The 72,089-nt window shown below is 45.9% G+C and overlaps 1 protein-coding gene across 1 annotated transcript; it reads right to left on the bottom strand.

Annotated features, from left to right (window-relative positions):
* Window positions 1–17,738: 17,738 nt before the first annotated feature.
* On the bottom strand, window positions 17,739–68,371 carry LOC148506837 (uncharacterized). The gene is made up of 4 exons (XM_088446083.1): window positions 68,005–68,371; window positions 46,052–46,399; window positions 30,538–30,897; window positions 17,739–17,863 (listed from the first exon to the last, which is right to left on the bottom strand). Exons 1-4 carry the CDS (start codon window positions 68,354–68,356, stop codon window positions 17,739–17,741), a joined length of 1,185 nt encoding a protein of 394 aa, XP_088302209.1. The 5' UTR covers window positions 68,357–68,371.
* Window positions 68,372–72,089: the final 3,718 nt, after the last annotated feature.

Here is a 72,089-nt window from a genome sequence, read left to right as displayed (position 1 = left end):
GTTCAAGGGGGCGTGGCCTTGCTTCCCGCGATTCAGCCAAGCCCCCACTTTACCTGGGCTCTGCGACGCTCTCTGCACCCCTGCTTGTGCATAAAGTCCTGTTGTAATGTATATATCTGGGACTTGTTGCGCACGGATGATAGATGTATGTGGGCACATCTCTACCTGAGATCCATTTTCAGCATTTGACTGAGCAGAGTAAGAAGGAGGCACAACTGCTTTGAGAATATAGGGCCTCATTTATCAACAAGTTGTATCACTTGTATAGGTGAGATGTATCAAGGGTAAAAAGGTGGTCAAACCCCGAATATGCAGGTTTGACCGCATTTTTCATATGTACCAAGCGATGCACTAGGGAATTGTTTGCGGATGCAGAGCCGGATTGAGGGCCACATGGACCTGGAGCTGAAAATGAACAAAGGCCTATTATGAGAAGCAGAGGAGGTGTGACCAGTGCTGTGTGGGTGTGGCCAGTGCCATGTGGGCGTGTACCCCCCTATACTCTCAGCCCTAATGTCTCCCTAAATATGTAAAAGAAAAAAATACTTCATTTTGTGAGGTAAATAGAAATACAATTTTACTACTTATGATCTATGGCTGACAGTGTGGAGAGCAGATGGCCAGTCAACATCATGTTGTTATGACAATGGGCCTATTTTTATGTGGAGGCCTGGAGCTGTAGCTCCATCCACCCCATTGTTAATCTGGCCCTGTGCGGATGGTAATACCATCTTCCTGACAGCATTACCCATAAAAGCCTATGGGCTTCTCTCCGCCGAGTGCTGATAGAGGGTTCAAATTGGATCCCTCCCAGCACCCCTTTGCGGCACACGCGCCCTTCTACACATGTAGGCAAGCATGATGTTATGACAACCACACTGTGACTTTATTACACTACTGAGAGTTTTCTCCTTTTATTTCATGTGAACATAAAAGTCTTTTCCCCCACATAGAACAATCATCCAGTAAGGAAAGCTTTGTATGTTTCCTAAATATTACACAATCTGATCACTACTATTGGTAGTGTGATTAAAGTTCTTCAACTAATGGGCCTGATGCAGGAGGAGTCTGTAATAGAAAGACGCTCACTAACGACTTCTGTGATCCGCAGCTGCATCTGAACATGCAGCATCGGATCATCTGTGTGACCATCATTCACCTGAGTAACTCTCAGTAACCCATGTTGCTGGGGCCAGTGAAGCTGCATCCGAAGATGTGGACCCTGGCCTCGGATCACCTACAAAATGGGGCAGACTTGCCCACATTTTGTAAAATGCCTCCCGTTGCTGCCTCCTCATCACCCCCAAAAGGCTGCAGACTGTCACTCACCTGACATCTGCAGGCACACATAGGGGCATATTCAATTGGGTGCGAAAATCAGTGGCATACTGGGCCAGGGGTCAGGGTGCCATCTGCCCCCCCGGTCCGGTACAATGTTTGTATTCCACGGCGGCCTGGCTGTGGAAGTACTGTCAGGCAGTCACAGATGATTCTTCTGCTCCGACGGATGGCTGCCCAGCTACGCTGCTAGAGAGATCTAAGACTTGTTGCAGAGGCTAATAAGAAATGACTGCCCCCTTACTAAGCTACAAAAAAATGGCCACTGTTGACCAATGGGCAGCCAGGTTTCCTTTCCCAGCAACCCTAGAGGCTGGAAAGTGGGAAAAGGGGCGGGGCTTATCGGGGAGTCTGCCAGGGAAGAGGAGCTGAAAAAGAAGTTTGATGGCACCAAGGATAAGAGAGAGACAGAGAGGGCAGAGTTGAGGAGTGCTCCATGCTGCAGGAGAGCCTTCTTCATGTCTTTTCTACCCTTTCAGAAACCAGGTAAGTGGACGATGGAGCTTATATACAGTGTATGTGTCTCTCTCTCAGGGGCCTAGTTACTAAGCAGTGTTAGGAGACAGAGTGAAAAGTGATAAGAAAGTGATATGGTGCCAGCCAATCAGCTCCCAACGGTCATTTTTCAAACACAGCATGTGAGATGACAGATGGGAGCTGATTGGCTGGCACCTTATCACAGACATCACTTTTCACTCTGTTTCCTAACACTGCTTAGTAACTAGACCCCTCAATCTTTCTCTTTTCTATCTGTCTTATCTATCTATCTATCTCATATCTATCTATCTATCTATCTATCTATCTATCTATCTATCTATCTATCTATCCATCTCATAGGTTCCCAAAGTCAGCCATTACAGTCCATGTTTTAGAGATATCCAAGCTTGAGTCCAGATGGTTAAATCAAATGGATTGAGGTACTAATTAAGTCACCTGTGCTCAAGCATGGATATCCCTAAAATGTGGACTGTAATGGCGGACTTTGGGAACCTCTGATCTATCTATCTATCTATCTATCTATTGATCTTCTATCTATCTATATATCTATCTATCTATCTATCTATCAATCTCATATCTATCTATCTATCTATCTATCTATCTATCTATCTATCTATCAATCTAGCTCATATCTCTATCTATTTATCAATCTCATATCTATCTTTCTATCTATCAATCTCATATCTATCTCCTATCTATCTATTTATCTACCTCATATCTATCTTTCTATCTATCTATCTCATATCTATCTATCTATCTATCTATCTATTTTACTATCTCATATTTCTATCTATCAATCTCATATCTATCTTTCTATCTATCAATCTCATATCTATCTATCTATCTATCTATCTATCTATCTATCTATCTATCTATCTATCTATATATCTCATATCTATCTTTCTATCTATCTATGTCATATCTATCTCATATTTTTCTATCTATCTATCTATCTATCTATCTATCTATCTATCTATCTCATATCTATCTATCTATTTATCTATCTATCTATCTCATATCTATCTATCTCATATCTATCTCATCTCATATCTATCTATCTATCTATCTATCTATCTATCTATCTACATTCAGGTGCATAAATATTGGGACATTGACAGAATTTTCATATTTTGGCCTCTATTCACCACCACAATGGCTTTGAAATGAAACAAAGAAGATGAGATTTAACTGCAGACTTTCACATTTCATTTGAGGGTACATGTCAAGAGAAAAAAGAAGAAGAAAACTCTCTTTTTTAGGAGGCACTCTATTCTAGATATTATATATCAAATAGTAATAGTTGATATATACAACATAACTAATTCATTTAAGAGCTTATTTATGTATTTATGTGTCTTTGTGTGTCTGCTGTGATTATTTGATTGGCCATTGTGCCATTATTTCATTATTTGGTCATTGTACTATATTACCTGATTGATGTTCCAGAAGTTTAGCATAATCAATTATTTGCTGATTATTTATTCGTGCCGTGTTTAATCACGGGATCATTTAATCAGGTTTTTTCACCATTGTAATCTATATCCAGATATATTAGCAGAAGCTCATACTACCATCTATATTTGTGCTTATATCTGTGATTATTTTGTAATATTTCACTTTGCTTTACATCTATGATATTACTTTTAAATTATATGTTTTGTCTGATTCATGTTTTTGATTGCATATTACCATTAGTAGTTTTTTAGGGGGTATGATCATAAGCTTTAGATCCAATTATGTTATATACCTAATAAAAGTAAATTTTTACTATTTGATATATAATATCTAGAATAGAGTGCCTCCTAAAAAAGAGAGTTTTCTTCTTTTTTCTCTTGACATGTATAATTACACTCTCTAGGAGAGCACCTCCACATGAGATATATACTACTTTTGTGTACCCAGTATTGGGTTTTATTATGATAATCGTGGACTTTTTGACATCATTTACTTATCCGTACTTATATTAAAATCCTGTGCTCAAATTCTCCCATTTTCCCTTTCCCCTGGTTTATTGAGTAAATCTATTTCTGGGTCATCCCAGCTTCTACTTTTTGACGCACAGACATCTACTAAGATTTCGCGATATACTACGCATCACCCTATATCACTAATTTAAAGACATTATTGGGATTCCAAAAAATTGTGCCTTCTGGTTGTTACTCTCTTACGGAGGGAACAATAGATTATGGCATTTAGCCTTAAAAATGAATTGAGCTCCAAACGGAAAACCATTGAAGAACTTAACAGTATATTTCCTAGCGAATTAGCAGGCTACCTACATGAATCTAATTGGGATGAAGACATAAAAAAACTTAAATTATTACTTCAAAAACAAACTAGAACGAATTGGGAGTTGACCACAATAGAATATTATTTGAAGCAGAAGATCGTTCCCCGGGGATTGAGTCCTAAGATTTTCCCCACTTTTGAACTGGCCACTAATACTCTTAAAAATGACTGGGAAGCCTGTCTCTTAAAATGCTCCCATGAGCTTAAGAATCTCCTTCTTAAACATAATCTTCTGATACTGGAAGAAGTAGATAGATGCCTTAGGCAAAACATTAGAACAGTGGGAGAAAGATTGTAAATTCCAGAGATCCTTTGAGAAAATTAAGGAGGATTTGCATTCCTATGAAGAAAATCTCATAGATAGGAAAAGGAATACATTTATTAGAGATAAAAGAGACTTTTCTCAGGGTAACATCTTTAAGTGGAAATTACATACTATTATTAGAGAATACAAACACTCTACCAATTATAGCTCCTCTGAAACAGAGTCTTCTGTTACTGAGGAATTGACATCACCACCGCGTAGAACCTCACTCGCTTTTTTAGAAGAAAGCAGGAGTACAAGAGGTTTCCATCAAAAAAGAGGAGGATGAGGAGAAGTAACAAGAAGGGGAAGAAACATAAGAACATGGGACTCCCCCATACCCCAGAGACAATCATCCAGAACTCGCAAAAAAAATTAGAGATATCATCTAATCTCAAAATCATTAATCTATCCTCAAGGTGCCTAACCACTACTGAAACAAATGTATTAAGTAAGGGACTATCCTTTTCTCCTAATGCATCATTTGATAGATTTACATGGGAGAAAGATTTACGTCTATTTGGACGTAAATTATTACTTAAGAAATTCTTCTCGAATAAAGAAAAGAATAGTCCTATTTTGATCCAGGATCCACCTTTTGATGATCACTCCTCTCCCTTCCAGACAGAGGAAGAAATACAAGCACTAATGGATTTAGAAGAACTTTTTGAGACAAATGATCGTTCCAACAGACTAACACAATTAGTGCCTACGAGAAGAAATATTTGCAAAAAGAAGAGCACCTTTACGCCATCTGAAGCCATATGTCCAGAGATTAAGATTTTTTTAGACCTAATCTCTCATGACATGGATAAAGTACAAAATGATAAATCCATCAAATACTTAGGTGATAATCTAAATCAAGAAGAGAGATTGGCGTTCAATGGTATGAAAAAGTGGGATGATATAATTATCAAACCATCAGATAAAGGGGGAAACATAGTCCTATTGCCCAAGGACATGTATTTGAAGGAAGCTTATAGACAGCTGTATGATAAAACTTATTATACACAGATGATTTTTAATCCAACAGAGCTTTATAACTTATTATATCAAAAACTTGTCAAAGAGGCTTTCAAGAAAGGAACCATCACCAAACAGGAACATGCATTCCTACTTGTGGATAAACCGAAAACACCCACATTTTACATGTTACCCAAAGTCCACAAGGACATTAACAATCCCCCTGGATGACCGATTGTATCTGGAATTGGGGGACTATCAGAACAAGCTAGAATCTTGCTAGATCAACAACTACGACACCATGTAGATACATTACCATCTTATGTCCAATACACTAGGGATGTCCTTAGGAAGATACATGACATACAAATTGAAGACCAGTTGTTGGTCATGCTAGACGTGGAGCCTCTATATACGAGTATCCAACATGACATTGGTCTATCTGCAATCAGATATTTCCTACAAATGGAGGGAATGGATGATTTTAAGGAATTCATACTGGATCTACTTGAGTTTATTCTTCATAAAAACTTCTTTACATTTGATGACAAGTTCTTCCTGCAGATCCGAGGAACAGCGATGGGTGCAGCATGTGCACCCACGTATGCCAACCTGTTCCTCGGATGGTGGGAAAGGGAAATTGTCTTCAATGAGGATAATGGACAATTTACTAGCCATGTAACCACCTATATAGATGATATCTTCATGATATGGCACTGGAACATGAATGATCTATTGGATTTCATTGAAAAATTTAATACAAATTCAATCAATCTCAAATTAACATACTCTGTCAGTAAGGAAGATACCACCTTTTTAGATCTTCACATATTTTTGGATAAGGATGGACACCTACTAACAGAGTTATTCAGAAAAGAGACTGCTACTAATAGTCTTCTTCATAGTAGTAGTGCCCACTTTCCACCCACCATCAAAAATCTACCTAATGGTGAGTTTCTTAGGCTTAGAAGGAACTGTACAACTGATGAGGCCTACTTACTCAAAAGTCAAGATTTAACTACATGCCTCCTTAACAGAGGCTACAGTAAGAAATTAATCAAAAATGCCAAACATCAGGCATTGAAAACCAATAGACAATCTTTGATCTTTTCAAATAATAAACCCAAAGAAACTACAAACCAAGTACGATTCATCACTAATTACTGTAATGAGTGGCAAGAACTCCAGAAGATAGTGACACGACACTGGCACATTCTACTTATGGATGTCGATTTCAAAAAATCTTTGGAAGAAAAACCTATTTTCAGTTGGCGCAGATCCTACAATCTCAGGGACAAATTGGTTAAGAGCCACTTTGTAGGAAATCCTAGAAGACAGACAAAACTCAAAGAGACCTTTCCTTGTGGCAGGTGCAAAGCCTGAGAATATATCATCAAAAAAGACAAGGTTACTGACAAATATGGCCAGAATATCAACTTAACTCAGTTTATCAACTGTGATGTCATGGGGGTTATATATTGCCTGGAGTGCAGCTGTAACCTTAGATATATAGGCATGACTAGCCGTATTTTTAAACAGAGGATTTTAGAACATGCAGGGAAAATTAAAAATGCAAGACAAGATACCACAAAAATGAAGAAATTGACTTCCGTCGCCAGACATTTTTTAAAACACCATAATGGGACAACTCAGGACCTCAAAGTGGTCTGGAACACGTCAGATTTGGTGTTCGAGGCGGCAATTTAACCAAGGCTTTATTGCAGCGTGAAAGTGAGTGGACTTTCAGACTCAATACTGTAAGTCCAAATGGGCTGAATGAAATGATCAACTATAGTGCATTTCTGTAAACATAATACCATTTACGAACATGTCTCTTCTTTTTTACTTATATTTCCATCTTCATAATATAATATATGTGTTTGCTAATTAATTGCCTATTAATTGTTAATTATTAGTTCTTTTTTCTATCTACTTCAATTTCAATAAGGCAGACATGTGTGTGAAGACTCGCACACAATGATATACAATAGATTTAATCTTATTAGGTAGTATGACTCTAATAACCATCTTTAGAATTTTTTATAGCATCATAATATGGGATAACAACCCTTATACCTAGGGCATCATGCATAGTTCTCTTTCATAATGGTTGGTCTTAATCTACGTTAATATATATCCTATTTCACCCATTATTCTTATAACGTCATACATATCATAACCATTACATTTTTCCTAATATCTTATTTCACTAGAAGGGGATGTAATTATCTCCGATTCATATTTATAATTACACATAATAGCACACACTCATTCACCCTATTTTATTCTTATTATTTCACCACTGTCACACGTCACTTCATCATATTCACTCTTTATATTACCAGCCATTATTTATCATCTTATTTTATTTAATTTAAATAATATTATTATTATCATTTTATATTATTAATATTTTTATTTTAAATGTTTATTTGTTATCTTCATAATATCTATTCATCAATTATTGATATGTAGAATATCCAGTAATATATTAGAGTCTATCCCTATGCAGCATTTTGTGTTACTTCAGCAATGAGGCTAATTTGCTGCAGTTCTCAGTTCATTTTATATCAATAAAAAAAGTCTATATGTAATTAACTCTATAACATATATGAGTCTGCTTTCATGCAGTGATCACTGCAATTTTAGTATTCAAGCTGCTATTCCCTGCCATCATCCCCTGCACGTTATTCTGCTTCATTTACTTAAACACACCTCCTCCCGATGACTCATACTCTCTCTCCTAACTAATGGCCAATGGATAGAGAGCTTACTTTTGACCTATTGGTAAGGTTAATATATTCAATCAACAGGGCATCCGCCCTCCGATTGGTTGTTACACAGGACATAGAGCACCTGTGTACTTTCACTAGCCGACATCTGACTGATGAAGCACACGTGAAACGCGCATCTCAGACCCGCTAGTCCTGCTGTGTACAGGCGGGACTCAGACCAGCGGCACACTACCAAGCTACTTCAGCGGTGGATCCTCTCCCTCTATATGCTGGCTCCATGACGAGCTCCCAGGTACCTCTGCTCTCTACTCTGGCATGTGTAGTGACTATTTGCTGCAGGGGTGAATGAGTGACCCTGCAATGCCCTGTGGTAACAGAGCTTTATTTACCCTGCATTAGCCACACTATTGCCTCTCTTACTTTCTCCATCACTACACACGCGATTTGCACTTTCCACCATTCACCAAAACCTGTGGTATGTGGGTGGCAGCAACGCAGATCCCGATTTTGTGTTGTGTTACTAGTAAATACTCTCCTACTATTATCTTTTTATAGGCGCTCTCATTAGAGTCTGGTCATCAGTGGTTCCGGCACTATATATATATATATATCTATACATCAGGACCTGTTTATCAAACTGACCTAAAAGCAGATGCCTAAATTCTCTTATTCTCAACCCTAGGTAAACATGGCAGTACGCTCACGTGCCATTCAATGATATATTATAATGACATGCAGCAGCTGCTGCTGTGATATCCCATAAGGAAGTAGTCTATTTTTCATTTACTCTCCCTTTTCTTATCTATTCTATTGTGCATGGGTTTATTTCTATATACATTGGAGAGATAATCTACCTCTGATTGTTGCTATATGATGTTGTATATCAAATACCCATATATAAAATAATTTTTTGATATATACAACATAACTAATTCATTTAAGAGCTTATTTATGTGTCTTTGTGTGTCTGCTGTGATTATTTGATTGGCCATTGTGCCATTATTTCATTATTTGGTCATTGTACTATATTACCTGATTGATGTTCCAGAATTTTAGCATAATCAATTATTTGCTGATTATTTATTCGTGCCGTGTTTAATCACGGGATCATTTAATCAGGTTTTTTCACCATTGTAATCTATATCCAGATATATTAGCAGAAGCTCATACTACCATCTATATTTGTGCTTATATCTGTGGTTATTTTGTAATATTTCACTTTGCTTTACATCTGTGATATTACTTTTAAATTCTATGTTTTGTCTGATTCATATTTTTGATTGCATATTACCTTTAGTAGTTTTTGAACTATTAGGGGGTATGATCATAAGCTTTAGATCCAATAATGTTATTTTTATATGTACCTAATAAAAGTTAATTTTTACTATTTGATATATAATATCTAGAATAGAGTGCCTCCTAAAAAAGAGTTTTCTTCTTTTTTCTCTTGACATGTATAATTACACTCTCTAGGAGAGCACCTCCACATGAGATATATACTACTTTTGTATACCCAGTATTGGTTTTATTATGATAATCGTGGACTTTTTGACATCATTTACTTATCCGTACTTATATTAAAATCCTGTGCTCAAATTCTCCCATTTCCCTTTCCCCTGGTTTATTGAGTTAATTTGAGGGTAATTACATCCAAATCAGGTGAACGGTGTAGGAATTACAACGGTTTCTATATGTGCCTCCCACTTTTTAAGGGGCCAAAAGTAATTGGACTATTAACTCAAAAGCTATTTCATGGACAGGTGTGGGCTATTCCCTCGTTATTTCATTATCAATTAAGCAGGTAAAAGGTCTGGAGTTGATTCTAAGTGTGACATTTGCATTTGGAATCAGTTGCTGTCGACTCTATATGAGATCCAAAGAGCTGACACTATCAGTGAAACAAGCCATCATTAGGCTGAAAAATCAAAACAAAGCCATCAGAGAAATAGCAAAAACATTTGGTGTGGCCAAATCAACTGTTTGGAACATTCTTAAAAAGAAAGAATGCACCGGAGAACTCAGCAACACCAAAAGACCCGGAACACCACGGAAAACAACTGTGGCAGATGACAGAATAATTATTTCCCTGGTGAAGAAAAACCCCTTCACAACAGTTGGCCATATCAAGAACACTCTCCAGGAGGTAGGTGTATATGTGTCAAAGTCAACAATCAAGAGAAGACTTCACAAGAGTGAATATAGAGGGTTCACCACAAGATGTAAACCATTGGTGAGCCACAAAAACAGGAAGACCAGATTAGAGTTTCCCAAACAACATCTAAAAAAGTTACAGTTCTGGAACAACATCCTATGGACAGATGAGACAAAGATCAACTTGTACCAGAGTGATGGGAAGAGAAGAGTATGGAGAAGAAAAGGAACTGCTCATGATCCAAAACATACCACCTCATCAGTGAAGCATGCTGGTGGTAGTGACATGGCATGGGCATGTATGGCTGCCAATGGAACTGGTTCCCTTGTATTTATTGATGATGTGACTGCTGACAAAAGCAGCAGAATTAATTCTGAAGAGTTTTGGGCATTATTAAATGCTCATATTCAGTCAAATGCTTCAGAACTCATTGGACGGCTCTTCACAGTGCAGATGGACAATGACCCGAAGCATACTGCAAAAGCAACCAAAGAGTTTTTTAAGGCTAAAAAGTGGAATGTTATGCAATGGCCAAGTCAATCCCCTGACATGAATCCGATTAAGCATGCATTTCACTTGATGAAGACAAAACTGAAGGGAAAATGCCCCAAGAGCAAGTAGGAACTGAAGACATTTACAGCAGAGGCCTGGCAGAGCATCACCAGGGATGAAACCCAGCGTCTGGTGATGTCTATGCATTCCAGACTTCAGGCTGTAATTGGCTGCAAAGGATTTGCAACAAAGTATTAAAAAGTGAAAGTTAGATTTAGGATTGTTTAGTTTGTCCCATTACTTTTGGCCCCTTAAAAAGTGGGAGGCACATATAGAAACCGTTGTAATTCCTACACCGTTCACCTGATTTGGATGTAATTACCCTCAAATTAAATCTGAAAGTCTGCAGTTAAAGCACATCTTGTTTGTTTCATTTCAAAGCCATTGTGGTGGTGAATAGAGGCCAAAATATGAAAATTCTATCAATGTCCCAATATTAATGCACCTGACTCTATCTATCTATCTATCTCATATCTATCTATCTATCTATCTATCTATCTATCTATCTGCGGCGCTGATTAGATGCTCCATGCAAGTTAATTAGTACAGAATCTGATGAAAAAAGCCAAAGTCTTAGCGATGTATCTCTATAAGTCCATATTCTTATTTTTCATTCAGATGAAGATTCAATAATTTCTCTTCCCAGTGCACATAAAAAGAGAGAAAATTATATATAGTGTAGTATTTCTAATACTTTTAATAACATAAAACATAGGGAATATAATTTCCACAGTGATCACAAAACAGACATACAAAAAACAATCGTTGTATTCTGAGACCACCCAGAAAGAAGAACAAATTGGACCCGTACCGTATATGGCACCAAAGCCAGGTGCTACTCAAAGAGCATTAATTGGGAATCCTCCAGATAGACTACCCAAAATCCCTTTAGGTCTCTGGCTTCATTCGCTGTGTACGGTAACATCTAATACCAGCAGATAGATCCCAGCTTCTATCGCGTTTCGAGTAAAGAATGACTCTTCTTCAAGGCTGTGTGGGATCTATGGCTGGATCATCTGCTTATTTAAATGTCCAATGCCCCGGAAGTGAAACACACTTAATTTACTACATACATCAAATAATACTCTGAAAACCCCTCATTCTTATATATAGACATATCAAATCATTTAATTGGTGAAAAGCATTTCACCTCTAACAAATAAATATATAAAAAGAACTAAATGAATAAATAATCCCTGTGACTGCAAATAGATCCCACACAGCCTTGAAGAAGAGTAATTCTTTACTCGAAACGCGTTGGCAGCTGGGATCTATCTGCTGGTATAAGACGTTACCGTACACAGCGAATGAAGCCAGAGACTTAAAGGGATTTTGGGTAGTCTATCCGGAGGATTCCCAATTAATGCTCTTTGAGTAGCACCTGGCTTTGGTGCCTATACGGTACGGTTCCAATTTGTACTTCTTTCTGGGTGGTCTCAGAATACAACGATTCCTTTTTGCATGTCTGTTTTGTGATCACTGTGGAAATTATATTCCCTATGTTTTATGTTATTAAAAGTATTAGAAATACTACACTATATATATCATTTTCTCTCTTTTTATGTGCACTGGGAAGAGAAATTATTGAATCTTCATCTGAATAAAAAATAAGAATATGGACTTATAGAGATACATCGCTAAGACTTTGGCTTTTTTCATCAGATTCTGTACTAATTAACTTGCATGGAGCATCTAATCAGCGCCGCATTTATGTGACCAATTTTTTTGTATTGTTTGATTTTCCATTTGCTGTTTTTGGTGGAGACAGTGGGTCTCATAATTTGGCTGCTTGATATTAGTACGCGCCATTGTTTTCCCCTAATACTTCCTTATATTCTATCTATCTATCTATCTATCTATCTATCTATCTATCTATCTCATAGGTTCCCAAAGTCCGCCATTACAGTCCACATTTTAGAGATATCCAAGCTTGAGTCCAGATGGTTAAATCAAATGGATTGAGGTACTAATTAAGTCACCTGTGCTCAAGCATGGATATCCCTAAAATGTGGACTGTAATGGCGGACTTTGGGAACCTCTGATCTATCTATCTATCTATCTATCTATCTATTGATCTCATATCTATCTATCTATCTGTCTATCTATTTATCTATCTCATATCTATCTATCTATCTATCTCATATCTCTATCTATCTATCAATCTCAAATCTATCTTTCTATCTATCAATCTCATATCTATCTATCTATCTCATATCTCTATCTATCAATCTCAAATCTATCTTTCTATCTATCAATCTCATATCTATCTATCTATCTATCTCATATATATCTTTCTATCTATCTATCTCATATCTATCTCATATTTCTCTGTATATCTATCTATCTATCTCATATCTATCTCATATCTATCTATCTCAATCTATCTATCTATCTATCTATCTATCTATCTATCTATCTATCTATCTAATCTATCTGTCTCATATCTATCTCTCTATCTATCTATCACTCTATCTATCTATCTATCTATCTATCTATCTCTCTCATTTCTATCTATCTATCTATCTATCCCATATCTATCTATCTCTCATATCTATATCATATCTATCTATCTCATATCTATCTATCTATCTGTCTATCTATCTATCTATCTCATATCTATCTGTCTATCTATCTCATATCTCTATCAATCTCAAATCTATCTTTCTATCTATCAATATCATATCTATCTATCTATCTATCTCATATATATCTCATATCTATCTATCTATCTATCTATCTATCTATCTATCTAATATATAACTATCTATCTCATATCTATCTATTTATTATATCTTGTATACAAATTATATGTGTCAGTGTGGCATAAACTTTGCAAGGGGTGGTGTTGTTTTGTTCTTTATTATAATCATTGTTGGAATTCAATTCTGCGCGCTGTTAAGTTGGAGAATGACGGTTTTTGTTAACTGTGAAATGCACCCTGCCCGCTTTGTGATTGATGAATTGAGCCCCACCTTCTCCAGGTCAGACACACACACTGTGGGACGGAGCTTTAGGGGAAGGTGTAACAAAGGGCCGGGCGCAGCTGCTTAGCACAGTCCCCAGGAGATGCACACAATAGATGGTATTTATTTATAGCTCTATGCCATAACAATTTTACCATCATATACTTCATTGGCTATTTAAACCACACACACATTACGGAAACCATTGTTGTCACACCCATTTTTACATTGCATTCGCTAGTAGAAAAACTGGGCCACTTGCTTGTGTCTGTCCCCCAGGCTGATATTTGCCAGCCAGCCCCTGGCCAGAATAGCTAAAAACCCGCACCTGCAAGTTTTTTTCTATAGGTGCTTGTTTTTTGCTATTCAATTAGGTGCATGCTTTTTTGGGGGGGGTGCTTGCGCCGGGAGGTTTTTATTCTCGCACCTCCTGAGCAAGTGTGATTTTTCCTAAAATCGTTATTTTTAGGAAAAATCAGTGGGACCCCCCCCTTTGGACTAATTAAGCAATTGTTAGTTTCCAATTATCTTAATTAGTCCTTAGTTACTCACCTTCCGAAGCGCTGTCTTCTTCATCCTGCGTCGGGAGCCGGCTCTTCTGCAACAGCCGTGAGTATGTCAGTGTGTGTGGTGCATGTAAGTGTGTATGAGTGAGTGTGTGTGTATGAGTGTGTGTGACCCCCAGTGTTTGTGTACCCCCTGGAATTGGCGCTGGGAGAACTAAATCTCCCAGCAGCCTTTGTCCCTCCCACCAGCCCCTGGGACTCCCAGCAGCCCTTTTTACAGTAAGAAGAGAGAGGGAGGCCACCGGGAGCTGCGGAGACCATCAGAGACCACCAGGTAAATGAATATTTTATATCTTTTTTTATTTACGTGGCGCAGGGTTTTCAGAGCTGAAAACCCCACGACCACTATTTTTTTAATTGCATATCACGGGTATTGGGAGCGTGCATACCCGCAGTATTTCTCAATTGGGAGCGAGGCGCGCAAGGCTTTTACCTCGCTAAACCTCATGCCCAATTGTATATGCCCCTAAGTCTGATGCTGCAGGATCTGATCTGCATATGTACAGTACAGGTCCTGCGCATGCGCAGATCAGTATATATCGAGATGTTCATAGACCATTGGGTGTATATACATCTCTGAATTAGGCCAATGTTAGAATGAGATTGTCTGTTGTGTCTTATTATACCGATATGCTTTGCTGGTCTCCCCTTGTTTCCTCCTTCAAACAAGACAGGTGTAATATACATAAGAGAGGGAAACAGGATATAACCTTAATTATACATTTATTATATCATAAAAGACATTCAGAATAAAACAATAAAATCTAGGTTTACTCCTACCAGAGTCCAAATTAAAACTGGATAATGTATACAATGTCTGTAAGGAGAATGTACTCATACTAGACTGTGGCTATCAAACAGCGTGGTACAGGAGATGGTGGCTCCGTGTCCTCCACTTCTGCACTGGTCTATGAGATGCTGTCTAGGTGGTCATGTAACCTGGCCATGGAGTAGGTATTTCCAAAAGGTCCAAAGTTGATTGATAAGTCCACAAAGAAGAGCTTACATGTTTTGAGGTTTAGACCTCTCCTTCATGGTGATGTGAGCTGTTGTGGACCATGCTGGTTATATAGGATTCCAATAGGAAAACTCCCGTTATGATTCCATCCAGAAATTATAAATGATGGCAATTACCAGAAATTTGCTTCCACTGTAAGTAAAGCAGAAGTGGAAGGCCACGTGCTTAAGGTCGGTTGTGGTTGTCTATCTTTAATAAATGTTAATGCTGATGTGGCATATTTTGTATATAGGACTGGAAGTAAATGTCCATTTTGCAGAAGGTAATGAAGTATTGGCTGGATATCCTTGGCTGGTTTTATGATGTGTATATGTAGATAATCAATTGGTGCTTGAGACAGTAACTTAACGTGGACATCTGTATTCATCATGAAGATATGCCTAACATGGTGTAGCCTGCAGTTCCTTCTATATACCCACAATACACCCTGTGGACACTTCGCCAAAAAATTGCAGGAACTAGTCTTGTGTGCAACTCTGAATCAGACCCTGAATATTTAGCTTAGGAGTTGCTTCTTATCACTGAGCACCACTTCTCACCACTGTCTCCTGCAGGTCATCCCTGACCACAACTTCTCACCACTGTCTACTGCAGGTCATCCCTGACCACCACTTCTCACCACTGTCTATTGCAGGTGATCTGACCACCACTTCTCACCACTGTCTATTGCAGGTCATCTCTGACCACCACTTCTCACCACTGTCTACTGCAGGTCATCTCTGAAGATGATTCCTCACCACTATCTATTGCACGTCATCCCTGACCACCAATTCTCACCACTGTCTACTGCAGGTTATTATTATTCTTATCCTTTATTTATATGGCACCACAAGTGTTCCACAGCACCTTACAAAGTACATTAATAATTTGACCAGCGACTTACAGTACACTACAATATAGAACAAGGACATGGATAATATACATTGCTACATTAGTGACCATAACACCTAGATATGCAACAGAGCGTAAGCAACCAAGTGTTAGGTGCCCTAGTTGGGGGTAACAAGTAGATGAAAGTAAAGTAAGGAGAAGCACAAGATGGTAGAGGGCTCTGCTCGTAAGAGCTTACATTCTAAAGGGGAGGGCAGACATACAGGTGTGACACAGATGGGGTAAACAGGGAGGAAGGAGCATATTGCAGCAAGTTAGGATAGAAGCTGGAAGGCTTTGATGAAGTAGTAGGTCTTGAGATCCCGTTTGAAGTATTGTAAAAAGATGTAGAGTCTGATGGGGATAGGAAGAGAGTTTCACAGGTGGGGAGCACCATGGGCAAAATCTTGGAGGCGTGAGTGGGAGGAAGTAATCAGTTGGCATGAGAGGCAGTGTGCATTTGTTGAGCGAAGAGGGGCAGACAGGATAGTGAAGGGAGATGAGGTCAGAGATGTAAATGGGAGAAGAATGGGTGAAGGCTTTGTAAGCGAGTGTGAGAACCTTGAGTTGGGTTCTAAAAGGGTAGGGGTGCCAGTGGAGGGCTCGTAGGAGAGGGGAGGCAGATGTAGAGCATTTGGAGAGGAAGATGAGCCAAGTAGCAGCATTGAGGACAGACTGGAGAGAAGACGGATGGGGAGGCCAGAAAGGAGGAGGTTACAGTAGTCCAATCTGGAGATGACCAGTAAGTGTGTGAGGGTTTTAGCAGCATCCTGGGTGAGAAATGGTCTAATCTTAGCAATATTTTTGAGATAGAAACAACAGGACTGTGAGAGGCTCTGAACACCACTTCTCACCACTGTCTACTTCAGTTCATCTCTGAACACCACTTCCCACCGCTGTCTACTGCAGGTCATCTCTGAACACCACTTCTCACCACTTTCTACTTCAGGTCATCATTCAAGAAAGATTTATTAAACTGGCCTCTAATTAACCTTAGTTGCTTGAAAATTTATATTTAATAAACCATCCTAGAGCAGTTATTGGCAAACAGCAGTGAGCATCTATATTGTTTACAACTTAGTAAGAGGACAACAAAAATGTATACAGTAATTTCTGTTACAGGTTGAATCTCCTATAACCAAAATGCTTGGGACCAGGGGTATTTTGGAAATCAGAATATTCCTTATTTTGGAATATTTGGACAACATAATGTGATATCTTAGGAATGGGGCCCAAGTGTAAACACAGAAGGCATTTATGTGTTATATACACCTTCTACACACAACTTGCAGGTCATTTTATAAAATATTTTGTGCATCAAACAAAGTTTTTGTACATTGAACCATCAGAAAGCAAAGGTTTCACTATCTCAGTCATGATAAAAAAAAAATCTGTATTTTGGAATATTAAGGAGACTCAACCTGTATTTACATTAATTTGAAGAAGAATCCGTTTATAACATATATTAGATTATACACAGTTTTGTATCATTACTTTTTCTGCATGTAGATTAAAGCCACTACTAACAGTAAAATGAGAATGAAGAATTTGATCCCAACATAAATGGCAATTGGTACAATTTGTGAAAGTTGAGATGAGTTAGTCGGAGTTTGATCTGTAAAATAAGAGAAGGAAACAGTAGTTAGGGAACAGGCATTATTCAGTATATCACACAAACATATTATCCTTAATATCCTCCATTTATTTAACCTCTTAACTTGTAATATTTAAATAAAATGTTCTGAAAATTGTCATTTTATATATATATCACAGTGAAGTTTATTTTTAAACTGTATAAAACTACTTCTTGCAGGACTTCACAGCCAGCAGTAGGGAGGGAATACTGGAGGATCACCTATCTCTACTGTGGTGCTTCCTGGAAGATGATGGAGAGACTAAGGGAAGGTGCAGCTGCAACAAGGAGATGACACTGAGGACAATCTTGTTAGGATCACCAATCAGTCTTAGAGCCACATGAGGTGGCTTCCTGCAACTTCTGGTGGGTGACCCTTGACTGTGGACAGAGTGGGACTTGAGGGAGATGGCCAAGGCAAAACCATTAGTGTCTGTGGATCCCACAGATTACCATCCAACAGTCCCCGATGCAACCATGTCAGGGAAAATAAACCTTGGCATGGTTGCTTCTGGCACGAGCACACCAGGCAAAGAGTTAAGACTTCCCCCAATATTCTAAATTTGTATTTTTAACAATTTTAGTGATGATCAGTTTACAGACTTTCAATTATAAGCCCAGGTTCTATTAAAATTAAAGGTGCTGGTTAACACCTGAAATAAAATTTGTGCCAAATTGCCCAACTTTTCGTCACTCATTTTTCATAACAAAAATGGTTGGAAAACATTTCAAAAACATAGAAAGTTGCCTACAATTGCAGTCTCCACCACTTCTTGCTCTGCAAAATGCAATCTACTTTTTGCACTGGTCTCCAGAACTAGGAAGCACCAGAATGCAATCACTCTGAACATCTTTTCCTATCATCACATTCAAATCTCATCATCTTGTCCCACAGACCTATGCACTTTCATACAAAACTACACACTAGCATACAGTGATGTATCACCAACTAAGAAGATGTTGCATAGGGCTTCTGCAATTCTGTGTGTCAAAAATGATCTACTAAGTCACCATATTTCAGAAGGACTCTGAATTATATCAACAAATTGTATGTCCAGCTTAATATTTTATGGAATCTAGTTTCTATCAAAGTTGTGTGATTTGTTTGTGATTCTGAGCCATAGCCACTGGTAGGCGAGAGTACTGATTGGTTGAAGGATGACCAGTATCTGGGAAGTTGACTGAGACCCAAGTCAGAGGTGCAGAATCTAACATGCCGGTGGTTTTCACCAGAGACCCCACAAGGAGATTTGGGCTTGGTTCTACCCGATGTGCAGGTTGCAGCCCCCTGCTTGGGTTACCCTATACTGGCTTGAGGTAATGAGAACACTCTGGATATAGCTGTATGTGTGTGGACCAGAATGGAACCAGATAGGATTCACCTAGATAATATCGGACTGGATACACTGGAATGGACCGACATGATGCATCGGAATAGGACTGGACTGGATACTGGAATGGAACTGGACTGGATACACTGGAATGGGACCAGACTGGATACACCAGGATGGGACTGGACTGGTTACACCGGAATGGGACTGGACTGGATGCACCAGAATGGAATCAGGCTGGATTACCAAAATAGAACTTGACAGGATTACTGGAATGGAACCGGATAGCAACTGGAGCCAGCGGTACAGCGAGATGGGTATCTGCACTGAGTAAAATATAATTTCTGCAGGAACTCAGATAGTATCTGTCAGCCAGGCTAAAAATAACATTGCACTGACAACTTGCACAGGGGACCACACTGGCGGTCTAAATCCTGATGGCTGAATTCCAGCAAAGGGGTTAAGATAGGCATCAAAATACCAACACCTATCTTAATCCTGATGCTGAAACACAGAAGGACGGCTGCCTGAATGAGGTAAGTCCAGGGCGTCCTTAGTGTTAGCCACGGGGGGGAGGGTTAGGTGTAGGTCAGATAGTGGGGTTAGTGTTAGGTTTGGGGGTGGGGAGGGTAGGGGGGAGTATTAGGGTCAGGCACCACTGGGGGTGGTTAGGTTCAGGCACAAAGGGGGAGACTTAGTTCCTAAAGCTAATCTGGAGGGTTAGGGTACGAGGTGGGGAGGGTTAGGTTACAAGAAGGGAGAGTTAGTGTTAGGGGGGAAAGGGGGAGGGTAAGTATACTTACCTGACCCTTGTTGATACCAACCATTGAGGTGCCACTGTCAGTATTGTGACAGGAGGCATCCAGATAGCCGGCATTACTTACTGATTTCCTTGCACAGTGCTGGGAACTTCCTTAAAAAACCTGGGCTAGCCAGGGTTTGGGTAATGGAGTCAGGTGACGACAGACTGTTATTCCATTGGCTGTGAGTTATTCAGCTGATTAGGAACAACAGGGCTGCACCCAGCAGCAGGAGCTGGCAGAAAAGAATACTCATGGGACACCAGGGACGCTGTAGTATGGCTGCCTGTGGAGTGAAGCAGGATGCGGTCAGTGGGAGAGCAGAGAACAGCACTCAGACTTGCCACTGCTCTGGCTGGTGACGGTTAGCAGTTCGGTACAGCCGGATCCACTGTGGCTACAGATGATGAATGGAGATGCTGAGATCTCCCGACATGCCAGCACATACTCCTGACAGGCAAGTGGTGGGGTCTGGTATTGGGATCTTTGACATGGTTCTTGACAGTTTCTATGTTCTATTGAATATTTATTTATTACAGTTTGATGTCATGATTTAGCCCATAATGAGACACGGGATCCAAAGTGGGATCCTCAGTAATGTTTCAGGAAATGTAAGTAGCTGTTGGTTTTTATAAGAGGCATTAATGAGAGACAAGTCTAATGAGCATTATTAGAAACACATGAAGTCTGGGCATGTAAGAGGTGGTCTAATAGGCATAAAATGACATATATAGAAGTCTGAAGCATGTGAGGGGATCTGATGGGCATTGTAAAGTGACATTAAGGAGGTCTGAGGGCATGTGAGAGGTCCGATGGGCATATAAATGTGGGGGATCTTTCACCCTAGGGGTGCCGTGAGAATCTAGGGTGTAGCAATCTGAGAAAGATTGGGAACTACTGTACTGCACTAGAACAAGTTCTGTCTGTCAATATTCTGGTTATTTATTATTGGGTGGAAGTGCTATAAACCATATATTGGGAACTCCACCATTTTCTGTCCATAAAGGGCAGAATTGGGGGATTATTGTTATCGTATATTTGCCATTTTACTTACGCCACTCAAAATAAACTATTTTTATTTTAGTACATTTTATCACTCCCCGGTAGAACGTTGGTAGGTATGCTAAATTTCATAACCTTTGTGATACTTAAGTTTCTCAATGTATTATTGTCTGAAGAGTTGTGTGATTCTTCTCTATTCCCTCTCAGACACTGCAATAAATTAGCCCATATTCCAATAGAAGCAGTGAAACAAATACTGTACATTGCTTTATATCAGAATGATCTACCATTGTATTTCTCTGAGGTGCACGGACTTGCGGTGTAAGATGCCAGTGATTGTGGAGTGGAAGAAGGTTGTCCTAAGTCAATGGTTCTCAAGTCCAGTCCCCAACAAGTTTTTTTTTAGGATCTCTGTCTGTGGAAGTAGGTGGGAAAATTACTGACCACAAATATTAGGTTAACTCCCCTGTGCATGGTTAAAGAAATCCAGAATACATGCCCTGTTGGGGTTACTTGAGGACTGGAGTTGAGAACCACTGCTCTGGGAAAAGGGATGAATTTGTTGGAGTGATAGTGTTCACCTGGTATGTACAGATCAGGGCAGTAACTAGGGTAGTGCGATATGGCACAGGGCACCGCAGGGCAGGGGGCGCTGTTTGGGTCAATTTTCTGTTTATAATTATTCTTACTTGTACCTTCATCTTTTTTTATCCCCTGCATCTCCTGGCCGCCGCTATCTCCTCCCTGACCGACTCCCCCATGACCTGGCCATATTCCCAAGCACCTTTAGTCACATCCTCTTCTATTTAACACTCAAAAAATACTGTCATACATGAGATATTTGCTTCATACACACTACAAGCAGCAATCTTTCTACACCTTAAATCAGTAATTTACACTTTCCGGCTCCAGGCTTGTCCTGATGGACAAATCCTGCTGCAGGTTCAGCTTCACCAGCGTTCTCCTACATCTAGAGCTGGTGAGTTACAGATATACCCAGCTATATTATTGCCAATAACATGGCGAATCATACCACGCATAGTGCAAGACACGCGCCCGCTGGTGGATGCATGCACTGCGTACATGACCGCGCCTCCATTAAAAATGAATGGTTCGATTGCAGTGCATACCACAGTTAAGCATGGTGTAAGCAGTCGCGGGGAATCACATGGTGCAATGCATGCGCATGTTTGTGGCGTAATCAGCCACAATGTAACTGGGTGCATCTGTATAGTGCAGAATTATTGAGTATCATCACTGCAACCATTGGATTCACACACGAATAACAGCGGTACAATGAAATCGGTACCCCTCTATAATCCTACAGAACCATATCAGATTTGTCATGGCCCTTCCCCATGAGACCACACCCCTTTATTCTGGTGCGCATGTTATGTCCCTATTTTAAAAATGGGGAGGGTTGTCAATGCTCTTTCTGGCAAAGGGCTCCAAAAAGTCTAGGAGGGCTAAAGATATAATAAATGTAAATGTAGCCAAAAGCTCTACCTGACCATTATGATACTCATACACAATGTGTAGATTATTTCGGAAGTGATGCTAGACACAATAAATATAGATAAGATGTTTTACTTCAACTCTGAGAATACATGCAATAATGTGCAACAGTATATATATATATATAAAAAAATATCAATAGCAACTGTGAATCAGGACAATATGGAAGGTGCACAATCCACCGTGTCCCTGACTGTACACCCTGTGGTGGTCCATGCAGTCCCAATATGAGAGATCACCAGTTGATCTTATGATACAGTAACAATTGAAGGGGTTACTCCCATGTGCCAACCTGATACCTGTAACACACCTCTAAGTATGTAGATGTATTAGCGTCTATGGAATATGAGGATGAGAAACAGCGGCGTCCCGCTATTCTCAATAGGAGATACCTCAATAGAGCGTCCAAACATCCTGTGTGTTGGTAGTGTATGTTGCCCGGGGTGATGCTGTGATGGTGCGGCGGTGGTTGGCTTTGGCTGGCAGCGGGGATCACTCTGTACTGCTGTGCTCTAGACCATGCAAACACGGACACTATCCCTGTTTCCAGAGTTACTGTAGGTCCGTGCGCTTGTCTGAGTATGCCGGCAGGTAGTGAGAGGAGGTGAACAGCGGTCCTAGCTCTGGAGAGCCGGGGGCAGCGGACACTCCCCTCAACAGAGGATACTTACCCGGATGTGCTCTCAGCTCTCTGCCTTGTTGATCTTCCTGTCAGCTGCGTGGGTGCATTGGCGCGCTTGCTGTGGTCTCCTTTCAGCTGCGTTCTTGTGATGAAATGTTGAATTTACAAGTGGATACAGGTCCCGGGGCACTTTGAGTAAATGGATAAGTTCTGGGTGTTCTGTCTCCAACGCATTTTGACCTAGTTGGTCTTCCTCTGGGAGTATGAGATATCACTGTTGGATCTTTTATACCGTCCCGCTCCCTGTGATTGGCAAGTCTGATGACATCATTGTCTTACTTGATAGGTCTATGGTTGTCATGGTGATTGTTACCATGGATGTGTTTATTACAAACAAATTCTGCTTTGTCCTTACTTAATGAAAGGCGTGTATTACAGCCTTATATAATTATGAAAAAAAAAATATATATATATATAAAACCACCATAATTGTTAATAGATGTATTAATATACATAGGGATCCATATTGTAGATAGATGACACAAAAAAATATAATGTATATTATTGGATAATCATATTAAAGTATTCTGATCAGATCCAGGTTTACTTGAATCTGTATAGCTATTGTTTGTACATCTTATAAAGACTCATTACGAAGAGCTAGTGTCTAGACCTCATCTTCATTGTTTTCGGTTAATAGCTAGGAGGGTATTTATTATATGATCAAAATTAATAATAGTAAAAAAAGGAGCTTCAAACAAGGTATGATCATGGCATACACTATATTGAAATATTAGTGAAGATATAATTCTAGTAGTTTCTCTAGTGATGGGATCATTGGTTTGCCAGAATCCGATTGTGGTATTGTTTTCTCAAACTGAACTAAAATGGGCCTTGATTAATTTTTTGCAAATTATGGATTTGATTTCATTATCTCTGTTCAGACCTTTAGGGTGGAATGTTTGTAACTTGTACATCCATTCCAGTTCATGTTTGTTGATGTAGTAGTTGAAATCTCCCCCCCTCCAATTAGGTTTCATGGTTTGAATTGCCATAAAACTAAGATCTTTGGGGTTGCTATTATGATGATCACAGAAATGTTTGGATAGATTGTGGCTATCCAATTTCTTTCTAATATTTCTGATATGTTCTGCAAACCTAGTTATCAAAGGTCTCGTAGTTCTCCCCACATATTGTTTTGGGCAAGTACATTGTAATAGATATATGACATTGTTGTGGTTACATGTAAGTGTTACTTTAATCTTGTATGTCTCCCCTGATCTCTCATATTGGGACTGCATGGACCACCACAGGGTGTACAGTCAGGGACACGGTGGATTGTGCACCTTCCATATTGTCCTGATTCACAGTTGCTATTGATATTTTTTTATATATATATACTGTTGCACATTATTGCATGTATTTTCAGAGTTTAAGTAAAACATCTTATCTATATTTATTGTGTCTAGCATCACTTCCGAAATAATCTACACATTGTGTATGAGTATCATAATGGTCAGGTAGAGCTTTTGGCTACATTTACATTTATTATATCTTTAGCCCTCCCAGTTTTCAAATAGATATAGGTTGTGCGCAGCACTTGAACCCTCTAATTCTGTACCCACAACGGATGAAGTCAGACATCCATACGTGCAGCAGCACACAAATTAGTAGCCATTACCATTTACACTGAGTGCGCAGATCCACTGCAAAACTCCAAAAGGTCTAGTTACGGCTCTGGTACAGATAGGTGAATGGAGGTGACTATTTTTGCTGAGCAATGCGGTAATCAGATTTGACTTCATGGATTAATGGAATAAGAGCATTTTATTGCTGTTCCCTGCACTGCAGAATGACATACAGTACACCCATTTATACTCAGCAAAAGAAAGTCATTGTAGCACCGTGTTATAGCTGGTGGAGATCAGTGCCTATGTTAATGAAGCTGCAGCTTTTGCCAGCCGCTGCTTCCCTGCGGGTTGGAGCTGAAAATTTAAGCAGCATCAACAGACGGTGTAAAGTACCATTTCTAAATATATAACCTCAGATGTCAGCTTTATTGTGATGCAATCCCTACCTTCCACTGGAATTATACACATAATTGCCAACCTTTGCAGAGCCCCATCCAATGTTAATGTTGATTCAAATTGTAAAGCGCGACAGAATTTGCTGCGCTATATAAGAAACTGTTATTAAATAAATAAATAATTATTGAGTTATCATGGCTCTGCCCCCTACTGTTCTAAGCTGTGATTGGTAGCATTTTACAGCATGGGCGGGGCTACAAATCATCATTGTCCCCACCCCCCAATTCTGTGCAACAAAATTGACAGCAAAACAGATGCTTAGTAAATTTACCCCAATGACTGGAATTTCTGACCGCAAACACTTGTGCTATACTTTCCTACACCTCGGATCTACTATCTAGTACATCAAATACCCATGATTTCTTCAATGCCTGCTTCTATCTGACGGTTATTACCAGTGGCCCTGAATTTAGAGTATGATCAGAAATGGACAATAGAGTGTGGTCACTGAAATCGAGAACCTTCCAGCATTCTATGGGGACCATATATTATCAGGATTTTGGCCCAATAATTAGAATTTCTTTTTGACACTATTCTCAGAAATAAAAAATACTGTCCCACAAAGATGTATTAATAATTACATGCAGGAACAGGGGCGGAAATAGGAGTCCCTGTTGGTCACCAATGCAATCACTTTACTTTCTGCAGCAGGAACCTCGGGCCATTACAGCTCATGTGTAGTTATCAAACCAACGCCAAGATGGTTAATGGTCTGGGTAGGAATCCTACTAATTTCTCTCCCGGTAAATGATAGGCTACAATGGCTAACACCATCTTAGATGTATGTCCTTGGCCAGGTAAAAGAAAGGCTCTCAATGGTTCTGTAAGCTGTACACTACGGGTCAAACATTTTACAACACCCAAAAAATTTTCAGTTCTTATTGAAATTTAGCAATTCATGTCCTAAAAATAGCCTGAAATGGTAGAAAGGTAAGGGGTAAACTGCTAGAAATTATTTAAAAAATAAGTTTACAGTATGTTAGTAAAAATGTGAAAGTTTAGAGTTGTCAAAAAAACATTTTTTGGGGAACAAGTAATGGGTTAGGTAATTACAGCTGTTCTGCAATAATTAATGAAAGGCTTGTCTTGGCCATTAAGTTCCATCAGTGAACTACTGAAGTCTGGAAGAAGGTCTTATGGACCGATGAATCAAAATGTGAAATCTTTGGTCCATCATGCAAAGATTTTGTACTGCGTTGAGTAGACTAAAGGATGGTTTATCAGTGTTTTGGATTAGTTTACTATTAAAAGCAATGCTCTATTATATTTTAGGCTTAAACACACTGGGAAGTGTTGGTTTTTACAAGCTGCCACTTAGTGTGCAAACCCCTGAGTATACAAACAGGGAGAGGATGAAGAGTGATGGTCTCTTTTCAGAGATACCAAGTTGGCAAATTGTCAAAAAGTGACTGACAACCTGAACCAAAAAGGCTACAGAGCATTTTGCAGCGCCATGTAATGCTCTCTGCTCTATGCATGGTTGGTCAAGGGTTCATCCTACAGTAAAGATAACAACCCAAAACATACATTTAGGCTGTGTCACAACTACAGGACCTTTGAGAATAAGAACACAATGGTAGAGTAGGCTTCCAATCATGGAATGGCACAGCCAGTCTCCAGATTTACACCCCATTCAGTTGATTGCGATGAACTGGACAGAAGGGAAAGCAGCCTACAAGTCCAACACATTTGTGGGACTGTCTGCAGCAGTATTGGCAAGAACTTCCCAAAATATATTTAATTTCCATTGTATAAAGAATGCTATAAGTGTGTTCGGTGATTACATCTGCAAAGGCGGCTCCTTGGATGAGTCAAAAATGTATTGGAGAACATTTTCTAGAAAAAAAATAGACATTGAACTGCGTAAATAGAAAAATGGGGGTGTTCTATCACTATTGACTGGTAGTGTATATCTATACTGTAAGATAATCATTTCTCAGTTTAGTTTACTGCTATTTTTTCACTAAAGACTCATATACAATAGATGATAAACTGAACGATATGGGCGATAACGATATAGTTATTGTTCATAGCATTCCTATCATCCAGTGTGTATGCACGATATCGTTAATGATGCGCGCTCCCTCAAATCATTAACAAAGTCTTTCATCGCCTGAACTTGCAGGTCAACCTTACGATATCGGCAGGCACTGCATATTTGGTGAACTGCAGGGTGATGTCACTGAACGATATCGTTACCGATATAATTCAGTGTGTATGCCCAATGTTGTTTGTCCGGGAGAGCCCGGGCAAACAAGGCCAAACACTTAACAGTATGGTCCATGGAGCAAATAGTTAAGTGTGTATGATCCTTTAGGGGGAGATGTAGCAATTTTCCTAAAGTGGACAAGAGGAGAAGTTGCCGATAGCAACCAATCAGCTTGTAGCTATCATTTATGTAGTACATTCTATACAATGTAAGGTAGGATCTGATTGCTTGCTATGAGCAACTTCTAGACTTGTCTTCTGTAGAAGGTTTAAAACATCTCTCTATTAGTTTCAAATTGGAATATTCATAGCAGTAACTAAGGGTGTGCGACCGGTGCCAGGCTCTGTAGGTATCATGGTCACTGCTCCATGGCCTTTGCTTCGGGCTTGCAGGGTCCCTGGAATGGCATCCTGCAGCTAGTATCACTGCAGCAATGCCAACCATGGCATATTTTAGAAGCTACTGGCAGTCACCTTGCTGTGTGTACAGCTACCAGGAGTATCTTCAAGATGTTCCTGGCACTGATGCACTTCTGGGTGCTGACAGCTCCACCCGCTATGCGCAGCATCATAAGCAAATAACTGGGGGCAGCACTGGGCAATTAAGCCCTATTATGGCCCTGGAAATATCCTACTATGAACACTTTATTATATTGCTCAGTTCCCTGTGAATTTTATTTATTGATAAACAGCCCTGTAAAATATTTGTGTTATGGTTCTTGTACGGTTGTGTAAGGCTTCTAGAGCCAAGGAGAGGCTCTTACACTGATAAACAGCCACCCATTGTTCCCTTAGTGATTTATACTCACAGCGGTACTTAGGTGGCTGCCTGGATTTAAACCTACAGCAGTAGAGTCTTATAAAACTGACACCACAGGACTGCTGACAAGAAACAATGCTGCGGAGTGGCAGTCCTTCCATTACTGGTACTAGCTGGAGTGAGGCTGCAGGTCAGTGGTACTAGAACAGGTGTGATGGACAGGGTACTCTAGCAGCGACAGATGATTAGGTCTCAGGAACATGTAGGGACTATAGTGCCGCTGGGTTGTCAGACAAGCAGCGACTAGACAAACAATACAGGCTGCACAGCAGGAGTGACCTGGACTGTGATATTGCAGCATTTCATACAAGGACTAAAAAGGCAAGATAACAGTCATGGACTGGCAAAAAACAAGCATTGACCAGATAGGCAAAATAACAGGCAAGGACTAGACAGACCAATAACAGACAATAACTAGACATACAAATAACAAACAAGGACTAAACAGGTCATTCACAATAATGTGGCAGAACCTCTGGCTGAAGTAGCAGACTGAGATCAAGGTACAGCCTTGCGGGCCAAGGTGTGACAGGAACCACACGGAGAGGCCTTGAGGGCCAAAGGGTAGTCTTGAGGGCCGAGGTGTGACTGGAACAACACAGAGTGGCCTCAAGGGCTGAGGTGCCACCTTGAGGGCGGAGGTGTGACAGGAACAAGATGGAACAGCATTGAGGGATGAGGTGCTGCTGGAACAACACAATGTGGCCTTGAGGGCCATGGTGCAAAAGGAACACCACGGAGCAGCCTTGAGTGCCAAGGTGTGACAGCAACAAGACAGAGTGGCCTTGAGGTCCGGGGTGCAACTAGTACAAATAGTACAAAATGATGCAGCCTTGAGGGCTGAGGTGTAGCCTTGAAGGCCGAGGTGCGACAGGAACAATGTGATGCAGCCTTGAGGGCTGAGGTGTGGCCTTGAGGCCCCAAGTGTGATAAGAACAAGACGGAGTGGCCTTGAGTGCCAAGGTCCGACTGGAACAACACAATGTGGCTTGAGGTCCAAGGTGCAGCCTTGAGGGCAAGGTGCGACTGGAACAACATGGCAGACCGGTGCTCTCAGGGCCGAGGTGTAACAGGAACAAGACAGAACAGCCTTAAGGGCTAAGGTGCTGCTGGAACAACACAGTGGGGCCTTGAGGGCTTTGGTGCAACAGGAACAACACAGAGTGGTCGTGAGGGCCGAGGTGTGACAGGAACAAGATGGAGTGGCCTTGAGGCCCAGGGTGTAACTGGCACAACACGATGCAACCTTGAGGGCCGAGGTGTGGCCTTGAGGGCCAAGGTGCAACAGGAACAACACGATGCAGCCTTGAGGGCTGAGTTGTGGCCTTGAGAGCCGAAGTGTGACAAGAATGAGATGGAGCAGCCTTGAGTGCCAAGGTGCGACTGGAACAACATGATGTGGCTTGAGGGACGAGGTGCAGTCTTGAGGGCCAGGTTTTACTGAACCAACAAGGCAGACAGGTGCACTCAGGAGTGGCATGAACACAGGCTAGATGCAGCAAGGTTGAGAACACTGCAGGCTTGTGCGGCTGGAACAGACTGACATGACTTGACTAGGTTGTGGTATGGTAATGCCATGGAAAGCAGAAAGGAAGGCCACGGCTGCAGAAGTTACTGCCCCGGGAAGTCCAAACAGCAAGGATGTGAACAGATGGAAATTTGGCAAATTACACAGAGGCGAATACAAATCAAGCAGACAGGTACTGGACAGAAACTACAGAACTAGGTAAGACCGGCTAGAACTCAGGCTTCTGAGCACTGGACAACATACATAGGATGTCAGACAATATCACTGGCACGGAGTGTAGGGCTGGCTGTAAATTATCAGATGCAGGGTCCATTCAGAGCAATACCTGCAGAGAGCTTCCCTAGTGACAAGCTACAGTAGTGTACAGCTGGGCGGTGCACACAAACAGACAGGCAGGAATGCAGCAATGAGCTGCACACAGACAAGACAGGATTCCAGCTGCCTGCAACAGCCAGAACATGGATCAAGACATGATGCAGTGTCCCAGTCGCCTACTATGGCTGGGACCTGCCATCAAGATGATCCACTGCATTGGATCCTATAAATTTGATTCAATTGCAAAATAGATTCCTTAATGACTAAAGAAGAGTAACAGCAGTGTATAATACCAGAGAGACAGCTGTATACAAACAGAATGGATATATTGCACTATCTTGTTACAGATGTCTGATTATTTTAGTTCTGATAACCCATACATATCAGTTACAATTTATGTAATTTTATATCAATAGTTTTGGTTTTACCTGTGTTCAGTGCTGTCCGGCTCCCATATTGGATTACTGAGTTGATATTGTTTAGCCCATCACAGAATTTGAGCACCACAAAGCAGTAATAAGTATTATTGTCTGTTTCTCTGACCCCCTTTATATGGAGATCAGCCAGTCCTCTCAGCTCTGTCCTTCCTTTGTACCTGGGATGAACCATCTCTTTGGAGGGGTGGAAGGCATACACATCACTTGGGCTACCGACTCTCCAGTAGATTCCAATCCACATAGGGTCTCTCTCTGGTGGGAGGGAGTATGAGCAGTTGAGGGTGACAGAGTCTTCTGTGCTCCCTGATGGCTCAGACTGGAAGATTTTTAATTCCTGATCAAAGTTAGAGGCTGAAAAGATAATATGAGCCATTAATTATTCCATAAATTATAATTGTTTATTTGTTATTATCACTAATAAATATCAACAGTTTTTACATTGAAATAGCATTATAAAGGGTTGTTAGATCATGGAGAGTTATGTTACAACATTGTATTCTTCTGTAAGATGCTCTGTTATATAGTGCACTATCAGTGTGCCTCTGACATGTATTTACTTAGATCAGTGGGTAAGGAAAACATTAATCAGTGAAGGACAATCTCATGGATGTTGGGGGCCTCACATGCCAACCCTGACAGTTTTATGGAGCTGCACAGTATATTTAATCTGCATTCACTGTATGTTTGTATTCCAGCAGGGGATGTTATTTGGAGGAATGCATTGGATGTGCACCTAAGTGTCTGGATAATCCAATCAGCACATGCTTGATTTCTGTACTCAGCAAAAACCATTGCAATATAAAAATACAATTTTACTAAATAAATAATATTTACAAACTCAGCCCCACAAGAAACTGTATGCTAAAGCATCACCATGTGCAGTTGTATATGAGGGGCCAATTTGGGGAGCTTTCTGCTAAGGGGTCACCATGGGGATCTGTATGCTAAGGGGTCAACAGGAGATCTATGCTAAGGAGTCACCATGGGAAGCTGTATGTATGCTAAGGGGTCACCATGGGGAGCTGTATGCTAAGGTTTCACAATGGGGTCACCATGGGGAGCTGTATACTAAGGGGTCATCATGGGGAGCTGTATGCTAAGGGGTCACCATGGGGAGCTGTATGCTAAGGGGTCACCATGGGGAGCTGTATGCTAAGGGGTCACCATGGGGAACTGTATGCAAAGTGGTCACCATGGGGAGCTGTATGCTAAAGGTTCACCTTGGGGAGCTGTATGCTAAGGGGTCACCATGGGAAGCTGTATGGTAAGGGGTAACCATGGGGAGCTGTATGCTAAGGTTTCACAATGAGGAGCTGTATGCTAAGGGGTCACCATGGGGAACTGTATACTAAGGGGTCACCATGGGTAGCTGTATGCTAAGAGTTCACCATGGGGAGCTGTATGCTAAGGGGTCACCATGGGAAGCTGTATGCTAAGGGGTCACCATGGGGAGCTGTATGCAAAGTGGTCACCATGGGCAGCTGTATGCTAAGGGTTCACCATGGGGAGCTGTATGCTAAGGGGTCACCATGGGGAGCTGTATGCAAAGTGGTCACCATGGGAAGCTGTATGCTAAGGGTTGACCATGGGGAGCTGTATGCTAAGGGGTCACCATGGGGAGCTGTATGCAAAGTGGTCACCATGGGAAGCTGAATGCCAAGGGTTCACCATGGGGAGCTTTATGCTAAGGGGTCACCATGGGGAGCTGTATGCAAAGTGGTCACCATGGGAAGCTGTATGCTAAGGGGTCACCATGGGGAGCTGTATGCTAAGGGTTCACCATGTGGAGCTGTATGCTAAGGGTTCACAATGGGGAGGTGTATGCTAAGGGGTCACTATGGGGAGCTGTATGCTAAGGGTTCACCATGTGGAGCTGTATGCTAAGGGTTCACCATGGGGAGCTGTATGCTAAGGGATCACCATGGGGAGCTGTATGATAAAGGTCACCTTGGGGAGCTGTATGCAAAGTGGTCACCATGGGAAGCTGTATGCTAAGGGGCCACCTTGGGGAGCAGAATGCTAAGGGATCACCATGGGGAGCTGTATGCTAAGGGTTCACAATGGGGAGCTGTATGCTAAGGGGTCACCATGGGAAGCTGTATGCTAAGGGGTCACCATGAGGAGCTGTATGCTAATGCGTCACCATGGGGAGCTGTATGCTAAGGGGTCACCATGGGGAGCTGTATGCTAAGGGGTCACCATGGGGAGCTGTATGCTAAGGGGTCACCATGGGGAGCTGTATGCTAAGGGGTCATCATGGGGAGCTGTATGATACGGGGTCACCATGGGGAGCTCTATGCTAAGGGGTCACCTCGGAGAGCTGTATGGTAAGGGGTCACCTTGGGGATCTGAATGCTAAGGGGTCACCTTGGGGATCTGAATGCTAAGGGGTCACCATGAGGAGCTGTATGCTCAGGGGTCACCATGAGGAGCTGTATGCTAAGGGTTCACAATGGGGAGCTGTATGCTAAGGGGTCATCATGAGGAGCTGTATGCTAAGGGGTCACCATGGGGAGCTGCATGTTATAGGGTTACAATAGAAAACTGCAGGTGCACAGCATGTTAAGCTGTAAGCTATTGGTTTGCCTTGTGGAACTGTGAGATAAGAGCAGTTGTATGCTAAGAGGTCAGAATGAGAAGCTATTTTTAAAGTGGTCACCAAGGGGACCGGTATACAAAAAACTTACTACAGGAAGCTGTTTGGTAAGGAGTGACTATGGGGAGCTGTATGGTCAGGGTTCACCATGGGGAGTCGTATGCTGCGTGGTCATCTTTTGGATTTGTATACTATGAATAGATCACCACAGGGAGCTGTATTCTAGAGGGTCACCAAAGAGATTCTGTATGCTAAGGAGTCACCATGGGGAGCAGAATGCTAAGGGGTCACCCAGGGGAGCTATATATGCAATGGGATAAGCATGGGAAGCCATATGCCAAGGGCTATGTATCGGGAGCTGTATACAAAGAGGTCACAATGGGGATAATTATGCTAAGAGGACACATTAGAGATCTGTATATGAAGAGGTCACCATGGAGAGCTATATGGTTTACTATGAAGAACAGTATGTTATGGTAACTGTATGTTAAAAAGGTAACCATTGGGAACTGTATGCCAAGGAGGCACAACAGGTAGCTGCAGGTTACGGGGTCACCAAGTGGAGCTGTACGCTAAGGGGTCACCATGAAGAACTGTATGCTAAGGGGTCACCATAAAGAGAAGTATGCTAAAGGGACACAATGGGAAATAAATATGCTAAGGGAACAATATCCTGCTAAGGAGTTACCTTGGAGAACTGTGTGCTAAGGGTCAATATGTAGAGACGAATGCTAAGGGTTCACCAAGAGCAGCTGTTTGCTAAGTGGTCTACATTGTGAGCTATATGCTGAAGGGTCACCATAGGGAACTCTGGGCCTGATTCAGAGCTGCTCGTAAGCGGACGCTCATTCGCTCTGAGCGATGTTCGCACAACTGCGCATGCGTATGGATCATAATGCGCATGCGCAAACCAGTCATTGCGGTAGGAAATCGTGCGCTCGCAAAACAGCGAGGGCCTGCTAATTTGAGTGACAGAATGAGGCGTTTGTGGGTGGTAACAGGGGAAGGTGCTTGAAAACGGGGGAGTGGAGATCTGAACGCAGGCGTGCCAAATGGTCAAAAGGCATTTAATGGGTGTGCATAATTAGTGAAGGAGCGTCATCGACCACGTCACTTGGTTGTCCTTTAGCCTGAACTGCTCGCAGTGATAGCGGTAAGAAAAACCTACCACAAGCACTGCGAGCATTTCAGATGCCTTTCGATATACCCGATTAATCTAATAAATACCGGAGATGTTGTGTGTTGCGAACGGCAAAGGGGCGTCTTTACAAAATAGTGAGTGCATTTTTTGTTCGCTCGCTCGCGTCAACAAACGCAAAGAGCGAGCGCTCAATTTAAATAGCCGGCCCCTTTTTTGGAACGACCGTCCGCAATTAGCGTCCAGCTCTGAATCAGGGCTTCTATGCCTAAAGGTCACCACAGTTACTGTAGCTGCAGGCAAAGGGATCACCTTGGGGAGCTGCATGCTAAGAGATCATCACCTTTTGGATCTATTTTCTAAGGAGTCACCACAAAAAAGCTGTATGCATAGGGGTCACCACTGGAAACTGTGGAGGCAACTCAGACCCAGATACAACGCTGCGCTCGCACGCAGTTGTCAGGGGCAGGGTATGCAGATTCCGCGATCACACGGCATGGCTTAAGGAGGCCCACTGTGTCTTAGAGTGCGACGTCAGTGTGATCGCAAGCCGGTCTAATGATGCCCCCTTTCCCTTCGCAGTGGATGTCATCTCCAGGAAGTGTATTTAACAATCAGCAACATCGAGAACCTTCATAGGCATACCCATTGCTCGAGGTAGACCCTACCCTACCTCAAGCACTGCGACGGCTTCAGTCAAATATACAGCCAGGAGACCTGTACAATGGTGCTCCACTTTAATTATGTACGGTCAAAGAACGCTGCTTTGATGCTCAGACATGCTTGCATTTGCACATCCACTCCCCCATTTCCCTGGACCTTCCCCTGTCAGCACCCACAAATGGCACATTCTGTCAGTCAAAAAAGTGCCCAGTCTGTGCTTTGATCAATCGCTTCCCGATTGCTATGCTCGGCTCGCGCATGCGCACTGCAACTTATACACATGTGCAGAATGCGGAAATCGGCCAGCTAAGAGCAAGCCCAGCATTGCGTACAGGTCTGAATCGGCACCTGTATGCTAAGTGTTTACCATGTGGAGCTGTATATGATGGGGTCACCTTCACGAACTGTATGCTAAGGTGGAAGGTGGTCACCATGTGGAGAAGTATGCTAATGGGTACCCATGGTGAGAGGTATGCTATGGGGTCACCACTGGGATCTGTTTGCCAAGGGATCACCATGGGGAGCTATATTATTAGGGGTCACTAATGGGAGAAGTATGTTAAGGAGCCTCCACATGAGCTCTATACTAGGGGTCACCACAAGGAGTTGTGTGCTAAGTGGTCACTGTGAGGATGCTAAATGGGAGCCAAGGGGTCACCATGACGGGAGCGGTATGATTAGGGGTCACTGTCAAAGCTGTATGCTAAGGGTCACCACTCTGAGTTAATGGGTCACCACATAAGCTCTATGCTAAGGGGTCACCAAGAGGGGAGCTGTATGATAAGTGGTCACTATGGGGAGGTATATGTTTAGGGAACACCACAGGATCAATTTGTTAAGGGATCACTACAAGGAGTTGTGTGCTAATGGGTCACCACAAGGAGCTGGATGTTACGGGGTAACCATGGGGCCTGTAAGCTAAGGTATAACTAGAGATGTGCCCTTGTGTTTTGGTTTTGTTTTTAGATCCGGATCCATCTTCATGTTTTGGTTTTGGATCTGTATTTTTAAAAAAACAGCTAAAATTACGCAAATTTGACCTGTTAGCATGCAGTCCAAAACTCTAATTTGTTTTTAAATCTGAGTTCATGGGAAGATCCGAATAGCATTCAATTCGACCCGGTTCCCCAAAGTAATTTTGAACTCAGACGAAGTTTGGCGTGATACCTCTAAATTCGGTTATTGTCGGTTTTCTGAGAACCGGACCCGCACGTCTCTAATAATAATGGTTTGCTGTATGCTAAGGGGATACCATGGGATGCTCTATGCTAAGATATTACAACTAGGATCTGTATGATAAGGGATTACTACTGGGATCTGTATGATAGGGGATTACTACTGGGATCTGTATAAGTAGTAACCATGGGGAACTATTTGCTAATAAGATGAATAATAAAATAAATTATGTTCAGAAAAAGACAAAGTCACCTAATATTGTTAGGTATAAAAAATTATACACTTTTAATAAAACAGTTTCCTTTCTCCAATCTTATTTATAATACACACTATTATCAACAGGGTTATATTAAAACTTGGGGTGTGCACCTCCCACTTTTTGTGTTTTGGTTTTGGATCTGGATCTTTCTTCGTGTTTTGGATCTGGATTGGTTTTGCCAAAACCACCCTTCCGTGTTTTGTGTTTTGGATCTGTATTTTTTGGGAGAAAAGCATTAAAACAGCTAAAATCACCAAATTTTTTTTTTTTTTATTCCTATGCTATTATTAACCTCAATAACTTTAATTTCCACACATTTCCAGTCTATTCTGAACACCTCACAATATTGTTTTTAGGTCAAAAGGTAGCTGGATAACTATGCTAAGCGACAGAAGTGGGTGGCACAAACACGTGGCCCATCTAGGAGTGGCACTGTAGTGGCAGACAGGATGGCAGTTTGAAAAACTAGACCCAAAAGAGTATATACTGCAAAGAAAAAAAAGAGGTGCAAGATGGAATTGTCCTTGAGCCCTCCCACCCACCCTTATGTTGTAAAAACAGGACATGCACACTTTAATCATTTCAGTGCCAGGGTCTGCCACACGACTGTGTCTGAAATGACTGGTTCGTTTGGGCCCCCACAAAACAAGCTGGCAATTAATCTGTCCATGCACAAACTGGCTCTACAGAGGCAAGATGACATGACAGGTGTGCTGATGTCAGTGACAGGTTTGGCTAACACCCACACAAAAAAAATTGTTTATTTATTTATTTATTTATTTTTCAGGCAGCCTTGTCACAGAAGAATTCTTGAGCATGGATGCTGCTGCTGGGAGTTGATTTTCTCATCCCAAAAGTGGACCAGGAAGAGTGCTTTCCAAAAACAAATAAACAATTGACTTAAATAATCCTTTGCAACCCTTCTAAAGGGATTTCCCAACCTGTACAGGGAAATAAAAAAACATAGGCCCTCATTCAGACCCACTCGCGAGCGGCTTTCCGCTCGCAAGTGGGTCGATGGTCTGCACTGCGCATGTGCACGACGGAGGGAGCTCCGTCGTGCGCATGCGCTAGACGTGACGAGCGAAGGACTTTCCTTCGCTCGTAGTGTCTCATCAAAGGGGGCGTGCTGTCGATGGTGGCTGACAGCACGCCCCCTTTGCTGGGCGTGCCGGGTGCGTGCCTGCCAGACGGAGGCGTTCCCAAGGGAACGCCTACCATCTGAAGCCGGCCCCACTGACATCACTAGTGATGTCAGTGGGAGTGATTTTGGCTCTGATAGAGCCAAAATCACTCCTGGCCTTGCAGTTGAGAAACTCAACCTCAGGCTTCTGCTCGCACTTCCGATGGTTGCGATGGTCAAGACCATCGCGACCCTCATCCTGCCCGCTCGTATATGCTGTGGGTGGTGACCCACAGCTATACGAGCATCCAGGAGGACGCTCCATATTAATGGAGGTGGGCCCTGATTCAGAGCGAGCGCTCTGGTCAAAGCGTCCGACTCTGAATCAGGGTCATAGTTAGTTAGTGGCCTCAAAGTGCCACTTAACCAGTACAGATATGTGGACAAGCGTAAAATCTATGATTTAAAGCAGGGGTAGCCAACCCTGGTCCTTGAGAGCCACCAACAGTGCATGTTTTCCATGTCTCCTCACAGAATCACAACTTTAATAAATAATTAATTCCACCTGTGGATCTCTTCAAATGTGGTGCTGAGTAATGAATGCACCTGCGCATCAACTAGGTGGTCTGGAAAACGTGAGCTCTCGAGGACCAAGGCTGGCTACCCCTGATTTAAGGCCTTACGTTGTGTCTTTCTTGAGAATCCTGCGCCTGCTTCTGCGGCTAGGAGTGGATTTTCATCCCAGAAGGAGACCAGGAATAGTGCTTCCAAAAACAATTGACTTAAATAATCCTTTGCAAACCTTCTGTAAAGGCATTTCCCAACCTGTACAGGGACATTAAAAAAACAGAGTTAGTTAGTGGCCTTCAAACTGCCGTTGTTCCCACTGTCCACTTTACCATATCAGATATGTGAACAAATGGAACAGAGCATTAAATGCAACCTTTAAGACTTAAGTCTTACGTTGTGTCTTTCTTGGGAATTCTTTCTTGAGCACCATGCCTGCTTGCTGGGAGTGGATTTTTTTCATCCCAGAAGGGGACCAGGAACAGGAAGCGTGCTTTCCAAAAATAAATAAACAATTGCCTTAGATAATCCTTTGCAAACTTTCTGTTCTGTAAAGGAATTTCCCAACATGTACAGAGACATAAAAAAAAAACAAAGCTAGTTAGTGGCCTTGAAATTGCCGTTGTTCCCACTGTCCACTTAACCATATTACTTAGAAATGTGAACAAGCGGAAAAGAGTATTAAATGTAACATTTCAGTTTAAGGTTTAAGTTTTCCGTTGTGTCTGGAGATCATTGAGAAAGCAAAAAAGAGCTACACCACAAGCAGCAGATGACTAAACTCACACAAAGTGGTTTAATAGAAATAGATACAACACCAGATCAGATGTTTACCCTTACAGCATACAGGGCACCACCTGTAAAAATAATTTGTATGAGTGTACCCCCTACAGCAGACAGGGCACCACCTGTAAAATTATTTCTATGAGTGTACCCCTACAACAGAGAGTGCAGCCCCTGGACAAAACAGAACTATAGCCAGCCAGCCCCTATGGACAGGACTACAGCAAGCCCCTATATGGACAAGGACAACAGTAGCCAGCCAGCCCCTATGTATTGTATGGAAAACAGTAGCCAGCCAGCCCCTATGGTCAGTGTCAGCAACAGCTCCCAGCTCCCTGCCGCTTCACAGTAGCCAGACGTACTTTATAATTTTTGATTTTAATAATATCAGTCTGTCTAACACACTGAGCTCCCAGCTCCCTCCTAACTCACAGCTGTAATGAAAAATGGTGATTATTACGGGACCTTTTATAGAATCCAAAACCCACGAGAATCCGACAGTGGGATAATGACATTTTTCCTCGATTTCAGATCTGAGCCAGGCAGGAAAACCTGAGCCTGACTCTGATCCCGGCTCAGATGGGGGGGCTTAGGGGGGTTCGGATTTCAGAAATCCGAACCCACTCACCCCTACTTAATACCACAGCTGTTATGAGAAAAAGGCATAAATCTATGCTTAAAAATAAAAGGGCTTATAGGTAATATCTAAGAGAGAGAAATAAAGATATCTAAAAGGACAGACTTTGGCTGTCTGTAGATGTTAGCCAGGGTGTTGTTTTAACAAAAGCATTGTAGGAATCCCATGGAGATTCAGTTCAGAAAGAGGCAATAATTCTGAGGATTATTGGAGCGCTGGGATCAACTGAAGGTTAGTGCAGTTGTAGCCCAAGGCTGGAGAAGTTTGACAAGGTGGAGACCTGGTGGTCACGTAGCAGCCTTGAGGGCTGGAGACACTTGACAAGGGTGATGACCCAATGGCCACAGAGCAGCCTTGCGGGCTGTAGACACCTGGAAAGGATGTGGCCTAGTCGCCAATTTGCATCCTGGATGGCTGGAGATGCAAAGCAGTATAGGTAACTTTGATGTTTGACTTAGCCCGCTCAGTCGCTGCAATGCAGATATTTCCCACAGAAACACTCCATAATCTTGTGGAAAACCTTCAAAGAAGAGTAAAAGCTGTCATAGCTGCAAAAGGGGGACCAATTCCATATTAAAGTATATGTGTTTGAGTACAATGTCATAACAGTCGCTGTTGGTGTAATGGCCAGGTGTCCAAATATTTTGGTACATATAGTGAATATATGCTTTAATTAAAAAAGGATAAATACCAGATAAAGATTTTTATGTATAATAAAAATATAACAAACAAGAACACCCAAAATGTGATAGAATTATAAATAAATAAAATGGTAAGTAAATGTATCATAGTCATGTAAGTAGATTTATGCTGTGGTGCTCATTTTGGTCATCAAATATATATTCCCACTCCCACTGTTGTTTATGTAGGGACACATGTCACCCCCATTGTTGTCCCCGTGATTTGGAAATAATAGCAGAAGGGATGTAAGTTAGGACAAGTGTAGAGCAGGAAATACAATTGTGAGTTTATAAGCTCAAAGGAAGGCAGCATATTTTATGTGACCAGCAAGGAGTCATAACTAGCAACAAAGTATGACACTGCAGGTATTTGGAAAATCTTTTTAAACACAAGGTCTTTGTAAACTTTCAGATAGAGGCAAATAAATAAATAACCTGTACATTATCACTGTTTTTTGCTGGATACTTTTCTACATTATTGGCAAAATGCATCCAAAAATGTAGAAAATGTATCCAGCACAAAACAGTGATAATGTACAGGTAATTTATTTATATATTTTAATTCAGATTACACAAAAAGATACCTCAAAAGGGATGCTGTCATAAAGTGCACATTTACAATTTAGACATTTATATGTTGACATTACATTTCGACAGTTATTATATCGGCATGTGGAGAATGTAGACATTATGCATGGACCAGAAGGTTAGGGAGGGGAGGTTAGAGTTAGGCATTAGGGGGAGGGTAAGCGATAGGCAGAGGGAGGGGGGCTGGTGTTAGGCATTAAGGGGAGGGTTAGATATAGGCAGAGGGCGGGGGGCTGGTGTTAGGCATTAGGGGGAGGATATGGTATGGCAGTGGGATGGGGGCTGTTAGGCAGTAGGGGACAATAGGGTAAGGCAGAGGGAGAGGGACTGGTATTAGGCCTTAGGGGGAGGGTTAAGAATAGGCAGAGGGAGGGGGGCTGGTGTTAGGCATTAGGGGGAGTGGAGGATAGGGTAAGGAGGAGAGAGGGGGGCTGGAGTCAGGCATGAGGGGGTAAATATAGGGCAAGGCAGAGGGAGGGGGCTGGTATTAGGCATTAGGGGGAGGGTTAGGAATAGGTCGAGGGTGGGGGCTGGTGTTAGACATTAGGGAGAGTATAGGGTACATTAGGGGAGGAATAGGGTAAGGAGGAGGGGGGCTTAGGTAGAGGGAGGGGGGCTGGTGTTAGGCATTAGGGGGAGGGTTAGAGATAGGCAGAGGGAGGGGGGCTGGTGTTAGGCATTAGGGGGAGGATTAGAGATAGGCAGAGGGAGGGGGGCTGGTGTTTGGCATTAGGGGGAGGGTTAGAGATAGGAAGAGGGAGGGGGGTTGGTGTTAGGCATTAGGGGGAGGGTTAGAGATAGGCAGAGGGAGGAGGGCTGGTGTTAGGCATTAGGGGGAGGGTTAGAGATAGGCAGAGGGAGGGGGGCTGGTGTTATGCATTAGGGGGAGGGTTAAGAATAGGCAGAGGGAGGGGGGCTGGTGTTAGGCATTAGGGGGAGTGGAGGTTAGGGTAAGGAGAAGAGAGGGGGGCTGGAGTCAGGCATGAGGGGGTAAATATAGGGCAAGACAGAGGGAGGGGGCTGGTATTAGGCATTAGGGGGAGGGTTAGGAATTGGTCGAGGGTGGGGGCTGGTGTTAGACATTAGGGAGAGTAAAGGGTACATTAGGGGAGGAATAGGGTAAGGAGGAGGGGGGCTTAGGCAGAGGGAGGGGGCTGGTGTTAGGCATTAGGGGGAGGGTTAGAGATAGGCAGAGGGAGGGGGGTTGGTGTTAGGCATTAGGGGGAGGATTAGAGATAGGCAGAGAGAGGGGGGCTGGTGTTAGGCATTAGGGGGAGGGTTAGAGATAGGCAGAGGGAGGAGGGCTGGTGTTAGGCATTAGGGGGAGGGTTAGAGATAGGCAGAGGGAGGGGGGCTGGTTTTATGCATTAGGGGGAGGGTTAGAGATAGGCAGAGGGAGGGGGGCTGGTGTTAGGCATTAGGGGGAGGGTTAGAGATAGGCAGAGGGAGGGGGGCTGGTGTTAGGCATTAGGGGGAGGGTTAGAGATAGGCAGAGGGAGGGAGGCTGGTGTTAGGAATAAGGGGGTGAATAGGGTAATTATAATGGGTGTATTTATAATGGGTGCAAAGTGTGCAGTGCACATGGGCCCCTGGGTCTCTAGGAACAGACCCTGCTCCCATATGTTTTAATACCTACTGATCTGAAGTCCCATGTTGGGCTGTAGCGCTGGACAAAACACCGGCGTGGTAATTTTTCTGATATTGCGCATATGCACACTAGGGAAATTGCCAGGAAAATGGCTGCTGCATCATTTTCCCGGTGACCTGCACATGCATAGTAGAGTCTAGACACACTCTAGAGCCCAGGGTTTACTGCTGCAGTGATGCAGCTGACCGCCTGGGAGAAGGGAATGGGCTGTAGATGGGGAATACACATGGGCCCCCTCCTCTCTCAAGACACCTCTGGAGGGGGCTAATGTTAGGCATTAGGGGGAGGGTTAGTGATGGGCAGTGGGAGGGTAGTGCTGGTGTTAGGCATTAGTTGGAGTGTTGTCTTCAGAGGAAAGATTGGGCCAATATAACTTGAGGCCGCCTGGCTGAGTGTACACACTGCGCAGTGTGCACCACATCATTCCCGACATCTTCCCATCCAACATGCAGCAGGGCAAATGAGAGGATGCGATGAACAACTCACATGAACACGCAATTGTGCATTCACATTAGATGATATGGATTATATGTCAATTCCAATTTACCTCAAAATGACAAATCATCCATATTATTGTGTGATGTGCACCCAGCCTTACTGCTGTACCCACCTGATAGAGGCCCTGTACCTGCACAGATCAGCCGGCAAACACAAATGTGCTCATGAAGATTTCTGGCTTTTTGTCAGTCTACAGCAGCGTGTACCAACATTGGTCATCAGGGTGGTGCTGTGGCAGGGGCGGATTGGGATAGAATACCAGCCCGGGAAGTTTATGGAACCAGCCCTAATGGGGTCTGGGTCTGTTAAGGGGGGTGGGATCCATCCTAATAGGGCATGATTTTGTCTGTCACTCCAATAACACACCCTGTCACCCCAATAACATGCCCTGTCACCCCAATAACACACCCTGTAACTACAATAACACGCCCTGTCACTCCAATAACACATCATGTCACTCCAATAACATGCCCTGTCACTCCAGTAACACGCCCTGTCACTCCAGTAACACACCCTGTCACTCCAATACCACGCCCTGTCACTCCAATAAAAAGCCCTATCACTCCCATAACATGCCCTGTCACTCCAATAACACGCCCTGTCACTCCAATAACACGCACTGTCACTCCAATAACACGCCCTGTCACTCCTATAACACGCCCTGTCACTCCTATAACACGCCCTGTCACTCCCATAACACGCCCTGTTACTCCAATAACACACACTGTCACTCCAATAACACGTCCTGTCACTCTAATAACACGTCCTGTCACTCTAATAACACGTCCTGTCACTCCAATAACACCCCCTGTCACTCCAATAACACGTCCTGTCACTCCAATAACACGTCCTGTCACTCCAATAACACGTCCTGTCACTCCAATAACACCCCCTGTCACTCCAATAACACGTCCTGTCACTCCAATAACACCCCCTGTTACTCCAGTAACACGTCCTGTCACTCCAATAACACGTCCTGTCACTCCAATAACACCCCCTGTCACTCCAATAACACGTCCTGTCACTCTAATAACACGTCCTGTCACTCTAATAACACGTCCTGTCACTCCAATAACACGTCCTGTCACTCCAATAACACCCCCTGTCACTCCAGTAACACGTCCTGTCACTCCAGTAACACCCCCTGTCACTCCAATAACACACCCTGTCACTCCAATAACACGTCCTGTCACTCTAATAACACGCCCTGTCACTCCAATAACACGCCCTGTTACTCCAATAACACCCCCTGTCACTCCAATAACACACCCTGTTACTCCAGTAACACGTCCTGTCACTCCAATAACACCCCCTGTCACTCCAATAGCACCCCCTGTCACTCCAATAGCACCCCCTGTCACTCCAGTAACACCCCCTGTCACACCAATAACACCCCCTGTCACTCCAATAACACGTCCTGTCACTCTAATAACACGTCCTGTCACTCCAATAACACCCCCTGTCACTCCAATAACACCCCCTGTCACTCCAATAACACGTCCTGTCACTCTAATAACATGTCCTGTCACTCCAATAACACCCCCTGTCACTCCAATAACACCCCCTGTCACTCCAATAACACGTCCTGTCACTCTAATAACACGTCCTGTCACTCCAGTAACACGCACTGTCACTCCAATAACACCCCCTGTCACTCCAATAACACCCCCTGTCACTCCAATAACACGTCCTGTCACTCTAATAACACCCCCTGTCACTCCAATAACACATCCTGTCACTCCAATAACACACCCCCAGACACTCCAATAGCACCCCCTGTCACTCCAATAACACACCCTGTCACTCCAATAACACGTCCTGTCACTCCAATAACACCCCCTGTCACTCTAATAACACGTCCTATCACTCTAATAACACACCCTGTCACTCTAATAACACCCCCTGTCACTCCAATAACACACCCTGTCACTCCAATAACACGTCCTGTCACTCCAGTAACACCCCCTGTCACTCCAATAACATGTCCTGTCACTCCAGTAACACCCCCTGTCACTCCAATAACACACCCTGTCACTCCAATAACACGTCCTGTCACTCCAATAACACACCCCCAGACACTCCAATAACACCCCCTGTCACTCCAATAACACCCCCTGTCACACCAATAACACGTCCTGTCACTCTAATAACACGTCCTGTCACTCCAGTAACACCCCCTGTCACTCCAATAACACACCCTGTTACTCCAATAACACACCCTGTCACTCCAATAATACGTCCTGTCACTGCTATACCATGCCCATGATATGTTACACTTCGGTCTGATGAGCAAACCCCATGTAACTGCCTAGGAACACTCAACACATTTCTAACACACTTCTTGGTGCATCCATCTGAATTTGTACTGCAACTCTGTATGAACACCACAGGGGCATGCACAAAGTAAAAACATCACACTAGAAAAAAAACCTTTTGCCCCTACAGAAAAACAAACAAACACATTTTCCTCAATAAGATGAAAATAAATAGCAATGGCCCCAAACTGGAAAAAAAACACATTAGCCCCCGACAGGAAAAAATATAAAACATACATAATTTGCCCCAGTCCCCCACAAAAGACTGACCTGTCTGTAATACTTGCTGAAATGCTTGGCTCCGGGACAGACCGCCCCCACCCCTGAGGGGTTGGCTATGGGAGATGCCGGCTGTCAAAACACCATCAGTGGCATCCCAATGCTCTGTATCCTGACAGGGTCTAGTTAAGTATCATACCGAAACTAGCGTTTCCACATCATTTTCAGGACTGATCAGCTAAAAAAATAGGCCCATAACTGTGAAGAGCTTCCACAATTATACAGATCGGAATGTAAAACTCAGAAATGATCATACAGTATTGCTTATTGCCAAGTCTCAGTAATTGAAGAAATGTACAAAAAGAGAAAAATCACCAAACATATGACATCACATTTTCTCTATGATACACTATTAATATTCACATTAACTTTTATATATATCGCACCAGCATATTTTGTTAAACTAATCCTTTTATTATTATTATTATTATTATTATTATTATTATTATTATTATTATTATTATTACTATTCTTAGTAACCTTAGTATGTATAAATTTATGTTACTTAGAGAAAACATGTATTGTATGTTATTTACCAGTCTTCAATTCCATTACCTGCAACTACTAAATCTGTACCACGTTCTGATCCAGGGAGAGGATTTCTCAGCATTGTCCTCACCTCACAGCAGTACCGCTTACTGTCAGACGATGTCACATTTCTTATATGTAATGAGAGATCCTCAGGGAAATTCACTAATGACCATCGTCCAGTCTTCTGTGTCTTACTCTTCTCTCTCCATGTCCTAATTATAGCATTATCATAGCACAGGAGATTGTTTCCCATCCTCCAGGTGACCTCATGTATATTATAATCAGCAGGTTTATTATGGACATAACATGGTATAGTTATATCTTCTCCCACTGTAGTAGGGACAACATCCGGCTGTTCTACAGAGAACTGATCTATAGAGAGAGGAGAGAAAACAGTCACACAGACAGAAGGGAGCTATGAGCCTGTCCCTCCCCCTGCAGGGTGACACAGTGACATAGATAGAAGGAAGCTATGAGTCTGTCCCTCCCCCTGCAGGGTGACACAGTGACATAGATAGAAGGAAGCTATGAGTCTGTCCCTCCCCCTGCAGGGTGACACAGTGACACAGACAAAAGGAACTATGAGCCTGTCCCTCCTCCTGCAGGGTGACACAGTGACACAGACAGAAGGGAGTGATGAGTCTGTCCCTCCTCCTGCAGGGTGTGACAGTGACATAGAAAGAGGGAACAATGAGTCCTCCCCTCCACTAAATGGTTACACAGTGATACAGACAGAAGAGAGCTATGAGTCTGTCCCTCCCCCTACAGGGTGACACAGTCAAACAGACAAAACGGAGCTATGAGTCTGTCCCTCCCCCTGCAGGGTGACACAGTTACTTAGACAGAAGGAAGCTATGAGTCTGTCCCTCCCCCTGCAGGGTGACACAGACAGAAAGGAACTATGAGCCTGTCCCTCTCCCTGCAGGGTGACACAGTGACACAGACAGAAGGGAGTGATGAGTATGTCCCTCCCCCTGCAGGGTGTGACAGTGACATAGAAAGAGGGAACAATGAGTCCTCCCCTCCACTAAATGGTTACACAGTGATACAGACAGAAGAGAGCTATGAGTCTGTCCTGCACCCTGCAGGGGGACACAGAGACACAGACAGAAGAGAGCTATGAGTCTGTCCCTCCCCCTACAGGGTGACACAGTGACACAGACAGAAGGGAGCTATGAGTCTGTCCCTCCCCCTGCAGGGTGACACAGTGACACAGACAGAAGGGAGCTATGAGCCTGTCCCTCCCCCTGCAGGGTGACACAGTGACACAGACAAAACGGAGCTATGAGTCTGTCCCTCCCCCTGCAGAGTAACACAGTGACATAGACAGAAGGAAGCTATGAGTCTGTCCCTCCCCCTGCAGGGTAACACAGTGACACAGATAGAAGGGAGCTTTGAGTCTGTCCCTCACCCTGCAGGGTGACACAGTGACAGAGACAAAAGAAGATATGAGCCTGTCCCTCACCCTGCAGAGTGACATAGTAACAAAGACAGAAGGGAGCTATGACACTGTCCACTCCCCCTGCAGGGTGACACAATGACATAGGCAGAAGGCAGCTATGACCCTGTCCCTCCCCCTGCAGGGTGACACAGTGACACAGATAGAAGGGAGCTATGAGCCATTCCCTCCCCCTACAAGGTGATACAGACAGAAGGGAGATATTTGTCTGCCCCTCCCCCTGCAGGGTGTCACAGTGACATAGAAAGAAGAAGCTATAAGTCTGCCCCTTCCCTAAAGGGTGACACAGAGAGAAGGTAGCTATGAGCCTGTTCCTCCCCCTGCAGAGTGACACATAGGGCTCTATTTACTACAATCCACATTACAATTATGGGAAATGCGATCTGCTTTACTAAAAATAAGTGATACTGGGGTTTGGAATAGAATTTTACTAATTCTACTCCAATTGCCCTGTAATAACTACAGGAAAAACTAAAATAATGTGAAAAGGGTGTGAAAACGCACTTTTTCACTTTATTTTAGAAAAAATAATGTTAATAAATAGAGCCCATAGACACAGACAGATGGGAACTATGACCCTGTCCCTCCCCCTGCAGAGTGACACAGTAACAAAGATAGAAGGGAGCTATGAGTCTGTCCCAACCCCTGCAGGGTGACACAGTGACACAGACAGAAATGAGCTATGACCCTGTCCCTCCCCCTGCAGGGTGACACAGTGACACAGATAGAAGGGAGCTATGAGTCTGTCCACTCCCCCTGCAGGGTGACACATTGACATAGTCAGAAGGGAGCTTTGAGTCTGTCCCTCCCCCTGCAGGGTGACACAGTGACATAGACAGTAGGGAGCTATGAGCCTGTCCCTCCCCCTGCAGGGTGACACAGACAGAAGGGAGCTATGAGCCTATCCCTCCCCCTGCTGGGTGACACAGTGACACAGACATTAGGGAGCTATGAGCCAATCCCTCCCCCTGCAGGGTGACAAATTGACAGACTAAAGGGAGCTATGAGTCTGTCCCTCCCCCTGCAGGGTGACACAGTGACACAGACAAAAAGTGAGCAATGAGACTATCCCTCCCCCTGCAGGGTGACACAGACAGAAGGGAGCTATGAGCCCGTCCCTCCCCTTGCAGGGTGACACAGTGACACAGACAGAAGGGAGCTATGAGTCTGTCCCTTCCCCTGCAGGGTGACACAGACAGAAGGTTGCTATGAGCCTGTCCCTCCCCCTGCAGGGTGACAAATTGACAGACAAAAGGGAGCTATGAGTCTGTCCCTCCCCCTGCAGGGTGACACAGTGACACAAACAGAAGGTAGCTATGACCCTGTCCCTCCCCCAGCAGGGTGACACAGTGACACAGACAGAAGAGAGCTATGAGCCATTCCCTCCCCCAACAAGGTGATACAGACAGAAGGGAGCTATTTGTCTGCCCCTCCCCACGCAGGGTGTCACAGTGACATAGAAAGAAGAAGCTATAAGTCTGCCCCTTCCCTAAAGGGTGACACAGAGAGAAGGTAGCTATGAGCCTGTCCCTCGCCCTGCAGGGTGAAACAGACAGTACGGAGCTATGAGCCTGTCCCTCCCCCTGCAGGGTGACACAGTAACAAAGATAGAAGGGAGCTATGAGTCTGTCCCTCCCCCTGCAGGATGACACAGTGACATAGACAGAAGGGAGCTATGAGCCTAACCTTCCCCCTGCAGGGTGACAAATTGAAAGACAAAAGGGAGCTATGAGTCTGTCCCTCCCCCTGCAGGGTGACACAGTGACACATACAGAAGTGAGCTATGACCCTGTCCCTCCCCCTGCAGGGTGACACAGTGACACAGATAGAAGGGAGCTGTGCGTCTGTCCACTCCCCCTGCAGGGTGACACAGTGACATAGTCAGAAAGGAGCTATGAGCCTGTCCCTCCCCCTGCAGGGTGAAAGAGTGACACAGACATTAGGGAGCTATGAGCCTATCCCTCCCCCTGCAGGGTGACAAATTGACAGACAAAAGGGAGCTATGACAAATTGATAGACAGAAGGGTGCTATGAGCCTGTCCCTCCCCCTGCAGGGTGACACAGTGACACAGACAGAATGGAGCTATGAGCCCGTCCTTTCCACTGCAGGGTGACACAGACAGAAGGGAGCTATGAGCCTATCCCTCCCCCTGCAGGGTGACAAATTGACAGACAAAGGGGTGCTATGAGTCTGTCCCTCCCCCGGCAGGGTGACACAGTAACAAAGACAGAAGGGAGCTATGAGTCTGTCCCTCCCCCTGCAGGGTGACACAGTGACAAAGACAGAAGGTAGCTATGAGCCTGTCGCTCACCCTGCAGGGTGAAACAGTGACACAGATAGTAGGGAGCTATGAGCCTATCCCTCCCCCTGCAGGGTGACAAATTGACAGACAATTGGGAGCTATGAGACTGTCCCTCCCCCTGCAGGGTGACACAGACAGTACGGAGCTTTGAGTTTGCCCCTCCCCCTGCAAGGTGAGAAAGTGACACAGACAAATGGTAGCTATGGGCCTGTTTCTCCCCCTGCAGAGTGACACATAGGGCTCTATTTACTACAATCCGCATATTGAATGCGGATTGTAGTGTGATATTACCGAGTGAATTTGCATTGCTAATTCAGGCAATATCACAGGGATTTGCTATAAATCCCTTGCAGGGACAGAGCTTGCGATAAAGCTCTGTCCCTGCGGATCCCATCCGCACTCTAGTCACGGTATTTTTGAAAAAAATACAGCGACTAAGAGCCCGCGCATGCGCCGACCCACCGTCGCTGCTACCCCCCACCGATGCTAAGCCCCGCCCCCGGCGCTAAGCCCCACCCCCACGATTGTGGACCCCCGCGACCCCCCCCCATGAACCCCCCCTTCATTACAATTACCTGCATCCTCCTGGCCTCCGGTGATCTTCTCTGGGCTTCCCGATCAGGTGATCTCCCATACTGCACTGGGACCCGATCACCTGATGATCGGGCCCCAGTGTACTATGGGAGACCAGCTGACGGGAGAGGAGCCATCACCGGAGGCCCGATCACCGGTCCCTGGATTCAGGTAAGTAAAAAAAATGTTAATTTTTTTTTTCTTTTTTTTACAGCAATCAGCTTGCGGTCTGCTTAGACCACATAGCTGATTACTGGTACCGGCTCCCGCCTCTGCTCTCCCTGTTAGAGCAGAGTGGGAGCCTGGTAACCGGGGGAGACCCTGGATAACGCCACCTCCAGGTGGCGTTATTTTCACAGGGCTTTCCCCGGTATTTTTTTACAATTTATTTTTAGTAACTTTGGCCAGATTACATTTCCCATTACAATTATGGGAAATGCGATCTGCTTTACTAAAAATAAGTGATACTGGGGTTTGGAGTAGAATTTTACTAATTCTACTCCAATTGCCCTGTAATAACTACAGGATAAACTAAAATAATATGAAAAGGGTGTGAAAACGCACTTTTTCACTTAATTTTAGTAAAAATAATGTTAATAAATAGAGCCCATAGACAAAGACAGATGGGAACTATGACCCTGTCCCTCCCCCTGCAGAGTGACACAGTAACAAAGATAGAAGGGAGCTATGAGTCTGTCCCAACCCCTGCAGGGTGACACAGTGACACAGACAGAAGTGAGCTATGACCCTGTCCCTCACCCTGCAGGGTGACACAGTGACACAGATAGAAGGGAGCTATGAGTCTGTCCCTCCCCCTGCAGGGTGACACAGTGACATAGACAGAAGGGAGATATGAGTCTGTCCCTCCCCCTGCAGGGTGACACAGACAGAAGGGAGCTATGAGCCTATCCCTTCCCCTGCTGGGTGACACAGTGACACAGACAGTAGGGAGCTATGAGCCAATCCCTCCCCCTGCAGGGTTACAAATTGACAGACAAAAGGGAGCTATGAGTCTGTCCCTCCCCCTGCAGGGTGACACAGTGACACAGACAAAAAGGGAGCAATGAGACTATCCCTCCCCCTGCAGGGTGACACAGTAACACAGACAGAAGGGAGCTATGAGCCCGTCCCTCCCCTTGCAGGGTGACACAGTGACACAGAGAGAAGGGAGCTATGAGTCTGTCCCTTCCCCTGCAGGGTGACAAAGACAGAAGGTTGCTATGAGCCTGTCCCTCCCCCTGCAGGGTGACAAATTGACAGACAAAAGGGAGCTATGAGTCTGTCCCTCCCCCTGCAGGGTGACACAGTGACGCAAACAGAAGGTAGCTATGACCCTGTCCCTCCCCCTGCAGGGTGACATAGTGACACAGATAGAAGGAAGCTATGAGCCTAACCCTCCCCCTGCAGGGTGACACAGTAACACAGACAGAAGGCAGCTATGACCCTGTCCCTCCCCCTGCAGGGTGACACAGTGACACAGATAGAAGGGAGCTATGAGCCTTTCCCTCCCCCTGCAGGGTGACACAGTGACACAGACAGAAGAGAGCTATGAGCCATTCCCTCCCCCAACAAGGTGATACAGACAGAAGGGAGCTATTTGTCTGCCCCTCCCCACGCAGGGTGTCACAGTGACATAGAAAGAAGAAGCTATAAGTCTGCCCCTTTCCTAAAGGGTGACACAGAGAGAAGGTAGCTATGAGCCTGTCCCTCGCCCTGCAGGGTGAAACAGACAGTACGGAGCTAGGAGCCTAACCCTCCCCCTGCAGGGTGACACAGTAACAAAGATAGAAGGGAGCTATGAGTCTGTCCCTCCCCTTGCAGGGTGACACAGTGACATAGACAGAAGGGAGCTATGAGCCTGTCCCTCCCCCTGCAGGATGACACAGTGACACATACAGAAGTGAGCTATGACCCTGTCCCTCCCCCTGCAGGTTGACACAGTGACACAGATAGAAGGGAGCTGTGAGTCTGTCCACTTCCCCTGCAGGGTGACACAGTGACACAGACAGAATGAAGCTATGAGCCCGTCCTTTCCCCTGCAGGGTGACACAGACAGAAGGGAGCTATGAGCCTATCCCTCCCCCTGCAGGGTGACAAATTGACAGACAAAGGGGTGCTATGAGTCTGTCCCTCCCCCGGCAGGGTGACACAGTTACAAAGACAGAAGGGAGATATGAGTCTGTCCCTCCCCCTGCAGGGTGACACAGTGACAAAGACAGAAGGTAGCTATGAGCCTGTCCCTCACCCTGCAGGGTGAAAGAGTGTCACAGACATTAGGGAGCTATGGCCCTCATTCAGAGCCGCTCGTTAGCGGCAGTACGCTCGTTCAGAGCGATGTTTGCACATCTGCGCATGCGTACGGTTTTTAGTACGCATGCGCGAACCAGTCAGTGCGGCCGAAAATCGTTTGTACGCTATATAGCGAGTGCCTGCTATTTTGAGTGACAGAATGAGGCGTATGTGGGTGGTAACAGGGGATGGTGCTTGAAAATGGGGAGTGGAGATCCGAACGCAGGCGTGCTTAAAGGTCAAAACGGGCGTTTTATGGGTGTGTATATTTAAAACAGCAGCGTCATTGACCACGTCACTGGGTTATTTTAGAGCCAGAACTGCTCGCAAATTTGTGGTAGCAAACACCAACCTCAAGAATAGCGAGCAGTTCATACGCTGGTCGATGTACTCGATTAATCTAATAAATAGCGGACATGACGTAGGATGCGAGCGGCCAGGGGGCGTTTTTAACAAATAAACGAGCGTATGTTTTGCTCGCTCGTTCAGACTTAGAGGTGTGAACAGACTACAATGTGCGTACGGATCATTTGAATAGCCACCCCTTGTTTTTAAACGAACGACCGCAAATAGCGAACGGCTCTGAATGAGGGCCTATGAGCCTATCCCTTCCCCTGCAGGGTGACAAATTGACAGACAAAAGGGAGCTATGACAAATTGATAGACAGAAGGGTGCTATGAGCCTGTCCCTCCCCCTGCAGGGTGACACAGTGACACAGACAGAAGGGAGCTATGAGCCTGTCCCTCACCCTGCAGGGTGAAACATTGACAAATACAGAAGGTAGCTATGAGCCTGTCCCTCACCCTGCAGGGTGAAACAGTGACACAGATAGTTGGGAGCTATGAGCCTATCCCTCCCCCTGCAGGGTGACAATTTGACAGACAAAAGGGAGCTATGAGTCTGTCCCACCCCCTGCAGTGTGACACAGTGACACAGACAGAAGGGAGCAATGAGCCTGTCCCTCCCCCTGCAGGGTGACACAGTGACACAGACAGAATGGAGCTATGAGCCCGTCCCTTCCCCTGCAGGGTGACACAGAGAGAAGGTAGCTATGAGCCTGTCCCTCGCCCTGCAGGGTGAAACAGACAGTACGGAGCTAGGAGCCTAACCCTCCCCCTGCAGGGTGACACAGTAACAAAGATAGAAGGGAGCTATGAGTCTGTCCCTCCCCTTGCAGGGTGACACAGTGACATAGACAGAAGGGAGCTATGAGCCTGTCCCTCCCCCTGCAGGATGACACAGTGATATAGACAGAAGGGAGCTATGAGCCTATCCTTCCCCCTGCAGGGTGACAAATTGAAAGACAAAAGGGAGCTATGAGTCTGTCCCTCCCCCTGCAGGGTGACACAGTGACACATACAGAAGTGAGCTATGACCCTGTCCCTCCCCCTGCAGGTTGACACAGATAGAAGGGAGCTGTGAGTCTGTCCACTCCCCCTGCAGGGTGACACAGTGACACAGACAGAATGAAGCTATGAGCCCGTCCTTTCCCCTGCAGGGTGACACAGACAGAAGGGAGCTATGAGCCTATCCCTCCCCCTGCAGGGTGACAAATTGACAGACAAAGGGGTGCTATGAGTCTGTCCCTCCCCCGGCAGGGTGACACAGTTACAAAGACAGAAGGGAGATATGAGTCTGTCCCTCCCCCTGCAGGGTGACACAGTGACACAGATAGAAGGGAGCTATGAGTCTGTCCACTCCCCCTGCAGGGTGACACATTGACATAGTCAGAAGGGAGCATTGAGTCTGTCCCTCCCCCTGCAGGGTGACACAGTGACATAGACAGTAGGGAGCTATGAGCCTGTCCCTCCCCCTGCAGGGTGACACAGACAGAAGGGAGCTATGAGCCTATCCCTCCCCCTGCTGGGTGACACAGTGACACAGACATTAGGGAGCTATGAGCCAATCCCTTCCCCTGCAGAGTGACAAATTGACAGACTAAAGGGAGCTATGAGTCTGTTCCTCCCCCTGCAGGGTGACACAGTGACACAGACAAAAAGAGAGCAATGAGACTATCCCTCCCCCTGCAGGGTGACACAGACAGAAGGTTGCTATGAGCCTGTCCCTCCCCCTGCAGGGTGACAAATTGACAGACTAAAGGGAGCTATGAGCCCGTCCCTCCCCTTGCAGGGTGACTCAGTGACACAGATAGAAGGGAGCTATGAGTCTGTCCCTTCCCCTGCAGGGTGACACAGACAGAAGGTTGCTATGAGCCTGTCCCTCCCCCTGCAGGGTGACAAATTGACAGACAAAAGGGAGCTATGAGTCTGTCCCTCCCCCTGCAGGGTGACACAGTGACACAAACAGAAGGTAGCTATGACCCTGTCCCTCCCCCTGCAGGGTGACACAGTGACACAGATAGAAGGAAGCTATGAGCCTAACCCTCCCCCTGCCTGGTGACACAGTGACACAGACAGAAGAGAGCTATGAGCCATTCCCTCCCCCAACAAGGTGATACAGACAGAAGGGAGCTATTTGTCTCCCCCTCCCCACGCAGGGTGTCACAGTGACATAGAAAGAAGAAGCTATAAGTATGCCCCTTCCCTAAAGGGTGACACAGAGAGAAGGTAGCTATGAGCCTGTCCCTCGCCCTGCAGGGTGAAACAGACAGTACGGAGCTATGAGCCTGTCCCTCCCCCTGCAGGGTGACACAGTAACAAAGATAGAAGGGAGCTATCAGTCTGTCCCTCCCCTTGAAGTGTGACACAGTGACATAAACAGAAGGGAGCAATGAGCCTGTCCCTCCCCCTGCAGGATGACACAGTGACATAGACAGAAGGGAGCAATGAGCCTATCCTTCCCCCTGCAGGGTGACAAATTGAAAGACAAAAGGGAGCTATGAGTCTGTCCCTCCCCCTGCAGGGTGACACAGTGACACATACAGAAGTGAGCTATGACCCTGTCCCTCCCCCTGCAGGGTGACACAGTGACACAGATAGAAGGGAGCTGTGCGTCTGTCCACTCCCCCTGCAGGGTGACACAGTGACATAGTCAGAAAGGAGCTATGAGCCTGTCCCTCCCCCTGCAGGGTGAAAGAGTGACACAGACATTAGGGAGCTATGAGCCTATCCCTCCCCCTGCAGGGTGACAAATTGACAGACAAAAGGGAGCTATGACAAATTGATAGACAGAAGGGTGCTATGAGCCTGTCCCTCCCCCTGCAGGGTGACACAGTGACACAGACAGAATGGAGCTATGAGCCCGTCCTTTCCACTGCATGGTGACACAGACAGAAGGGAGCTATGAGCCTATCCCTCCCCCTGCAGGGTGACAAATTGACAGACAAAGGGGTGCTATGAGTCTGTCCCTCCCCCGGCAGGGTGACACAGTAACAAAGACAGAAGGGAGCTATGAGTCTGTCCCTCCCCCTGCAGGGTGACACAGTGACAAAGACAGAAGGTAGCTATGAGCCTGTCCCTCACCCTGCAGGGTGAAACAGTGACACAGATAGTAGGGAGCTATGAGCCTATCCCTCCCCCTGCAGGGTGACAAATTGACAGACAATTGGGAGCTATGAGACTGTCCCTCCCCCTGCAGGGTGACACAGACAGTACGGAGCTTTGAGTTTGCCCCTCCCCCTGCAAGGTGAGAAAGTGACACAGACAAATGGTAGCTATGGGCCTGTTCCTCCCCCTGCAGAGTGACACATAGGGCTCTATTTACTACAATCCGCATATTGAATGCGGATTGTAGTGTGATATTACCGAGTGAATTTGCATTGCTAATTCAGGCAATATCACAGGGATTTGCTATAAATCCCTTGCAGGGACAGAGCTTGCGATAAAGCTCTGTCCCTGCGGATCCCATCCGCACTCTAGTCACGGTATTTTTGAAAAAAATACAGCGACTAAGAGACCGCGCATGCGCCGACCCACCGTCGCTGCTACCCCCCACCGATGCTAAGCCCCGCCCCCGGTGCTAAGCCCCACCCCCACGATTGTGGACCCCCGCGACCCCCCCCGTGAACCCCCCCTTCATTACAATTACCTGCATCCTCCTGGCCTCCGGTGATCTTCTCAGGGCTTCCCGATCAGGTGATCTCCCATACTGCACTGGGACCTGATCACCTGATGATCGGGCCCCAGTGTACTATGGGAGACCAGCTGACGGGAGAGGAGCCATCACCGGAGGCCCGATCACCGGTCCCTGGATTCAGGTAAGTAAAAAAAAAAATGTAAATTTTTTTTTTCTTTTTTTTACAGCAATCAGCTTGCGGTCTGCTTAGACCACATAGCTGATTACTGGTACCGGCTCCCGCCTCTGCTCTCCCTGTTAGAGCAGAGTGGGAGCCTGGTAACCGGGGGAGACCCTGGATAACGCCACCTCCAGGTGGCGTTATTTTCACAGGGCTTTCCCCTGTATTTTTTTACAATTTATTTTTAGTAACTTTGGCCAGATTACATTTCCCATTACAATTATGGGAAATGCGATCTGCTTTACTAAAAATAAGTGATACTGGGGTTTGGAGTAGAATTTTACTAATTCTACTCCAATTGCCCTGTAATAACTACAGGATAAACTAAAATAATATGAAAAGGGTGTGAAAACGCACTTTTTCACTTAATTTTAGTAAAAATAATGTTAATAAATAGAGCCCATAGACAAAGACAGATGGGAACTATGACCCTGTCCCTCCCCCTGCAGAGTGACACAGTAACAAAGATAGAAGGGAGCTATGAGTCTGTCCCAACCCCTGCAGGGTGACACAGTGACACAGACAGAAGTGAGCTATGACCCTGTCCCTCACCCTGCAGGGTGACACAGTGACACAGATAGAAGGGAGCTATGGGTCTGTCCCTCCTCCCTGCAGGGTGACACAGTGACATAGACAGAAGGGAGATATGAGTCTGTCCCTCCCCCTGCAGGGTGACACAGACAGAAGGGAGCTATGAGCCTATCCCTTCCCTTGCTGGGTGACACAGTGACACAGACAGTAGGGAGCTATGAGCCAATCCCTCCCCCTGCAGGGTTACAAATTGACAGACAAAAGGGAGCTATGAGTCTGTCCCTCCCCCTGCAGGGTGACACAGTGACGCAAACAGAAGGTAGCTATGACCCTGTCCCTCCCCCTGCAGGGTGACATAGTGACACAGATAGAAGGAAGCTATGAGCCTAACCCTCCCCCTGCAGGGTGACACAGTAACACAGACAGAAGGCAGCTATGACCCTGACCCTCCCCCTGCAGGGTGACACAGTGACACAGATAGAAGAGAGCTATGAGCCTTTCCCTCCCCCTGCAGGGTGACACAGTGACACAGACAGAAGAGAGCTATGAGCCATTCCCTCCCACAACAAGGTGATACAGACAGAAGGGAGCTATTTGTCTGCCCCTCCCCACGCAGGGTGTCACAGTGACATAGAAAGAAGAAGCTATAAGTCTGCCCCTTTCCTAAAGGGTGACACAGAGAGAAGGTAGCTATGAGCCTGTCCCTCGCCCTGCAGGGTGAAACAGACAGTACGGAGCTAGGAGCCTAACCCTCCCCCTGCAGGGTGACACAGTAACAAAGATAGAAGGGAGCTATGAGTCTGTCCCTCCCCTTGCAGGGTGACACAGTGACATAGACAGAAGGGAGCTATGAGCCTGTCCCTCCCCCTGCAGGATGACAAAGTGATATAGACAGAAGGGAGCTATGAGCCTATCCTTCTCCCTGCAGGGTGACAAATTGAAAGACAAAAGGGAGCTATGAGTCTGTCCCTCCCCCTGCAGGGTGACACAGTGACACATACAGAAGTGAGCTATGACCCTGTCCCTCCCCCTGCAGGTTGACACAGTGACACAGATAGAAGGGAGCTGTGAGTCTGTCCACTCCCCCTGCAGGGTGACACAGTGACACAGACAGAATGAAGCTATGAGCCCGTCCTTTCCCCTGCAGGGTGACACAGACAGAAGGGAGCTATGAGCCTATCCCTCCCACTGCAGGGTGACAAATTGACAGACAAAGGGGTGCTATGAGTCTGTCCCTCCCCCGGCAGGGTGACACAGTTACAAAGACAGAAGGGAGATATGAGTCTGTCCCTCCCCCTGCAGGGTGACACAGTGACAAAGACAGAAGGTAGCTATGAGCCTGTCCCTCACCCTGCAGGGTGAAAGAGTGTCACAGACATTAGGGAGCTATGAGCCTATCCCTTCCCCTGCAGGGTGACAAATTGACAGACAAAAGGGAGCTATGACAAATTGATAGACAGAAGGGTGCTATGAGCCTGTCCCTCCCCCTGCAGGGTGACACAGTGACACAGACAGAAGGGAGCTATGAGCCTGTCCCTCACCCTGCAGGGTGAAACAGTGACAAAGACAGAAGGTAGCTATGAGCCTGTCCCTCACCCTGCAGGGTGAATCAGTGACACAGATAGTAGGGAGCTATGAGCCTATCCCTCCCCCTGCAGGGTGACAATTTGACAGACAAAAGGGAGCTATGAGTCTGTCCCACCCCCTGCAGTGTGACACAGTGACACAGACAGAAGGGAGCAATGAGCCTGTCCCTCCCCCTGCAGGGTGACACAGTGACACAGACAGAATGGATCTATGAGCCCGTCCCTTCCCCTGCAGGGTGACACAAAGAGAAGGTAGCTATGAGCCTGTCCCTCGCCCTGCAGGGTGAAACAGACAGTACGGAGCTAGGAGCCTAACCCTCCCCCTGCAGGGTGACACAGTAACAAAGATAGAAGGGAGCTATGAGTCTGTCCCTCCCCTTGCAGGGTGACACAGTGACATAGACAGAAGGGAGCTATGAGCCTGTCCCTCGCCCTGCAGGGTGAAACAGACAGTACGGAGCTAGGAGCCTAACCCTCCCCCTGCAGGGTGACACAGTAACAAAGATAGAAGGGAGCAATGAGCCTGTCCCTCCCCCTGCAGGGTGACACAGTGACACAGACAGAATGGAGCTATGAGCCCGTCCCTTCCCCTGCAGGGTGACACAGAGAGAAGGTAGCTATGAGCCTGTCCCTCGCCCTGCAGGGTGAAACAGGCAGTACGGAGCTAGGAGCCTAACCCTCCCCCTGCAGGGTGACACAGTAACAAAGATAGAAGGGAGCTATGAGTCTGTCCCTCCCCTTGCAGGGTGACACAGTGACATAGACAGAAGGGAGCTATGAGCCTGTCCCTACCCCTGCAGGATGACACAGTGATATAGACAGAAGGGAGCTATGAGTCTGTCCACTCCCCCTGCAGGGTGACACAGTGACACAGACAGAATGAAGCTATGAGCCCGTCCTTTCCCCTGCAGGGTGACAAATTGAAAGACAAAAGGGAGCTATGAGTCTGTCCCTCCCCCTGCAGGGTGACACAGTGACACATACAGAAGTGAGCTATGACCCTGTCCCTCCCCCTGCAGGTTGACACAGTGACACAGATAGAAGGGAGCTGTGAGTCTGTCCACTCCCCCTGCAGGGTGACACAGTGACACAGACAGAATGAAGCTATGAGCCCGTCCTTTCCCCTGCAGGGTGACACAGACAGAAGGGAGCTATGAGCCTATCCCTCCCCCTGAAGGGTGACAAATTGACAGACAAAGGGGTGCTATGAGTCTGTCCCTCCCCTGGCAGGGTGACACAGTTACAAAGACAGAAGGGAGATATGAGTCTGTCCCTCCCCCTGCAGGGTGACACAGTGACACAGATAGAAGGGAGCTTTGAGTCTGTCCACTCCCCCTGCAGGGTGACACATTGACATAGTCAGAAGGGAGCTTTGAGTCTGTCCCTCCCCATGCAGGGTGACACAGTGACATAGACAGTAGGGAGCTATGAGCCTGTCCCTCCCCCTGCAGGGTGACACAGACAGAAGGGAGCTATGAGCCTATCCCTCACCCTGCTGGGTGACACAGTGACACAGACATTAGGGAGCTATGAGCCAATCCCTCCCCCTGCAGGGTGACAAATTGACAGACTAAAGGGAGCTATGAGTCTGTCCCTCCCCCTGCAGGGTGACACAGTGACACAGACAAAAAGAGAGCAATGAGACTATCCCTCCCCCTGCAGGGTGACACAGACAGAAGGGAGCTATGAGCCCGTCCCTCCCCTTGCAGGGTGACACAGTAACACAGACAGAAGGGAGCTATGAGTCTGTCCCTTCCCCTGCAGGGTGACACAGACAGAAGGTTGCTTTGAGCCTGTCCCTCCCCCTGCAGGGTGACAAATTGACAGACAAATGGGAGCTATGAGTCTGTCCCTCCCCCTGCAGGGTGACACAGTGACACAAACAGAAGGTAGCTATGACCCTGTCCCTCCCCCTGCAGGGTGACACAGTGACACAGATAGAAGGAAGCTATGAGCCATTCCCTCCCCCAACAAGGTGATACAGACAGAAGGGAGCTATTTGTCTGCCCATACCCACGCAGGGTGTCACAGTGACATAGAAAGAAGAAGCTATAAGTCTGCCCCTTCCCTAAAGGGTGACACAGAGAGAAGGTAGCTATGAGCCTGTCCCTCGCCCTGCAGGGTGAAACAGACAGTACGGAGCTATGAGCCTGTCCCTCCCCCTGCAGGGTGACACAGTAACAAAGATAGAAGGGAGCTATCAGTCTGTCCCTCCCCTTGAAGGGTGACACAGTGACATAGACAGAAGGGAGCGATGAGCCTGTCCCTCCCCCTGCAGGATGACACAGTGACATAGACAGAAGGGAGCTATGAGCCTATCCTTCCCCCTGCAGGGTGACAAATTGAAAGACAAAAGGGAGCTATGAGTCTGTCCCTCCCCCTGCAGGGTGACACAGTGACACATACAGAAGTGAGCTATGACCCTGTCCCTCCCCCTGCAGAGTGACACAGTGACACAGATAGAAGGGAGCTGTGCGTCTGTCTACTCCCCCTGCAGGGTGACACAGTGACATAGTCAGAAAGGAGCTATGAGCCTGTCCCTCCCCCTGCAGGGTGAAAGAGTGACACAGACATTAGGGAGCTATGAGCCTATCCCTCCCCCTGCAGGGTGACAAATTGACAGACAAAAGGGAGCTATGACAAATTGATAGACAGAAGGGTGCTATGAGCCTGTCCCTCCCCCTGCAGGGTGACACAGTGACACAGACAGAATGGAGCTATGAGCTCGTCCTTTCCACTGCAGGGTGACACAGACAGAAGGGAGCTATGAGCCTATCCCTCCCCCTGCAGGGTGACAAATTGACAGACAAAGGGGTGCTATGAGTCTGTCCCTCCCCCGGCAGGGTGACACAGTAACAAAGACAGAAGGGAGCTATGAGTCTGTCCCTCCCCCTGCAGGGTGACACAGTGACAAAGACAGAAGGTAGCTATGAGCCTGTCCCTCACCCTGCAGGGTGAAACAGTGACACAGATAGTAGGGAGCTATGAGCCTATCCCTCCCCCTGCAGGGTGACAAATTGACAGACAATTGGGAGCTATGAGACTGTCCCTCCCCCTGCAGGGTGACACAGACAGTACGGAGCTTTGAGTTTGCCCCTCCCCCTGCAAGGTGAGAAAGTGACACAGACAATTGGTAGCTATGGGCCTGTTCCTCCCCCTGCAGAGTGACACATAGGGCTCTATTTACTACAATCCGCATATTGAATGCGGATTGTAGTGTGATATTACCGAGTGAATTTGCATTGCTAATTCAGGCAATATCACAGGGATTTGCTATAATTCCCTTGCAGGGACAGAGCTTGCGATAAAGCTCTGTCCCTGCGGATCCCATCCGCACTCTAGTCACGGTATTTTTGAAAAAAATACAGCGACTAAGAGCCCGCGCATGCGCCGACCCACCGTCGCTGGTACCCCCCACCGATGCTAAGCCCCGCCCCCAGCGCTAAGCCCCACCCCCACGATTGTGGACCCCCGCGACCCCCCCCGTGAACCCCCCCTTCATTACAATTACCTGCATCCTCCTGGCCTCCGGTGATCTTCTCTGGGCTTCCCGATCAGGTGATCTCCCATACTGCACTGGGACCCGATCACCTGATGATCGGGCCCCAGTGTACTATGGGAGACCAGCTGACGGGAGAGGAGCCATCACCGGAGGCCCGATCACCGGTCCCTGGATTCAGGTAAGTAAAAAAAAAAATGTTAATTTTTTTTTTCTTTTTTTTACAGCAATCAGCTTGCGGTCTGCTTAGACCACATAGCTGATTACTGGTACCGGCTCCCGCCTCTGCTCTCCCTGTTAGAGCAGAGTGGGAGCCTGGTAACCGGGGGAGACCTGGATAACGCCACCTCCAGGTGGCGTTATTTTCATAGGGCTTTCCCCTGTATTTTTTTACAATTTATTTTTAGTAACTTTGGCCAGATTACATTTCCCATTACAATTATGGGAAATGCGATCTGCTTTACTAAAAATAAGTGATACTGGGGTTTGGGGTAGAATTTTACTAATTCTACTCCAATTGCCCTGTAATAACTACAGGATAAACTAAAATAATATGAAAAGGGTGTGAAAACGCACTTTTTCACTTAATTTTAGTAAAAATAATGTTAATAAATAGAGCCCATAGACAAAGACAGATGGGAACTATGACCCTGTCCCTCCCCCTGCAGAGTGACACAGTAACAAAGATAGAAGGGAGCTATGAGTCTGTCCCAACCCCTGCAGGGTGACACAGTGACACAGACAGAAGTGAGCTATGACCCTGTCCCTCACCCTGCAGGGTGACACAGTGACACAGATAGAAGGGAGCTATGAGTCTGTCCCTCCCCCTGCAGGGTGACACAGTGACATAGACAGAAGGGAGATATGAGTCTGTCCCTCCCCCTGCAGGGTGACACAGACAGAAGGGAGCTATGAGCCTATCCCTTCCCCTGCTGGGTGACACAGTGACACAGACAGTAGGGAGCTATGAGCCAATCCCTCACCCTGCAGGGTTACAAATTGACAGACAAAAGGGAGCTATGAGTCTGTCCCTCCCCCAGCAGGGTGACACAGTGACACAGACAAAAAGGGAGCAATGAGACTATCCCTCCCCCTGCAGGGTGACACAGTAACACAGACAGAAGGGAGCTATGAGCCCGTCCCTCCCCTTGCAGGGTGACACAGTGACACAGACAGAAGGGAGCTATGAGTCTGTCCCTTCCCCTGCAGGGTGACACAGACAGAAGGTTGCTATGAGCCTGTCCCTCCCCCTGCAGGGTGACAAATTGACAGACAAAAGGGAGCTATGAGTCTGTCCCTCCCCCTGCAGGGTGACACAGCGACGCAAACAGAAGGTAGCTATGACCCTGTCCCTCCCCCTGCAGGGTGACATAGTGACAGATAGAAGGAAGCTATGAGCCTAACCCTCCCCCTGCAGGGTGACACAGTAACACAGACAGAAGGCAGCTATGACCCTGTCCCTCCCCCTGCAGGGTGACACAGTGACACAGATAGAAGGGAGCTATGAGCCTTTCCCTCCCCCTGCAGGTTGACACAGTGACACAGACAGAAGAGAGCTATGAGCCTGTCCCTCCCCCAACAAGGTGATACAGACAGAAGGGAGCTATTTGTCTGCCCCTACCCACGCAGGGTGTCACAGTGACATAGAAAGAAGAAGCTATAAGTCTGCCCCTTTCTTAAAGGGTGACACAGAGAGAAGGTAGCTATGAGCCTGTCCCTCGCCCTGCAGGGTGAAACAGGCAGTACGGAGCTAGGAGCCTAACCCTCCCCCTGCAGTGTGACACAGTAACAAAGATAGAAGGGAGCTATGAGTCTGTCCCTCCCCTTGCAGGGTGACACAGTGACATAGACAGAAGGGAGCTATGAGCCTGTCCCTCCCCCTGCAGGATGACACAGTGATATAGACAGAAGGGAGCTATGAGCCTATCCTTCCCCCTGCAGGGTGACAAATTGAAAGACAAAAGGGAGCTATGAGTCTGTCCCTCCCCCTGCAGGGTGACACAGTGACACATACAGAAGTGAGCTATGACCCTGTCCCTCCCCCTGCAGGTTGACACAGTGACACAGATAGAAGGGAGCTGTGAGTCTGTCCACTCCCCCTGCAGGGTGACACAGTGACACAGACAGAATGAAGCTATGAGCCCGTCCTTTCCCCTGCAGGGTGACACAGACAGAAGGGAGCTATGAGCCTATCCCTCCCCCTGCAGGGTGACAAATTGACAGACAAAGGGGTGCTATGAGTCTGTCCCTCCCCCGGCAGGGTGACACAGTTACAAAGACAGAAGGGAGATATGAGTCTGTCCCTCCCCCTGCAGGGTGACACAGTGACAAAGACAGAAGGTAGCTATGAGCCTGTCCCTCACCCTGCAGGGTGAAAGAGTGTCACAGACATTAGGGAGCTATGAGCCTATCCCTTCCCCTGCAGGGTGACAAATTGACAGACAAAAGGGAGCTATGACAAATTGATAGACAGAAGGGTGCTATGAGCCTGTCCCTCCCCCTGCAGGGTGACACAGTGACACAGACAGAAGGGAGCTATGAGCCTGTCCCTCACCCTGCAGGGTGAAACAGTGACACAGATAGTAGGGAGCTATGAGCCTATCCCTCCCCCTGCAGGGTGACAATTTGACAGACAAAAGGGAGCTATGAGTCTGTCCCACCCCCTGCAGTGTGACACAGTGACACAGACAGAAGGGAGCAATGAGCCTGTCCCTCCACCTGCAGGGTGACACAGTGACACAGACAGAATGGAGCTATGAGCCCGTCCCTTCCCTTGCAGGGTGACACAGAGAGAAGGTAGCTATGAGCCTGTCCCTCGCCCTGCAGGGTGAAACAGGCAGTACGGAGCTAGGAGCCTAACCCTCCCCCTGCAGGGTGACACAGTGACACAGATAGAAGGGAGCTGTGAGTCTGTCCACTCCCCCGGCAGGGTGACACAGTTACAAAGACAGAAGGTAGCTATGAGCCTGTCCCTCACCCTGCAGGGTGAAAGAGTGTCACAGACATTAGGGAGCTATGAGCCTATCCCTTCCCCTGCAGGGTGACAAATTGACAGACAAAAGGGAGCTATGAGCCTGTCCCTCCCCCTGCAGGGTGACACAGTGACACAGACAGAAGGGAGCTATGAGCCTGTCCCTCCCCCTGCAGTGTGACACAGTGACACAGACAGATGGGGGCTATGAGCCTGTCCCTCACCCTGCAGGGTGAAACAGTGACACAGATAGTAGGGAGCTTGAGTCTGTCCCTTCCCCTGCAGTGTGACACAGAAAGAAGGGAGCTATGAGTCTATCCCTTACCCTGCAGGGTGAAACAGTGACACAGATAGTAGGGAGCTATGAGTCTGTCCCTCCCCCTGCAGGGTGACAATTTGACAGACAAAAGGGAGCTATGAGTCTGTCCCACCCCCTGCAGTGTGACACAGTGACACAGACAGAAGGGAGCAATGAGCCTGTCCCTCCCCCTGCAGGGTGACACAGTGACACAGACAGAATGGAGCTATGAGCCCGTCCCTTCCCTTGCAGGGTGACACAGAGAGAAGGTAGCTATGAGCCTGTCCCTCGCCCTGCAGGGTGAAACAGGCAGTACGGAGCTAGGAGCCTAACCCTCCCCCTGCAGGGTGACACAGTAACAAAGATAGAAGGGAGCTATGAGTCTGTCCCTCCCCTTGCAGGGTGACACAGTGACATAGACAGAAGGGAGCTATGAGCCTGTCCCTCCCCCTGCAGGGTGACAAATTGAAAGACAAAAGGGAGCTATGAGTCTGTCCCTCCCCCTGCAGGGTGACACAGTGACACATACAGAAGTGAGCTATGACCCTGTCCCTCCCCCTGCAGGTTGACACAGTGACACAGATAGAAGGGAGCTGTGAGTCTGTCCACTCCCCCTGCAGGGTGACACAGTGACACAGACAGAATGAAGCTATGAGCCCGTCCTTTCCCCTGCAGGGTGACACAGACAGAAGGGAGCTATGAGCCTATCCCTCCCCCTGCAGGGTGACAAATTGACAGACAAAGGGGTGCTATGAGTCTGTCCCTCCCCCGGCAGGGTGACACAGTTACAAAGACAGAAGGTAGCTATGAGCCTGTCCCTCACCCTGCAGGGTGAAAGAGTGTCACAGACATTAGGGAGCTATGAGCCTATCCCTTCCCCTGCAGGGTGACAAATTGACAGACAAAAGGGAGCTATGAGCCTGTCCCTCCCCCTGCAGGGTGACACAGTGACACAGACAGAAGGGAGCTATGAGCCTGTCCCTCCCCCTGCAGTGTGACACAGTGACACAGACAGATGGGGGCTATGAGCCTGTCCCTCACCCTGCAGGGTGAAACAGTGACACAGATAGTAGGGAGCTATGAGTCTGTCCCTTCCCCTGCAGTGTGACACAGAAAGAAGGGAGCTATGAGTCTATCCCTCACCCTGCAGGGTGAAACAGTGACACAGATAGTAGGGAGCTATGAGTCTGTCCCTCCCCCTGCAGGGTGACACAGTGACACAGACAAAAGTGACCTATGACCCTGTCCCTCCCCCTGCAGGGTGACACTGTGACATAGACAGAAGGGAGCTATGAGCCTGTCCCTCCCCCTATAGTGTGACACAGTGACACAGATAGAAGAGAGATATGAGCTTGTTCCTCCCCCTGCAGGGTAACACAGTGACACAGATAGAAGGGAGCTATGAGTCTGTCCCTCCCCCTGCAGGGTGACAAAGTGACATATACAGAAGGGAGCTATGAGCCTATCCCTCCCCCTGCAGGGTGACACAGTGACACAGACAGAAGGGAGCTATGAGCTTGTCCCTCCACCAGCAGGTTGACACAGTGACACAGACAGAAGTGAGCTATGAGCCTGTCCCTCCCCCTGTAGGGTGACAGAGTGACATAGTAGGGAGCTATAATTTTGCCCCTCCCCCTGTAAGGTGAGAAAGTGACACAGACAGATGGTAGCTATGAGCCTGTTCCTCCCCCTGCAGACTGGCACAGTGACAAAGATAGAAGGGAGCTATGAGTCTGTCTACTACCCCTGCAGTGTGACACAGTGACATAGACAGAAGGGAGCTATGAGCCCATCCCTCCTCCTGCTGGTTGAAACAGTGACACAGACAGAAGTGAGCTATGAGCCTGTCCCTCCCCCTGTAGGGTGACAGAGTGACATAGTAGGGAGCTATAATTTTGCCCCTCCCCCTGCAAGGTGACACAGTGACACAGACAGAAGGGAGCTATGAGCCTGTTCCTCCCCCTGCAGACTGACACAGTGACAAAGATAGAAGGGAGCTATGAGTCTGTCTACTACCCCTGCAGGGTGACACAGTGACATAGACAGAAGGGAGCTATGAGCCCGTCCCTCCCCCTGCAGGGTGAAACAGTGACACAGATAGAAGAGAGCAATGAGCTTGTCCCTCCCCCTGCAGGGTGACACAGTGACACAGATAGAAGGGAGCTATGAGTCTGTCCCTCCCCGTGCAGGGTGACACAGTGACACAGACAGAAGGGAGCTATGAGTCTGTCCCTCCCCCTGCAGGGTGACACAGTGACACAGAGTGTTTTACCTTTGAAGTATATATATGTTCCATGAACATTTTGCCAATGTTGTTCTTTATCTCTGATTCTTCTATTATTTTCTATGTGGACCAGACAGCAGAACATGGGACCATCTGTCCTCCTTAGTTTCCGGATTCTGATAGTCACTGTTCTCTTTTCTTTAGGGTTTCCCACCAATGAGATCCGTCCTGTGTAGTTATTATGTGTCCATCCTTCTGTGTGATTGTAAATGAAGTCTTTTTTCCAGCAGGGGCTGGATTTTCCCCCTTTCCAGTGCACTCTGACCACTGTGGAGCTGTCCCAGTCCTTGGGATAACTGAAGTTACATGGAAGAGTCACTGATCCTCCTTCCTCCTCCATTATTATACCTGGTTGTTCTGTACAATATGCATTATCTGGGTCACAATAGGCTCCTCCTAATGGGAGGAAGAATCATTTATTTTCTAAAAATGTATAAAAATTTCTTACATTTGTAAACTTGGTTAAGGGTTAAATGAAATACAGTATTAATAGACATACATATTCTGAGGTAAAACATGCTGAATTTGTTCATTCTTTGGTCCCCATTTACAAACGAAGTATAACCCCTTTAGCGCTCGCTAAACGGGTTATACCATTTTGCTGTATTTAGTAAACAGTGGTAATCTTAGATTACCGCTGTTTGTACAGCATCGCTCTCGCCATCTAAAAGATGGCGAGAGCGATGCGGCCCCCATTGCCGGCAATGGAGACCCGGCGGTGCCTTTCCGGCTTCAACGAAGCCTTCCAGGCACTGCCGGGTCTCCCTGTCATGCACATGCGCAGACGGACCGTCGCGCATGCGCATGACCCTGAAGCCCCGTCGCTGGCAGCGTTAGGCATTTATAAAAAGGTGCTGCTAGCAGACTGACAGGGGGTAAATTTACTAATCTGAGAGTTTTTAGAAGTGAGTTTTAAAAGTGATATTGCCCATAGCAACGAATCAGATTCTAGCTATTATCTTCTAGAAGGTGCTAGTTAAATGTTCAGTATAATCTGATTGGTTGCTATGGGCAACATCACTTTTAAAGCTCACCTCTAAAAACTCTCACTTTAGTAAATTTACCCCTTAGTGTGGAGATTACTGTCCTTCCTTCAGCCCCACTCCCCCTGTGTCCTGACCAGCAGCCAGGCGGTCAGGCACAGGGGGGTGGAGTTGGAGAGGGAACAGGGAAACTGTCACAGCAGGAGCTGTGAAGCTGGAGATCCTGAATAGCAGAACTCACTCTGCCAGAGAGTTGGTTACCTGCGGCATCAGCAGCAGTAGTGTTCAGTGGTGGTAATGGTGGAAGTGCCTGGAAGGGGCATTCTGTCTCAGTGTAGAGTGGGCTGTAAGTGGAGGTCCCACCTAAGCAGACAGGAGGTGTCCCTCTGGCTAAGGAGGCTGAGGCTGGACGTTACCGCTAAAGAGGTGTTATATGAGTGAGGTGGGCTTGACTGCTTAAGTAGTGGCTGCAATCAGTAGTAGCACCGCCTGTTGGCAGCAGTCCCCACCATCCCTTCCTTCTGGGATCTAGAAGGCCTAGAGTGCTGTCAGACAGGCTGTCAGAGGTGGTGATTGGCAGTGATCACAGGAGAGACTGGGAAGCACACCTATCTGTACAACTGCAGTAGGAGCAGGAGTTTGGTGATCAGCAGTAATGACAGGAGAGACTGGGAAGCACCCCTATCTGTACAACTGCAGTTGGAGCAGGAGTTTGGTGATCGGCAGTAATGACAGGAGAGACTGGGAAGCACACCTATCTGTACAACTGCAGTTGGAGCAGGAGTTTGGTGATCAGCAGTAATGACAGGAGAGAATGAGAAGCACCCCTATCTGTACAACTGCAGTTGGAGCAGGAGTTTGGTGATCGGCAGTGATCACAGGAGAGACTGGGAAGCAGACCTATCTGTACAACTGCAGTTGGAGTAGGAGTTTGGTGATCGGCAGTGATCACAGGAGAGACTGGGAAGCACACCTATCTGTACAACTGCAGTTGGAGTAGGAGTTTGGTGATCGGCAGTGATCACAGGAGAGACTGGGAAGCACACCTATCTGTACAACTGCAGTTGGAGCAGGAGTTTAGTGATCGGCAGTGAGCTCTATAATTGAGCCCTCATACACAGAGGCGCTAAAGAAACTGAAAATACTGGCAGCAAAGCTATAGAGACTATGGGCTCTATTTATTAAAATTATTTTTACTAAAATAAAGTGAAAAAGGGTGTTTTCACACCCTTTTCACATTATTTTAGTATCACCTAAAGTTATTACAGGGCAATTGGAGTAGAATTAGTAAAATTCTACTCCAACCCCCAGTATCACTTATTTTTAGTAAAGCAGATCGCATTTCCCATAATTGTAATGGGAAATGTGATCCGACCTAAGTTACTAAAAATAAATTGTAAAAAAATACGGGGGGAAGCCCTGTGATAATAATGCCACCTGGAGGCGGGAGCCGGTACCAGTAATCAGCTGTGTGGTCTAAGTAGACCGCACACTGATTACTGTACAAAATAGAAAAAAAAAAATAAACATTTTTTTTTTCCTTACCTGAATCCAGGGACTGGTGATCGGGCCTCCGGTGATGGCTGCTCTCCGGTCAGCTGGTCTCCCACAGTGCACTGGGGCCCGGTCATCAGGTGATAGGGCCCCAGTGCAGTATGGGAGATCACCTGATCGGGAAGCCCGGAGAAGATCACCGGAGGCCAGGAGGATGCAGGTAAGTGTAATGAATGGGGGGGGGTCGCGGGTGGGGGGAGGGGGGGTAGCGGGGGTCCGCGATCGTGGGGGGCGGGGATTAGCGCCGGGGGCGTGGCTTAGCGTCGGTGGGGGGGTGGTAGCGGTGGTCGGTCGGCGCATGTGCGGGCTCTTAGTCGCGGTATTTTTTCCGAAAATACCGCGACTACAGTGCGGATGGGATCCGCAGGGACAGAGCTTTATCGCAAGCTCTGTCCCTGCAAGGGATTTATAGTAAATCCCTGTGATATTGCCTGAATTCGCAATGCGAATTCACTCGATAATATCACACTACAGTCCGCATTCAATATGCGGATTGTAGTAAATAGAGCCCTATGGGTTCTATTAATTAACATTATTTAAACACCCTTTTCACATTATTTTAGTGTCACCTATAGTTATTACAGGGCAATTGGAGTAGAATTCGTAAAATTCTACTCCAACCCCTAAGTATCACTTATTTTTAGTAAAGCAGATCACATTTCCCATAACTGTAATGGGAAATGTGATCTGACCAGAGTTACTATAAATAAAATGTGAACAAAATATCGGGGAAGCCCTGTGATAATAACGCCACCTGGAGGTGGCGTTATCCAGGGTCTCCCCCCGGTTACCGGACTCCTGCCCTGCTCTAATGGGGAGAGCAGAGCCGGGAGTCGGTGCCAGTAATCAGTTGTGTGGTCTAAACAGACCGTGAGCTAATTTCTGTAAAAAAAAGAAAAAAAAAATAGTAAAAAAAAAAATTTACTTACCTGACTCCAGGGACCGGGGATCGGGGCTCCGGTGATGACTCCTCTTCAGTCAGCTGGTCTCCCATAGTGCACTGCGGCCCGGTCATCAGGTGATCGGGTCCCAGTGCAGTATGGGAGATCACCTGACCAGAGGAATGGAGAACATCATTGGAGGCCTGGAGCATGCAGGTAAGTGTAATTAAGGGAGAGGGGGGGTCGCGGGGGGTCCACGATTGTAGGGGCGGGGCTTAGCGCTGGGGGGGTAGCAGCGGCGACCGGTCGACGTGTGCACGGGCACTTAATCACTGTATTTTTTTGCGAAAATACTGTGATAAGGCTCCGATGGGATTCGCAGGGACAGAGCTTTATCGCAAGCTTTGTCCCTGCAAGGGATTTGTAGTAAATCCCTGTGATATTGCCCGAATTTGCAATGCGAATTCAGTCGTTAATATCACAATACAATCTGCATTCAATATGCGGATTGTAGTAAATAGAGCCCTATGAAATAGTCAGGCTATAGTATACAGTATGTCCATTGCATAGCAGGTTTCTTTTTCTATGCATTGGCCAGTACTTGAGTAGTATTTGACCTTCAGCCCACAATATATTTAATATTAGGCAATAGACA

This window comes from Taudactylus pleione, unplaced genomic scaffold (assembly GCF_031769625.1).
Source record: "Taudactylus pleione unplaced genomic scaffold, aTauple2 ptg000393l, whole genome shotgun sequence".
NCBI classification, from domain to species: Eukaryota; Metazoa; Chordata; class Amphibia; order Anura; family Myobatrachidae; genus Taudactylus; species Taudactylus pleione.
This window is presented reverse-complemented; position numbering and strand designations above follow the sequence as displayed.

Coding starts and splice junctions, on each gene's coding strand:
- LOC148506837 (XM_088446083.1), bottom strand. CDS start 68,356: ATGGAGGAGGAAGGAGGATCAGTGACTCTTCCATGTAACTTCAGTTAT. Junction 46,400..68,004: donor AACATATATATACTTCAAAG/GTAAAACACTCT, acceptor CTCTCTCTATAG/ATCAGTTCTCTGTAGAACAG. Junction 17,864..30,537: donor CCGGACAGCACTGAACACAG/GTAAAACCAAAA, acceptor CTTATTTTACAG/ATCAAACTCCGACTAACTCA.